The 63,082-nt window shown below is 48.8% G+C and overlaps 32 non-coding genes and 55 pseudogenes across 32 annotated transcripts; all 87 read right to left on the minus strand.

The window, feature by feature from the left end:
• Positions 1–19,217: 19,217 nt before the first annotated feature.
• LOC143949113 (5S ribosomal RNA) lies at positions 19,218–19,336 on the minus strand (annotated as a pseudogene).
• A 110-nt stretch (positions 19,337–19,446) lies between these two features.
• LOC143952534 (5S ribosomal RNA) lies at positions 19,447–19,564 on the minus strand. Its single transcript, XR_013267701.1, has one exon. It is a non-coding gene; the product is annotated as a 5S ribosomal RNA (ribosomal RNA).
• Positions 19,565–19,674: 110 nt separating this feature from the next.
• LOC143952492 (5S ribosomal RNA) lies at positions 19,675–19,793 on the minus strand. The gene has a single exon (XR_013267663.1). It is a non-coding gene; the product is annotated as a 5S ribosomal RNA (ribosomal RNA).
• Positions 19,794–19,894: 101 nt separating this feature from the next.
• LOC143946213 (5S ribosomal RNA) lies at positions 19,895–20,013 on the minus strand (annotated as a pseudogene).
• Positions 20,014–20,114: 101 nt separating this feature from the next.
• LOC143945826 (5S ribosomal RNA) lies at positions 20,115–20,233 on the minus strand (annotated as a pseudogene).
• Positions 20,234–20,334: 101 nt separating this feature from the next.
• Positions 20,335–20,453, minus strand: LOC143947470 (5S ribosomal RNA; annotated as a pseudogene).
• A 101-nt stretch (positions 20,454–20,554) lies between these two features.
• On the minus strand, positions 20,555–20,673 carry LOC143946463 (5S ribosomal RNA; annotated as a pseudogene).
• A 101-nt stretch (positions 20,674–20,774) lies between these two features.
• On the minus strand, positions 20,775–20,883 carry LOC143949621 (5S ribosomal RNA; annotated as a pseudogene).
• A 101-nt stretch (positions 20,884–20,984) lies between these two features.
• Positions 20,985–21,103, minus strand: LOC143952696 (5S ribosomal RNA). The gene has a single exon (XR_013267848.1). It is a non-coding gene; the product is annotated as a 5S ribosomal RNA (ribosomal RNA).
• Positions 21,104–21,204: 101 nt separating this feature from the next.
• Positions 21,205–21,323, minus strand: LOC143954614 (5S ribosomal RNA). The gene has a single exon (XR_013269589.1). It is a non-coding gene; the product is annotated as a 5S ribosomal RNA (ribosomal RNA).
• A 103-nt stretch (positions 21,324–21,426) lies between these two features.
• Positions 21,427–21,545, minus strand: LOC143951000 (5S ribosomal RNA). The gene has a single exon (XR_013266313.1). It is a non-coding gene; the product is annotated as a 5S ribosomal RNA (ribosomal RNA).
• Positions 21,546–21,646: 101 nt separating this feature from the next.
• Positions 21,647–21,765, minus strand: LOC143947725 (5S ribosomal RNA; annotated as a pseudogene).
• Positions 21,766–21,866: 101 nt separating this feature from the next.
• On the minus strand, positions 21,867–21,985 carry LOC143948657 (5S ribosomal RNA; annotated as a pseudogene).
• A 98-nt stretch (positions 21,986–22,083) lies between these two features.
• On the minus strand, positions 22,084–22,202 carry LOC143943977 (5S ribosomal RNA; annotated as a pseudogene).
• Positions 22,203–22,300: 98 nt separating this feature from the next.
• LOC143950737 (5S ribosomal RNA) lies at positions 22,301–22,419 on the minus strand. Its single transcript, XR_013266076.1, has one exon. It is a non-coding gene; the product is annotated as a 5S ribosomal RNA (ribosomal RNA).
• A 98-nt stretch (positions 22,420–22,517) lies between these two features.
• On the minus strand, positions 22,518–22,636 carry LOC143951694 (5S ribosomal RNA). The gene has a single exon (XR_013266942.1). It is a non-coding gene; the product is annotated as a 5S ribosomal RNA (ribosomal RNA).
• Positions 22,637–22,737: 101 nt separating this feature from the next.
• LOC143948832 (5S ribosomal RNA) lies at positions 22,738–22,856 on the minus strand (annotated as a pseudogene).
• Positions 22,857–22,957: 101 nt separating this feature from the next.
• Positions 22,958–23,076, minus strand: LOC143946225 (5S ribosomal RNA; annotated as a pseudogene).
• A 101-nt stretch (positions 23,077–23,177) lies between these two features.
• On the minus strand, positions 23,178–23,296 carry LOC143954050 (5S ribosomal RNA). Its single transcript, XR_013269076.1, has one exon. It is a non-coding gene; the product is annotated as a 5S ribosomal RNA (ribosomal RNA).
• Positions 23,297–23,394: 98 nt separating this feature from the next.
• On the minus strand, positions 23,395–23,513 carry LOC143948585 (5S ribosomal RNA; annotated as a pseudogene).
• Positions 23,514–23,611: 98 nt separating this feature from the next.
• On the minus strand, positions 23,612–23,730 carry LOC143946393 (5S ribosomal RNA; annotated as a pseudogene).
• Positions 23,731–23,831: 101 nt separating this feature from the next.
• Positions 23,832–23,950, minus strand: LOC143953629 (5S ribosomal RNA). Its single transcript, XR_013268693.1, has one exon. It is a non-coding gene; the product is annotated as a 5S ribosomal RNA (ribosomal RNA).
• A 101-nt stretch (positions 23,951–24,051) lies between these two features.
• On the minus strand, positions 24,052–24,170 carry LOC143945660 (5S ribosomal RNA; annotated as a pseudogene).
• A 101-nt stretch (positions 24,171–24,271) lies between these two features.
• Positions 24,272–24,390, minus strand: LOC143948535 (5S ribosomal RNA; annotated as a pseudogene).
• A 101-nt stretch (positions 24,391–24,491) lies between these two features.
• LOC143947316 (5S ribosomal RNA) lies at positions 24,492–24,610 on the minus strand (annotated as a pseudogene).
• Positions 24,611–24,711: 101 nt separating this feature from the next.
• Positions 24,712–24,830, minus strand: LOC143954030 (5S ribosomal RNA). The gene has a single exon (XR_013269058.1). It is a non-coding gene; the product is annotated as a 5S ribosomal RNA (ribosomal RNA).
• A 101-nt stretch (positions 24,831–24,931) lies between these two features.
• Positions 24,932–25,050, minus strand: LOC143950185 (5S ribosomal RNA). The gene has a single exon (XR_013265611.1). It is a non-coding gene; the product is annotated as a 5S ribosomal RNA (ribosomal RNA).
• A 103-nt stretch (positions 25,051–25,153) lies between these two features.
• Positions 25,154–25,272, minus strand: LOC143945439 (5S ribosomal RNA; annotated as a pseudogene).
• Positions 25,273–25,373: 101 nt separating this feature from the next.
• On the minus strand, positions 25,374–25,492 carry LOC143951707 (5S ribosomal RNA). Its single transcript, XR_013266954.1, has one exon. It is a non-coding gene; the product is annotated as a 5S ribosomal RNA (ribosomal RNA).
• Positions 25,493–25,593: 101 nt separating this feature from the next.
• Positions 25,594–25,712, minus strand: LOC143943554 (5S ribosomal RNA; annotated as a pseudogene).
• A 101-nt stretch (positions 25,713–25,813) lies between these two features.
• LOC143945808 (5S ribosomal RNA) lies at positions 25,814–25,932 on the minus strand. Its single transcript, XR_013265153.1, has one exon. It is a non-coding gene; the product is annotated as a 5S ribosomal RNA (ribosomal RNA).
• Positions 25,933–26,033: 101 nt separating this feature from the next.
• LOC143952020 (5S ribosomal RNA) lies at positions 26,034–26,152 on the minus strand. The gene has a single exon (XR_013267237.1). It is a non-coding gene; the product is annotated as a 5S ribosomal RNA (ribosomal RNA).
• A 103-nt stretch (positions 26,153–26,255) lies between these two features.
• LOC143952996 (5S ribosomal RNA) lies at positions 26,256–26,374 on the minus strand. The gene has a single exon (XR_013268119.1). It is a non-coding gene; the product is annotated as a 5S ribosomal RNA (ribosomal RNA).
• A 101-nt stretch (positions 26,375–26,475) lies between these two features.
• LOC143947362 (5S ribosomal RNA) lies at positions 26,476–26,594 on the minus strand (annotated as a pseudogene).
• Positions 26,595–26,695: 101 nt separating this feature from the next.
• LOC143949844 (5S ribosomal RNA) lies at positions 26,696–26,814 on the minus strand (annotated as a pseudogene).
• A 101-nt stretch (positions 26,815–26,915) lies between these two features.
• On the minus strand, positions 26,916–27,034 carry LOC143946825 (5S ribosomal RNA; annotated as a pseudogene).
• Positions 27,035–27,135: 101 nt separating this feature from the next.
• On the minus strand, positions 27,136–27,254 carry LOC143950831 (5S ribosomal RNA). The gene has a single exon (XR_013266161.1). It is a non-coding gene; the product is annotated as a 5S ribosomal RNA (ribosomal RNA).
• A 98-nt stretch (positions 27,255–27,352) lies between these two features.
• On the minus strand, positions 27,353–27,471 carry LOC143946406 (5S ribosomal RNA; annotated as a pseudogene).
• Positions 27,472–27,572: 101 nt separating this feature from the next.
• Positions 27,573–27,691, minus strand: LOC143946721 (5S ribosomal RNA; annotated as a pseudogene).
• A 101-nt stretch (positions 27,692–27,792) lies between these two features.
• LOC143944824 (5S ribosomal RNA) lies at positions 27,793–27,911 on the minus strand (annotated as a pseudogene).
• A 101-nt stretch (positions 27,912–28,012) lies between these two features.
• On the minus strand, positions 28,013–28,131 carry LOC143944342 (5S ribosomal RNA; annotated as a pseudogene).
• Positions 28,132–28,232: 101 nt separating this feature from the next.
• Positions 28,233–28,351, minus strand: LOC143950119 (5S ribosomal RNA). Its single transcript, XR_013265551.1, has one exon. It is a non-coding gene; the product is annotated as a 5S ribosomal RNA (ribosomal RNA).
• Positions 28,352–28,449: 98 nt separating this feature from the next.
• On the minus strand, positions 28,450–28,568 carry LOC143954327 (5S ribosomal RNA). The gene has a single exon (XR_013269329.1). It is a non-coding gene; the product is annotated as a 5S ribosomal RNA (ribosomal RNA).
• Positions 28,569–28,669: 101 nt separating this feature from the next.
• Positions 28,670–28,788, minus strand: LOC143948449 (5S ribosomal RNA; annotated as a pseudogene).
• A 101-nt stretch (positions 28,789–28,889) lies between these two features.
• On the minus strand, positions 28,890–29,008 carry LOC143945817 (5S ribosomal RNA; annotated as a pseudogene).
• Positions 29,009–29,319: 311 nt separating this feature from the next.
• On the minus strand, positions 29,320–29,438 carry LOC143954573 (5S ribosomal RNA). The gene has a single exon (XR_013269552.1). It is a non-coding gene; the product is annotated as a 5S ribosomal RNA (ribosomal RNA).
• A 98-nt stretch (positions 29,439–29,536) lies between these two features.
• LOC143946339 (5S ribosomal RNA) lies at positions 29,537–29,655 on the minus strand (annotated as a pseudogene).
• A 101-nt stretch (positions 29,656–29,756) lies between these two features.
• LOC143953168 (5S ribosomal RNA) lies at positions 29,757–29,875 on the minus strand. Its single transcript, XR_013268275.1, has one exon. It is a non-coding gene; the product is annotated as a 5S ribosomal RNA (ribosomal RNA).
• A 101-nt stretch (positions 29,876–29,976) lies between these two features.
• LOC143954572 (5S ribosomal RNA) lies at positions 29,977–30,095 on the minus strand. The gene has a single exon (XR_013269551.1). It is a non-coding gene; the product is annotated as a 5S ribosomal RNA (ribosomal RNA).
• Positions 30,096–30,196: 101 nt separating this feature from the next.
• Positions 30,197–30,315, minus strand: LOC143950806 (5S ribosomal RNA). Its single transcript, XR_013266139.1, has one exon. It is a non-coding gene; the product is annotated as a 5S ribosomal RNA (ribosomal RNA).
• Positions 30,316–30,413: 98 nt separating this feature from the next.
• On the minus strand, positions 30,414–30,532 carry LOC143952830 (5S ribosomal RNA). The gene has a single exon (XR_013267969.1). It is a non-coding gene; the product is annotated as a 5S ribosomal RNA (ribosomal RNA).
• Positions 30,533–30,633: 101 nt separating this feature from the next.
• Positions 30,634–30,752, minus strand: LOC143946533 (5S ribosomal RNA; annotated as a pseudogene).
• A 101-nt stretch (positions 30,753–30,853) lies between these two features.
• On the minus strand, positions 30,854–30,972 carry LOC143943580 (5S ribosomal RNA; annotated as a pseudogene).
• Positions 30,973–31,073: 101 nt separating this feature from the next.
• Positions 31,074–31,192, minus strand: LOC143947743 (5S ribosomal RNA; annotated as a pseudogene).
• Positions 31,193–31,293: 101 nt separating this feature from the next.
• Positions 31,294–31,412, minus strand: LOC143952620 (5S ribosomal RNA). Its single transcript, XR_013267780.1, has one exon. It is a non-coding gene; the product is annotated as a 5S ribosomal RNA (ribosomal RNA).
• A 311-nt stretch (positions 31,413–31,723) lies between these two features.
• On the minus strand, positions 31,724–31,842 carry LOC143944553 (5S ribosomal RNA; annotated as a pseudogene).
• Positions 31,843–31,943: 101 nt separating this feature from the next.
• LOC143948156 (5S ribosomal RNA) lies at positions 31,944–32,062 on the minus strand (annotated as a pseudogene).
• Positions 32,063–32,163: 101 nt separating this feature from the next.
• On the minus strand, positions 32,164–32,282 carry LOC143945577 (5S ribosomal RNA; annotated as a pseudogene).
• A 101-nt stretch (positions 32,283–32,383) lies between these two features.
• LOC143953601 (5S ribosomal RNA) lies at positions 32,384–32,502 on the minus strand. Its single transcript, XR_013268668.1, has one exon. It is a non-coding gene; the product is annotated as a 5S ribosomal RNA (ribosomal RNA).
• A 98-nt stretch (positions 32,503–32,600) lies between these two features.
• On the minus strand, positions 32,601–32,719 carry LOC143945068 (5S ribosomal RNA; annotated as a pseudogene).
• A 101-nt stretch (positions 32,720–32,820) lies between these two features.
• On the minus strand, positions 32,821–32,949 carry LOC143949163 (5S ribosomal RNA; annotated as a pseudogene).
• Positions 32,950–33,047: 98 nt separating this feature from the next.
• LOC143948474 (5S ribosomal RNA) lies at positions 33,048–33,166 on the minus strand (annotated as a pseudogene).
• A 101-nt stretch (positions 33,167–33,267) lies between these two features.
• On the minus strand, positions 33,268–33,386 carry LOC143952274 (5S ribosomal RNA). The gene has a single exon (XR_013267467.1). It is a non-coding gene; the product is annotated as a 5S ribosomal RNA (ribosomal RNA).
• A 101-nt stretch (positions 33,387–33,487) lies between these two features.
• Positions 33,488–33,596, minus strand: LOC143948229 (5S ribosomal RNA; annotated as a pseudogene).
• Positions 33,597–33,697: 101 nt separating this feature from the next.
• LOC143949447 (5S ribosomal RNA) lies at positions 33,698–33,816 on the minus strand (annotated as a pseudogene).
• A 98-nt stretch (positions 33,817–33,914) lies between these two features.
• LOC143955036 (5S ribosomal RNA) lies at positions 33,915–34,033 on the minus strand (annotated as a pseudogene).
• Positions 34,034–34,134: 101 nt separating this feature from the next.
• LOC143954392 (5S ribosomal RNA) lies at positions 34,135–34,253 on the minus strand. The gene has a single exon (XR_013269388.1). It is a non-coding gene; the product is annotated as a 5S ribosomal RNA (ribosomal RNA).
• A 101-nt stretch (positions 34,254–34,354) lies between these two features.
• LOC143951224 (5S ribosomal RNA) lies at positions 34,355–34,473 on the minus strand. The gene has a single exon (XR_013266516.1). It is a non-coding gene; the product is annotated as a 5S ribosomal RNA (ribosomal RNA).
• Positions 34,474–34,575: 102 nt separating this feature from the next.
• LOC143947507 (5S ribosomal RNA) lies at positions 34,576–34,694 on the minus strand (annotated as a pseudogene).
• Positions 34,695–34,795: 101 nt separating this feature from the next.
• On the minus strand, positions 34,796–34,904 carry LOC143949093 (5S ribosomal RNA; annotated as a pseudogene).
• Positions 34,905–35,005: 101 nt separating this feature from the next.
• On the minus strand, positions 35,006–35,124 carry LOC143952429 (5S ribosomal RNA). The gene has a single exon (XR_013267607.1). It is a non-coding gene; the product is annotated as a 5S ribosomal RNA (ribosomal RNA).
• Positions 35,125–35,222: 98 nt separating this feature from the next.
• LOC143948423 (5S ribosomal RNA) lies at positions 35,223–35,341 on the minus strand. The gene has a single exon (XR_013265395.1). It is a non-coding gene; the product is annotated as a 5S ribosomal RNA (ribosomal RNA).
• Positions 35,342–35,442: 101 nt separating this feature from the next.
• On the minus strand, positions 35,443–35,561 carry LOC143946278 (5S ribosomal RNA; annotated as a pseudogene).
• Positions 35,562–35,662: 101 nt separating this feature from the next.
• Positions 35,663–35,781, minus strand: LOC143945391 (5S ribosomal RNA; annotated as a pseudogene).
• A 101-nt stretch (positions 35,782–35,882) lies between these two features.
• On the minus strand, positions 35,883–36,001 carry LOC143943534 (5S ribosomal RNA; annotated as a pseudogene).
• A 101-nt stretch (positions 36,002–36,102) lies between these two features.
• Positions 36,103–36,221, minus strand: LOC143953763 (5S ribosomal RNA). The gene has a single exon (XR_013268815.1). It is a non-coding gene; the product is annotated as a 5S ribosomal RNA (ribosomal RNA).
• A 101-nt stretch (positions 36,222–36,322) lies between these two features.
• Positions 36,323–36,441, minus strand: LOC143945890 (5S ribosomal RNA; annotated as a pseudogene).
• A 98-nt stretch (positions 36,442–36,539) lies between these two features.
• On the minus strand, positions 36,540–36,658 carry LOC143946513 (5S ribosomal RNA; annotated as a pseudogene).
• Positions 36,659–36,759: 101 nt separating this feature from the next.
• Positions 36,760–36,878, minus strand: LOC143946377 (5S ribosomal RNA; annotated as a pseudogene).
• Positions 36,879–36,979: 101 nt separating this feature from the next.
• LOC143953455 (5S ribosomal RNA) lies at positions 36,980–37,098 on the minus strand. The gene has a single exon (XR_013268536.1). It is a non-coding gene; the product is annotated as a 5S ribosomal RNA (ribosomal RNA).
• A 100-nt stretch (positions 37,099–37,198) lies between these two features.
• On the minus strand, positions 37,199–37,318 carry LOC143946717 (5S ribosomal RNA; annotated as a pseudogene).
• A 100-nt stretch (positions 37,319–37,418) lies between these two features.
• LOC143947759 (5S ribosomal RNA) lies at positions 37,419–37,537 on the minus strand (annotated as a pseudogene).
• Positions 37,538–37,637: 100 nt separating this feature from the next.
• On the minus strand, positions 37,638–37,756 carry LOC143945437 (5S ribosomal RNA; annotated as a pseudogene).
• Positions 37,757–37,865: 109 nt separating this feature from the next.
• Positions 37,866–37,985, minus strand: LOC143945625 (5S ribosomal RNA; annotated as a pseudogene).
• Positions 37,986–38,095: 110 nt separating this feature from the next.
• On the minus strand, positions 38,096–38,214 carry LOC143945300 (5S ribosomal RNA; annotated as a pseudogene).
• Positions 38,215–38,324: 110 nt separating this feature from the next.
• On the minus strand, positions 38,325–38,443 carry LOC143943652 (5S ribosomal RNA; annotated as a pseudogene).
• A 110-nt stretch (positions 38,444–38,553) lies between these two features.
• LOC143944943 (5S ribosomal RNA) lies at positions 38,554–38,672 on the minus strand (annotated as a pseudogene).
• Between the last annotated feature and the right edge of the window lie 24,410 nt (positions 38,673–63,082).

The following is a 63,082-nucleotide window of genomic DNA, read 5'->3' on the forward strand; positions in this document are numbered from 1 at the left end:
TGAAAATACTAGTGAATAGATTTTCCGGACTCCTGCCGGCCTTGATTAAACAGGATCAGGTGGGCTTCGTACCAGGCCAACAGACACCAGATGCTACCAGAAGAATCATTAACTTAATTCATGCAGTAGAGTCTTCGGGGCGCCTTCTCTGCTTCTCTCGTTAGATGCAGAGGCGGCTTTCGATAGGATTCATTGGGGATAATTAAGACAAGTACTACATAAATTTGCCAGATCGGGCAAAATATTTTCGCCCATTTCAGCATTGTGCACCAACCACTCCGCAATAGTTTATACTTAAGGTATGTTTTCTGATAGCTTTAACATTACAAATGGGACAAGGCAAGGGTGTCCGTTGTCGCCTTTAATGGAACCCCTCACCGAAAAAATTAGATCGCACCCAAATATTTCTGGAATACCAATCTCCAAACAGGCCCATTCTATTAATCTTTTTCGCAGATGATGTAATTTTGACATTGTCAAACCCCAAGATTTCCCTGCCAGCTGTACACAATACGCTACAACAGTTTAACCGTGTCTCATATTACAACGTTAACGCTTCTGAATCAAACATATTAGTTATAAAAGGTAGAAGAAAAAGTCCAAGCTTCCATGGCCTCTCAATATCTGGGCATTCAAATATTGACACCTAGTTCCTCCTTATTTAAAATAAATTATGTTCCCCTCATTTCTTCCCTTCAACAAGAATTGAAAAGACTGAAAACTTTTCACCTATCGTGGATGGGGCGACTGGCGGCATATAAAATGACTATTTTGCCGAGGCTTTTATATTTTTTTAGGGCACTCACAGTTTTTGTCCCGGTATCCTTTTTCACGACAATGCAAGCTCAACTTAACAAATTTGTGTGGGCAGATAAAAAACCAAGGTGCCCCCAGTTGTCCCTATCCAGGGGTAGGAAGGTTGGAGGAATGGGACTTCCTATCTTGCGAGATTATTACATGGCAAGCATATTGGACCAATTGAAATTTTGGTTCCATCCAAACACATGTAAACATTGGGTGGAGATAGAAAGTTTGTGGACAAGTCATAACTCCTTACAGTCTACATTACTAGTGAACACCTTCTGTAACATAAAGTTTAGGTCCTCACATCCGATTATACAACTAGTAATGGATACCTGGAGATACTCCTGCCAGATTATGGAACATAACTCGAATCTCACTGAACTTCACATTCCTTTATCCTCTATAGGCACATATGTTAGTGACTTGGCACTAGAGTCCTGGGAGCAAAAAGGAATTGCATTAGTAACAGATCTACTAAATGAGGGCAGGATCATCTCCTTTAAAGAACTGGCGCAAAAATACTCACTCCCCATGTCAGATCAGTTTATGTATATGAGAATAGCATCCTTTTTGAAGTTGCACCCTTTGACACCGATTAAAATCCTACATCAGGCTTGGGCATTTTGGACAAACATGACAAAACTTTTTAAGGGGCTCTCTCTCTTCTATAATTTGTTACATCAGAAGAATCAAAAAATATAAAGCTGTGCTAAAACTTATAAACGACAAAAATAATATTGTGACATATTAAATTCTAGTGTCAAATACTAGACAGTGTAAACTATCAGAAATTGTGCAAAAAATCATCAAACTAAAAACACATAAAAAGTCCAAGGGTAAGAGAAGCACAAAGAAATGAATACAGTCCATTGGGGTGACTCTTTAAAAACACCATTCGGATGTATAGCAGGTGCGCCCAGAGAGAGAGTTTTATCCACCACCAAATTCAGTGAGGCTTACCAGCTGCCAAGATCTCTTTTTAGGGAGATCATACAAGCTTAAAAACAAAGCGATCGTTCCTGGTCTCTCCAATGGGTTCTGCTGGCGTCTCCAACTCTTATAACTCCTTCTTAGAGCGTCTCACATTCCACCATAATTGTCAGGTAAAAGAAAAAATAAAGGCTGATTTGTAGCTCAGCTGAGTGAACCTCACAGGTGATGTTGGGCTTGGACTGCAGTTTCTGGTCACAGGACCTTTTGCTCTGTTCTGCTTTTCTTTACTCCTGTCTGCAGAGGGTCCGATACAAGCTAAAGATCCTGATCAGGTAAAACTGGAGCACCACTGGGTGTGGGCCCCGCTCTGTATTGGGGGCCCCCGGAGAACCTCTGAGAGAAGTGTCAGTGGTGGATGTGAGTGCTCACACCACCACTGACACTTCTCTCAGAGGTTCTCCGGGGCCCCAATACAGAGCGGGGCCCACACCCAGTGGTGCTCCAGTTTTACCTGATCAGGATCTTTAGCTTGTAAAAAGCCATTAACTTCCACTGTTGCTACATTAGGTCCATAAAATATTGGGAATCAACCCAGAAACTACTCCTTAGGTGGTATTACACTCCTTATATCACAACAAAATTTTCAAAGGATGGTTCAAATGAATGTTGGCATGGCTGTGGCAAAATAGGTACTCTGTTACACATGGTGTGGGAGTATCCCAATCTGGGGAGTTTTTGGAGCAATATATTTAAACTAAAAGCCAAAACTAATGGCATCATGAGAGTGAGAAACCCACAAATGGCCATTCTGAGCATTCATGTTAACCAATACCCTCCTTCTCCTAGATTGATGGTAGTTCAGATATTGATGGCGGCAAGACTGATGATTGCCAACAAGTGGAAATCCTCTGAGGCCCCGAACATTAGTGAGGTTATAAGAAAAGTTGATGAAGCCTTTAAATATGCAGATAATGGCCAATAGTGAAGGGAAAGCCATCTGTTTTTATGCCCAATGGAAACCTTGGATTAACACTAGACAAATTGCGTGATATCCCTTATTGCTTGACATTTTGATAACTTGGTTACTAAGCAAGTGATGTAGAGACAAGTTGCTACTCTGAATCATTTTTGAGTTCATGCATAACTTTTAGATTAATGTAATGACTCTTTCTCAAGCAGCTACAAGTAATGCTGGATATTTGACAGTAGATGTATATACAACATGTAAGGCCGCGTACACACGGGCGGACTGTTCGCCCAACTTTGTCCGCTGAACAGTGTTTCAGCGGACAGTCCGCTCGTGTGTGGGCTTTCAGCGGACAGTTTCAGCGGACAGTTTGATGGACAAAGTCTTTCGGAAATTCCGAAAAACTGTCAGCTGAAACTTGGTTTGAGCGAACAGTCCGCCCGTGTGTAGGCCACTTTCGAAATGAGCAAACTGTTCCCGCTCGGAGGGAAGTCTGCTCATTTCGAGCGCGTGTACAGGTAGGCGGGGCCCGCGAAGGAGACGTCGCGGGCTCCGCCGCCTGGAATGGACTTAAAGGGGAACCCCAACGCCGAAAAAAATCGGCGTGGGGGTCCCCCCAAAGTCCACAACAGACCCTTGTCCGAGCACGCTACCCGGCCGGCCAGGAAAGGGGGGCGAGCGCGCCCCCCCTCCTGAGCCGTACCAGGCCGCGTGCCCTCAACATGGGGGGTGCCTTGGGGAAGGGGGGGCCGCGCGGCCCCCCCACCCCAAAGCACCTTGTCCCCATGTTGATGAGGACAAGGGCCTCTTCCCGACAACCCTGGCCGTTGGTTGTCGGGGTCTGCGGGCGGGGGGCTTATCGGAATCCGGGAGCCCCCTTTAAGAAGGGGGCCCCCGGATACCGGCCCCCCACCCTATGTGAATGAGTATGGGGTACAATGTACCCCTACCCATTCACCTGTAAAATAAAAGTACCCAAAAAAAAAAAAACACAACACACGAGAAAAAATGTTTTATTGCACAGCTCCGGGGGTCTTCCGTCTTCGGGGGTCTTCTCGCCGGACTCCTCCGCTATCTTCTTGTAGCTCTTTTACTAGCGGAGGAGTCCGGCTTTCTTCCTCCCCGCCGCCGGCCTCTTCTCCCGACTTCGGGGGTCTTGTCCCCCTCTTCGGTTCTTCTGCCGGGCCACCGCGCCTTCTTGTAGCTCTTTTGCAGGCGGTGGCCCGGTCTTCTGTCGCCGCCGCCTTCCGTTCTTCTGCCGGGCCACCGCGCCTTCTTATAGCTCTTTTGCAGGCGGTGGCCCGGTCTTCTGTCGCCGCTGTCGCCGTCGCCGCCTTCCGTTCTTCTTCTTCTTCTTGTTCTTCTTCTCCAGGAGATGTTGACACGACGCTCTCTCCGGCCGGAATGCCAGAGCCGCCCTGCGCTGCCACTTATATAGTGCCAATGGGGCGGTGTCACATGGTATATGTCACATGGGTTGATGTCACATGGTGACCCCGCCCCCTTACGATGTCATAGTCCCCATGTGACATCAACCCATGTGACCAACCCATGTGACATATACCATGTGACACCGCCCCATTAGCACTATATAAGTGGCAGCGCAGGGCGGCTCTGGCATTCCGGCCGGAGAGAGCGTCGTGTCAACATCTCCTGGAGAAGAAGAACAAGAAGAAGAAGAAGAACGGAAGGCGGCGACGGCGACAGCGGCGACAGAAGACCGGGCCACCGCCTGCAAAAGAGCTATAAGAAGGCGCGGTGGCCCGGCAGAAGAACGGAAGGCGGCGGCGACAGAAGACCGGGCCACCGCCTGCAAAAGAGCTACAAGAAGGCGCGGTGGCCCGGCAGAAGAACCGAAGAGGGGGACAAGACCCCCGAAGTCGGGAGAAGAGGCCGGCGGCGGGGAGGAAGAAAGCCGGACTCCTCCGCTAGTAAAAGAGCTACAAGAAGATAGCGGAGGAGTCCGGCGAGAAGACCCCCGAAGACGGAAGACCCCCGGAGCTGTGCAATAAAACATTTTTTCTCGTGTGTTGTGTTTTTTTTTTGGGTACTTTTATTTTACAGGTGAATGGGTAGGGGTACATTGTACCCCATACTCATTCACATAGGGTGGGGGGCCGGTATCCGGGGGCCCCCTTCTTAAAGGGGGCTCCCGGATTCCGATAAGCCCCCCGCCCGCAGACCCCGACAACCAACGGCCAGGGTTGTCGGGAAGAGGCCCTTGTCCTCATCAACATGGGGACAAGGTGCTTTGGGGTGGGGGGGCCGCGCGGCCCCCCCTTCCCCAAGGCACCCCCCATGTTGAGGGCACGCGGCCTGGTACGGCTCAGGAGGGGGGGCGCGCTCGCTCGCCCCCCTTTCCTGGCCGGCCGGGTAGCGTGCTCGGACAAGGGTCTGTTGTGGACTTTGGGGGGACCCCCACGCCGATTTTTTTCGGCGTTGGGGTTCCCCTTTAAGTCCATTCCAGGCGGCGGAGCCCGCGACGTCTCCTTCGCGGGCCCCGCCTACCTGTACACGCGCTCGAAATGGGCGGACTTGCCTCCGCCTTACGTGGGCGAGTCCGTTCATTTCAAAAGTTGAGCGAACTGTTTGGCAAACAGTTCGCTGAAACAGTCCGCTCGTGTGTGGGCAACTGTTTGACGAACAAAGTTTCAGCGAACAGTCCCCGCGTGTGTACGCGGCCTTACTGTTTACTCTGTTTTTGAACTCTGTACAAATGTATATCTTGATTTGTATACTGAAAATTGTTCAATAAAAATTATATTAAAAAAAACAATTGTGCACTTTCAGTCTTTTGGCAACAGCTTAGGAAGGATCCTTTTCTGTTTCATAGAAATTATATAAAACGAGCTCCTGCGCTACTAAGGAAAATTTAGAATACCTAAATAGGTGCTGCAGACACTGTATGAGTCAAACAAAGATCAAATAGTGAACAAAAAAGGTATATATTATTGATGTTGCGCTCCTATTTTATTGGTATTAATAAATACTATAATAAAATTAAAATTTATTTTAGATGCAAAAAAAAAGGTATCCAGTATAAACGTGAATTGTGCTACTACATAAAGTGCTAATAAATAAACATGTCTAAAAACAACTCAATATTCACAGTGACCGTGTAAAAAATAAAAAAAATAGTGAAATCAATAATCAAACAAATACATGGAGGTATCAACACTAATAAAAAGTTAATAAAAACTGTAAATGAAGATGCGTGGCATACTAATATAAATAGAGTCAGTGGCACACAAATAATAAATAGAACAGGATCCAAACTGCAAAGTGCTACTATAGTGAAAGTTTTCACATAGTGAAAGGTCTTCAAAGCAGCAGTGAAACCGGTGATGAATCACAAACAGGTGGCAAATGGTGTTCAAAAACACTGGTGATTCTTTGGTGTCCATAGAACCCGTGGACACCAAATGTTTCAATTTGGCATTGTCCCTGACTGTACACTGAAATAGTTCGGAATGTAAACTCGAGTGAACAAACAGGCCATACCTCAACCCTACTGGACACCCTTGGGATGAATTGGAACACTAATTGTAAGCCAGATCTTCTTGTCCAACCTCAGTACTTGATCTGTCACAGACCCACTCCAAAATCTTGTGAAATGGCTTCTCATGAAAGAGGAGGCTGTTATAGCTGCAAAGAGGGCAACTCCATATTAGTATCTGTAGTTTTAGAATGGAGTGTCCCCAAAGCTCATATACAGTAGGTTTGACGATCAAGTTTCATAGTTAGTAAGGTTGAATAAAGACACCAGTCCATCTAGTTCAACCTGAGTGTCTACAATTGTCCTTATCCCTGTACATTACACACTCACATTGGTCCCTACCCTCAAGGAGCCCACAATCCAAGGCCCCCATTCATATACTAGGGCCAATTTTGGACAGAAGCCAATTAACCTACCTGCATGTCTTTGGTTTGTGGGAGGAAACCGGAGTACCCGGAGGAAACCCATGCAGGCATAGGGAGAACATGCAAACTCCAGGCAGGTAGAGTCACGGTTGGGATTTGAACCAGCGACCCTTCTTACTGCTAGGCAAGAGGTGCTAACCACTACACCACTGTGCCGCCCAAGTGTTTAATGGAAGACTGACAGTTGTTGTGCAATACTGTACATACTGAATGAAATTATTCACCAGGTAGAAGTCATGGCAATCAAGATACTTAGCATAGGTTTTAGGGATACAACCTTTGTATATTGTTGGAATCATACCACAATTTTTATGCTATACATTTACTTTGTGATTTTAATCCTTCTAGAAGTGAGTGATAGTGGACAATCTTTACATGTTTACATTAAACCATCCCTAACATGTCATAATATACAGCAACAGTATTATATGTATGTAGCACTAACCCCTGAAGATGCTGCTGGTTTTATTCGGGCTTACCGTTACCTCTTCTGCTTGCCTCTTCATCATAGGGTGGTCCCGTGGAAAGTAGCCCAAATGTAGATGTATAAGACATGTGGTCCTTTTTTGAAGATTTATTTAGGGATAATATCAAAGAAAGACAAAAGACACAGTCCTTCAACAGAGGGTTAGAGGATAAGGGGGAGTTCAGGCACCTGGTAATTGCGGGTTAGAGGTATCAATCAGATCCAGAGGACAAACGGCTCCACAGACTGGATCCAGCAGTCACCGGATAGGCCCCTCTCACTTGACCTAGCAGCCGATGATATGCCAAACAAAGTCTCTACCACAGACTTGTTAAATGAACTTGGTGGTTCTTGAAAGTAGATGCGCAACAAAGTCTCTGCCACAGACTTGTTAATTAAACTTAGAGAGATTCTTGAGAGTTTTTAGGAAGAACTACCATATAGTACCAGATTCTTTCAGCTGACACGGCGATGCTATTAGGATATTGATCCAAGGTGCATCCTCAAACTGAGCTCCCAGGCTCCTCCAGAGACACCAGCCTTGAGCTCGGTCCTCCAGTGGAAAAGTCATCCCCTGTATCCTTCAGCTATCCTCAGCTTCTCCCCACAGGCAAGACAGCACATGACCACCCCTGGATCAGTAGACCCCAAGACATTCCTGGGCCTACACTCTCAGTTGCAGAGCCTCAGGCCAGCAGGCCCCAGCCGCAGGACCATGTGTCACACACCCCAGGCCAGGGGGGCCCTGGGGTTGGGATCATAGATCCCAGAAAGCAAAGTGGACAAACCCCGAAAAAAATGGCATTGGTACCTTAAATACCCTCTCCCAGAATGCACAGCAGGGAAACCACACCTACTGAACCATTTCTGAGCAAGAGGCGGTATTCAATACATCAAGCCCCAAATCCACAATGGCTCATAAGTGATATGGTCCAGAAATATTTGGACAGAATAAAGGTGGATAAAGCACCTGGACCTGATGGCATCCACCCACGGATCCTAAAAGAATTGAGCTCTGTAATTTCAAAGCCATTGTATCTAATTTTTAGGGACTCATTAATGACAGGAATAGTACCACTGGATTGGCGCAGGGCCAACGTGGTGCCTGTATTTAAAAAAGGAACAAAGTCTTTACCAAGTAATTATAGACCCATTAGTTTAACTTCTATAGTTGGGAAGATACTGGAGGGATTAATAAAAAGACCACATAGACGAGTTCTTGCAGGAAAAAAATATTTTGAGCAACAGACAGCATGGATTCGTGAAAGACAGAAGTTGTCAGACAAACCGGATTTCTTTTTATGAGGTGGTAAGTAAAACCTTGGACAGAGGGGTGGCGGATGTGATATATTTGGATTTTGCAAAAGCGTTCGATACAGTTTCGCACACACGGCTCATGTGTAAGGTAAAGTCTACAGGTTTGGAAACATCAGTTTGTAAATAGATAGAAAACTGGCTAAAAGACAGAATTCAGAGAGTAGTGAGGAGTTTGCAGATGACACCAAGCTATGCAGTGCAATAACGTCCTTACAGGATGTCACCAATTTACAAGCCGACCTCAATGCTCTGTCTAATTGGGCGACTATGTGGCAGATGAGGTTTAATGTTGATAAATGTAAAGTTATGCACTTGGGGGCTAAGAATATGCATGCATCATACATGCTAGGGGGGAGTACAACTGGGGGAATCCATAGTGGAGAAGGATCTGGGGGTTTTGGTAGATCATAAGCTCAATAATAGCATGCAATGCCAAGCTGCAGTTTCCAAAGCGAGCAAAGTCCTTTCCTGTATTAAGATAGCTATGTACTCCAGAGAGAGAGAGATATCATTTTGCCCCTGTTCAAATAATTAGTAAGACCTCATCTGGTATATGCCATTCAGTTTTGGGCACCAGTTCTCAAAAAGGATATCGGGGAACTGGAGAGAGTGCAGAGAAGGGCAACCAAACTGATAAGAGGCATGGAGGAACTCAGCTATGAGGAAAGATTAGAGGAACTGAATTTATTCACTCTTGAGAAGAGGAGATTAAGGGGGGGATTTGATCAACATGAACAAATATATAAGGGGTCCATATAGGGAACTTGGTGTCGAGTTATTCACTTTACAGTCAACAAAGAGAACAAGGGGGCACTCTTTACGTCTAGAGGAGAAGAGATTTCATCTCCAAATACGGAACGGTTTCTTCACAGTAAGAGCTGTGAAAATGTGGAATAGACTCCCTGCAGAGGTGGTTATGGCCAGTTCAGTGGATTGCTTTAAAGAGGGATTCTACCAAAAAAAAAAATATTAAAAGCCAGCAGCTATAAAATACTACAGCTGCTGACTTTTAATAAATGGACACTCACCTGTCCCGGGTTCCAGCGATGCCGGCAGCCGAGGCCGATCGATCGCTCGGCTCTCGGCTGCTGCCGCCACCATTCTAGGTGAGGGAATCAGGAAGTGAAGCGAATCGGCTTCACTTCCCGGCTCCCTACTGCGCATGCGCGAGTCGCGCCGCGCAATAGGAAATCTCAGCGCTGTCACTGGGAACCGTGTGTGTCCCAGCAGACAGCGCGGCAGGGCAGGAAATGGCGTAGACTCCCACGGGAGTCTATGGCCGGAAGTGGGTGTAAATACCTGTCTTTGACAGGTATCTCCACCCCCCTCCCCCCTGAAAGGTGTCAATTGTGACACCGGAGGGGGGGAGGGATCCGATCAGCAGAGGTTCCACTTTAGGGTGGAATCCCGCTTTAAGAAAGGCCTGGATTATTTCCTAAGTGTACATAATATAACTGGGTACTAAAATTTATAGGTAAAGTTGATCCGGGGAAAATCCGATTGCCTCTTGGGGTATCAGGAAGGAACTTTTTCCCCTGCTGTAGCAAATTGGATCATGCTCTGCTGGGGTTTTAATGCCTTCCTCTGGATCAACTGTGGGTATAGAATTGGGTATATGGCCTAGTATGAGATATATATATTTTTTTTTTGGTTGAAGTGGATGGACTTGTGTCTTTTTTCAACCTGACTAACTATGTAAGCCTGCTGCTGTTTCACACCCACTGACAGTGACAGCTGAACTGGTAAAGAAACCAGAACTTTAGAGAAAATTAATCTGAGCCAAACTACAGCTTCAGATAATTAAATAAAAGAAAAAAAAAAAAAAAAAAGGAGAACCTTTACCTTTTTCACTCAAACAGAGTCTCAAGTTTCCAGTCCACTGACTTTAACTTGTCATCAATCAGCTGAAGGTTGGAAGAATCATCTCCCCAGTCTATTCTCCTGCATCACGCAGACTGCACATTTGTAGTAGATCACAAGGTAAGTACGGTAGGTAAGGAGACTGAAGCAGAGGCATATTTGTGTCCAACACAGCCAGGAAGAGAGGTACTGTTTACCTGGAAGTGTTTTATCGTAACACTTTTACACTACATGCATGCAACATGAAAAAAATATATCTAAAGGTAGGTCCATTGAAAACACTACACAGTTTATACAACAATGAGGATTTAACACCATCCATTACTTTATGAAACGTTTCCTTTTGTAAGGCAGAACAGTAAAACGATACATTTTTCTGTTCTGCTTCTGAAAAGACAAACTGTAGACCCAGTGCCTATGGATTATTTTGTCTCTGCTGGAAGGTTGGAAAACATTCAGCCTCATCTGTACTTGCTTTATATTAAACCGGTATATATGCATGTATAATATTAACAGTGCATTACTTCTGTTCCCTGTGTTCTACCAATGTGTGTGCCATATTGCATGCTGTGTAGGCTTGACACCAAACAAGCTAATTATATCTGAATACCTCTTGAAGCACCAATACTCAATGAGGGGAATTCACCAAAAAGTACATTAAACTATGTGCACTCTGATTTTCCATTCACTTGCAGAGGAATCTAAATCAAATTCATTTTCAGTCCTACATATTTTTTTCCTGTCGCATCATGGCAGCATACACCTATGGGTTGTGGCTCCGCCCCCACAACCTGATAGGACCGTGTGACTATTAAATCTTGAGAGGGCCCCTGCCTCAGTATTCTCCTTTTTTTCCTCACCTGACAAAACCGGACATCAGCCCTTACCGCTATCGCCCCAGCCAGGTTCAAGCCTCTCCTGGGTGGAAGTCCTACCTGTACAGCCTCTAAATGAGCTTAACAGAGGAATCCCCACTCTGATGGTCTCAGGGGTATCAATCTTGTTTTTACAAATCTTAAATAGATTTATCATGCAGCGGCCTCTAACCTGTGTTTTTTCCTTAGGTTCTGTACTTTTTTATTTTGCTGAGCTCTGTAGTTCCTCTCTCCTCTCTCTGGACGCTGAACATTAGACTCTTCAGTGCATGCGTGGGCGGCCAGTACCTCGCCGCTCTGTTCACCAGTTTCCAAGATGGCGCGGGACACTTCTGCGCATGCTCGGGATGACATTGGTGCTGCGGATGGCAGTGGCGGTGAATTTAAAAAACTGCACTTTTTATTGTGTACTATTGCTGCCGCTGCATTTTTGATAAGATTGATTTGAGATTTTTTTCCGATCGTTTTCTGACTTGTTACCTTCGGATCTTAAGGTCAGTCTCTTCGTTTCTTGGGTGTTCTTTTTCTTGCAACTCTGCATATCTCCCTACCTGCCTTTTTGCACACTGACTTACGTTCATTGTAGGAATCACTCATCATGGAGGCTGCTGCCCCAGCACACCATCGCCAGCCTAATAATAGGTAAGTGGGGTCGACTTGGTAAGTACGAAGAGGAAAAAGAGAGCCTGTCACTAACGCTGTCTAAATTGCACAGCCCTATCAGGTCATCCAGATCATCACACTCAAGATGCTCAAGAGGAAGTCACAGACAAAACCGAGACCATGGCAGAAGCCGTTCAAGGCGCAGAGAGAGTGGAGGTCACAGGAGGAGTCGATAAAGATCCTACTCTCGTCGTGGCCACTCCTACCACAGGAGATTGCCTGCGCGCAGGCATTCTTCCCGCGTTCGGAGTCTCCGTCCATCTGGAAATTCATGCTGGATTTGTGGCGCAATAGCACTTCCAGATAAGCTGGCCTGTCGTTCATGCTTCAATGAAGCAACCAAAGACAGAGAATTAGAACCTAGGGATCCAGCTAATGAAGTACCCCTCCAAATCCCAGGGCCAGAGACTAGCAGACCTTTGCAAGGTACCACATCTGCGGCTCCTTCCTCATCAAAGATGTCGGATCCTCTGTCAGATAACGATGACATAGACACATCTACCGGTTTTGACTTCGCAGTGATCGAATCCTTCATTAAATCAGTGAAGGAATCGATCGATTGGGTGGAAGAAAGACAAACTCCTCAAAAAGTGAGGAAATATTTTCCAAATCTCAAAAAAGATCCTGAGACCTTCCCATTTATTGATGAGCTTGAGGATCTGATTAAAAAAGAGGAATGGCAAAAGCCGGAAAAGAAGAAGATCAGCCTAACGAACAGGTTAGCAAAGCTTTACCCCCTGAAAGAGCCTAGCGTCACTCCTTTGATGACTCCACCAGTGGTGGATTCTTCTCGAATGCGTCTTGCCAGACATGTGACACTTCCAATTGAAGATGCAGTTACATTTAAGGATGTGCTGGATAGGAAAATTGACTTAGATCTTAAAAGATCCTACCTATCGGCAGGGGGCGCATGTAGACCAGCTGTGGCTCTAGCAGCTGTCGGTAGGGCTATTTCCAATTGGTCCGCGAATGCCGAGAAGCTGGTATCAGAAGGAGTGGAGCAAGAGAAAGTAATCTCAGCCCTCCAGGAACTGCCTCTCGCAGGGGATTTTGTCACAGAAGCCTATGTAGACATACCTGTAATTAAATCTACATCAAGGGCAATGCTAAGCTCAGTAATGGCCAGAAGGGCACTGTGGCCGAAACCCTGGTCAGCAGACCCATCCTCGAAGTCGAATTGGTGTAAGATTCCCTTTGATTGAGTAAATCCCTTTGGAGAAAAAAAAAAAAAATAGACTCGGCCATTTCAAAAGTTACCGGTGGGAAATCGGGTCTTATCCCTTCAGATAGAAGGTCTAAACAGCGAAGACCACCGGCCTCCAGACAAAACCTCCCAGACAAATATAGGGAGGCAAGCTCCTACAGACCTGGCAGAGAGTATAAGAGGAACTGGAAGAATCCTCAATCATCCTTCCTCAAGCTCCAGAAAGCAAAGACCTCTACCACAGGGGATGAAAAGTCTTTTTGAAGGTGCGTCTGCCCAACCAGCTGTAGTAGGAGCCAGGCTCAGGTTGTTCAAGCAGGTATGGGCGGAGGCAAACTACCATAGAGAGGCAAAAGGATTATATTCTCCTCTCTTGCTGGTAAAGAAGAAAACAGAGGACCTGCGTCCTGTCATGGACTTAAAAAGACTTAATCGCCGAATCCAGGTAGAAGCATTCAAAATGGAGAGCTTGCAGACAATTCTCCAGGCCATCAACATAGGAGATTGGATGCTCTCCGTCGATTTACAGGGTGCCTACTTGCATGTTCCCATTCACACCTCATTCCAGAAATTTCTCCGGTTTTATTAGGTCACCAAAATTTCCAATTTCAAAGTCTCCTGTTTGGAATCTCCACCGCTCCGAGAACATTTACAAAAGTCTTACTCCCAGTAATAGCCCTATTAAGGGAACAAGGCCTAAGAGTTCACCACTATCTAGACGACATCCTTCTGCTTGCCGACAGCCGAGACTCCCTCCTACTACATTGCGCAATCCTAAACTCCACCCTGCAAAAATTCGGGCGGCTGATAAACTGGGGGAAGAGCAGTCTAAGAATGATCTTTTTGGGTGCAGAACTGGATACCTGACTCAATATGGTAGAGCTCCCGGAGGAGAAAATTCCCATCCTGATCCGGAAAGCAAAGAGACTACTCACGGCCACTACCATTCCTGCCATGGAATGTCTCAGTATTCTAGGGTCATTCTCAGCAACTATTCTGATGGTCCAATGGGCCCAGTGGAACACCAGGCTTATTCAAATATAATTTCTGAGGCAATGGAATGGCGTGTCAATGACCCAGCCAATAGTGATTCGGAAGGAGGTGAAGCAATCACTCTGGTGGTGGACCAGATCACACAATCTAAAGAGGTGCAAATGCATAGTCCTTCCTTCTCAAGAGGTAATCACCTCGGATGCCAGTATGGAGGGATGGGGAGCACACTACTGTCACCATGCAGTCCAAGGTCATTGGCCGTTCAAAACACACAATGTGGTTTCCAACATATTAGAGATGAAAGCAGCATTTCAGGCACTACTAGCTTGCAGCCCATTCCTGAAGGGGAAAGAAGTTCTACTGAGAATGGACAATCGAGTGGCAGTGGCTTATATAAACAGGCAGGGAGGCACCAGGAGTCACTCCATGTTGCAGGAAGTCCAACCAGTCTTCGAATGGGCGCAGCTGATTTTAGCCAGTCTGAGGGCAACATATGTGCCAGGTGTCCAGAATCAACAATAGCAGACACAATAGCAGACACTTTGAGATGAGAATTTGTATCCAACCACGAATGGGCCCTAAGCCACCAAGCTTTTTCTCTGATAACAAAAACTTGGGAAGTTCCAGATATCGATTTGGCAGGGACACCGAACAACACGCAGTGTCAGAGGTACCTGGCAAGAATTCCCTTTCCTTTGGCAGAAGGCACGGATTGTTTGCAACACAACTGGAACTTCCGCCTAGGTTATGTGTTTCCACCAACACCAATCATACTGAGGCTTCTACTCGACTCAAGAACTCAAGTTTCACAGTAATAGCAGTCCTGCCTTTTTGGCCATGGAGGCCATGGTTCACAACCCCGCTTCAGTTGAATACAGCAGAACCATTGCCGCTTCCCATGACATCGGACCTACTCTCTCAGGCTCAACTCCTCCATCCATACCCAAAAAAATTACATCTGACAGCCTGGAGACTGAAAGGGCTAAGTTTATAGCTCGCGGCTGCTCCCACAAAGTGATAAACATTCCTCTTCAAGCCAGAAGGGTTACCACTAATAATACCTACAAGAAAATCTGGGATAAGTTCCTCTCGATTGCACAACAACAAGCCTGGGACCCTTCATCCCCAACAGGTGTTTAGGTCCTAGAGTTCCTGCAGCTGGGTCTTGACAAAGGTCTTGGATCAAATACCCTGAAGGTGCATGTATCAGCTCTATCAGCCATAACGGGGGTGAAATTGGCACAAGAGCCTCTTATTTCTCAATTCCAGAAGGCCTGTCTAAAATTAAGACCTCCCAAAAAACCCTCCTTTCCAACTTGGGATCTTTCGGTAGTGGTGGATTTCCTACCCCGTGAACATGGCTGGTAAGAGTCATAAAGAAAGCTTACGCATCTAATCAAACTCAAGTACCTGAGGGCTTAAGGGCGCATTCTACAAGGGCGATGGTGACTTCCTGGGCAGCATACTGCAGAGTCTCCTCAGAAACCATCTCCAAAGCAGCCACATGGTCTTCAAAAAGCACTCCGCTAGGCTGTCCACGGTGGAATTTGGGAGAGCAATTATTCAGTCCAATTCCTCCATTCCTTGTAAATAGACTTCTTCTGCTCATATCCACCCAGTTTTGCGATTTATTCCCCATAGGTTTATGCTGCCATGAAGCGACAGGAAAACTGAAAATTGTACACTCACCTTCCGTAATTTTCCTTTCCTGTTGCATCTAATGGCAGCATACAGATGCCCACCCGTCTGAGGTGAGGTATCTGTATATTGAGAATACTGAGGCAGGGGCTCTCTCAAGATTTAATAGTCACACAGTCCTATCAGGTTGCGGGGGCGGAGCCACAACCCATAGGTGTATGCTGCCATGAGATGCAACAGGAAAGGAAAATTACAGAAGGTGAGTATACAATTTTCCGTTTTTTCTATGTTGGTTGAACTGGATAGACTTGTCTTTTTTTAACCAGATTAACTATGTAACATAGTAATGGAGTGAAATTACATTAACATGCTAAAGATTATATGATACTTATGACTTTAAACTTTGACTATAATATTAGATATGAAATTCATCTCCAAAGAAATCCAATAACGAAACCAACGTGCACTTCCCTACCGGGCCATAGTAAAATTACATCCTCTAATTTGTTGGGGGATATCTAAATGACGCCTGTAGCTACTAGCATCATTCAGATAGCATTCTTTCCGGCCAGCGATTCTGTGCACGATAAGAATGATCATAGCGGCAGTTCCACCGCTTGATCGTTCTTATAGGTGATGGGAGGGGATGTCCCCCCCTCCCGCCACCATCCGTTGCTTCTCAGGGCTTTCGGGGCCATCGGGGGCCCGGAGAAAGAATCACTCGCCGCCACATGACAAGCATAGAGATTTCTAGTGACCAGATGGTCATTAGTCCTATCTACGACCGTCGGAGGCCTGGGCGCAACATTGTGACATCACTCCAGGACCCCACATTCTAAACAAAGCAGCAATCACGGCTGTCAGCATGAAATGGGAGAATTTTTTTTCCGAATTCATGCTTTACAAAGGATGTTTACATTCATTGTAATATGAATAAAAGTGATCAAAAAAATGAAATGTAAAAATAGTGTAAAAATAAAAAATCCTGGGAATGTCCCGAGAAATTTGGGACAGTTGGCAACTATGGTTATACTGTGAATCTTTTCTTCCATGGTCTGTTGCAAAAGGGCTAGATCCGAGATAATCAAGTCAATCCTGGAATAGGAGTTATGTGGGGCTGAAAAGTGCGTATAGTAACGTTCAGAGGCATTCATGCAGGTTTTATACAGGTTGGAGACCTTGAGGAATGTTTTGATCTCCTACCTGTGTATTCTTTTAGAGGAGGAGCAGTCCATGGACTTATTTATTACACAATTCAAGTTGCCACATAGAAGTAAAGCTCCTCTACTATGTTTTTGTATACGCTGGTAGAGAGATTTTAAAAATGATGCTTGTCCTGTATTGGGTGCATACATGTTAACTATAGTGTATAATGTGTTGTTTAGCTCACATATCAGGATGATGTATCTACCTTTTGGGTCCATTAAGACTTCATGTTAAGAGAATGCTATATTTTTATGCACTGCAATTAGCGTGCCCCTTTTTTTTATGTGGCACATGCCTGGAATATATGTGGATAAGATTTGTCTGTGCATTTGGGTTGGTTGTTTTTTTGAAAAGTGGGTCTCCTGAACACACAGAATGTCTCCTTTCAGCTTTTTTACTTCTTGCCACATTGCTCTCTTTTGAATGGGCTGTTTAACACATTCACATTAATCAAAATTAATTTAATGGTCATTTGCAGTCCATGGGATCAATGCTAAATATGTAGCAATGGCAATAAATGTAGAGTGCAATATTTTTCATTTACCTGTAGGTGGCAGCATTGGGTAGGAGTGGAAATGCTGGTAGGTGGAATTTCTGATTACTTCTGCTTGGTCTGTACTTTTATACAGTGTCTCAGGCAGACGTTCTTTGCAGCTTAGTGGTGCATATGAAATACAGAAAACTGAAAGAAAAACAACAAAAAACAAGTGCAACGAGCATAACAAAACAGTATTTGCCTATTTCAGTGAAGTGCATATATGCTGTGAGAATTTACTTGCTTTTATGAAGGTTACCTTCTTCATTTCCCATGGATAGCTTTCTGCCACTCCTGGGGGAGTTTATGAGATGGTGGTGGAGTGTGGGGGCCCTCATCATCCGGAAGAAGCTTCCATTGCCCGGCTAGCTTTATGCCATTTTCAAGTTTGTTTTGTTGTCTTTTGTGACTATGATTTTAGTTAGAAATTCCCAGGTATAAGGAATTTTATTATTCTGCAGGAGTTTTGTCAGTGTTGCTAGGTTCCTGTGGGCTTGCATAGTGTGTTGTGAGATGTCAGAATAGACAGAGATGTCAGCATAGAGGTCAGGTAATGGGGAGTGTTTCCTGGAAAATCTTATAAATTCTTCTTTCACATGGGAAAAATGGATACGTACAATAACGTCCCTCGGGACATTATCTGGTAAGTGCTTTGGTTTGGGTAAGCGATGTGCACGATCTACAATCATCTCCCTCTCTGGTGTCTCAGGTAGCAGAGTAGATATGAATTTTTGCACATATGTCCTGAGATCTGCAGTTATTAAATCTTCAGTCACCCCCCTCAACTTTACCTTGTTTCTTCTAGAGTGGTCTGCATTCCATCAAATCCCTGTGCAGAGAGCCCATGTTTTTCATTTGGGTGTCAGTTAATGGTTGGTCCAGGGTAGGGAAGTTATGCATTTGTTCTATGAACTCCTTAGTGCTGTCCTGCGACATGTCCCCCTTGCTCACCTGGGTACTTGTGGTCCTCCGACTGCTTTTGTGACTCTTTTTGCGGGCTCTGCACTGGCGATGTTCCTGTGGAGGGCCTCCGGGTTTTCCCCCAGGGATGATGCCTGGTACCAGCTGTCCTTACTAGAGACCTGATCGCTGCAGCCGTGGCCTCGCCGCGAGTTATAGTCCTCGGCGCCATCTTGTGACCCACAAGTTTCCAGTCTGAAGAAATCTGTCAGCTTTCTTGGTCAACTCCCGGTTTTTCTTTTGTACATTTTGCAGGCTGAGGTTAGCTGGGATGGAGGGTAGTTAGTACCTTCTCACAATGCCGTCTGGCATCGCTGGATTGCACTGGATACTCTGAAAGCTCTCTCCTCACACTGCCATCAATTTGGCTGCTGGCCAAGCCCCCCCTTCACAGGAAATCTATGCTGCCTTCAAATTCCTTACGTCTGTCCATATCACTGTGATGTTTGTTTTTATTTTCTTATTGTCCATACCAAAATTATGAGCTTTTTTTTTCTTTATAGCCATGATCCCCTGCTCTCTTGTTGTATCTTGTAGTCTGTCTTTGGTGAGAGAAGTTTGTTCTGTCAGACATGGGTTCCTCCCATGCAATCCAGGCTGCTTAATTGGCACTATTATATCCCCACCCAACTCAGTATAAATTTAGACCTCCTATAGGGGGCAGGCAGTGGTTTGCACAGGCTGGGATTGCATTGGCAACTATCATCTTGGATACAGTATTCATATTGGATTAAGTATTACACTTCCGCTCAGCACTACAGCAAATGCACAAAGCAAAAATACACAACAGACTTCTACAGAACACTAATAAGACTACAGGTGACTTTATTTTAAAATGCAACAGGCCGTCGAAGGAGACAACCTACTGGGAAAAAAGCCTATGGCACCTGCTATTCCCAGGCTGTCTCCCATCCAGGTACTACCCAGGCCGGACCCTGCTTAGCATCTGAGATCAGACAAGATCCGGAGCATTCAGGGTGACATGGCCATAGGTGATCTTGCAGTCTACTTTCAACTCACTTGACAACCGCCAAGGAAATCACCTCGGGCAAACAAGAAGAAAAATGCAACAGGCCGTCGAAGGAGACAACCTACTGGGAAAAAAGCCTACGGCACCTGGAATTCCCAGGCGGTCTCCCATCCAGGTACTACCAGGCCCGACCCTGCTTAGCATCCGAGATCAGATGAGATCGGGCGCATTCAGGGTGATGTGGCTGTAGGCAATCTTGCAGTCTACCTTCAACTCTCTTGACAAGCGCCAAGGAGCTCACCTCAGGCAAACAAGAAGAAAAATGCAACAGGCCGTCGAAGGAGACAACCTACTGGGAAAAAAGCCTAGGGCACCTGGTATTCCCAGGCGGTCTCCCATCCAGGTACTAACCAGGCCCGACCCTGCTTAGCATCAGAGATCAGACGAGATCGGGCGCATTCAGGGTGATATGGCCGTAGGCGATTGTGCACCCAACTTTCAACTCTCTTGACAAAAGCCAAGGTGCTCAAACATGAGGAAAAATAAAACAGGTCGTTCCAAGCAAACAACAGGCTGGGAAAAAGCCTACGGCACCTGGTATTCCCAGGCGGTCTCCCATCCAGGTTGTAACCAGGCCCGACCCTGCTTAGCATCCGAGATCAGACGAGATCGGGCACATTCAGGGTGATGTGGCTGTAGGCGATTGTGTGCCCTACTTTCAACTCTCTTGACAAAAGCCAAGGTGCTCAAACAAGAGGAAAAATACAACAGGTCGTTCCAAGCAAACAACAGGCTGGGAAAAAACCTACGGCACCTGGTATTCCCAGGCGTTCTCCCATCCAGGTACTAACCAGGCCCAAACCTGCTTAGCATCCGAGATCAGATAAGATCAGGCGCATTCAGGGTGATGTGGCCGTAGGCGATTGTGCACCCTACTTTCAACTCTCTTGACAAAAGCCAAGGTGCTCAAACATGAGGAAAAATACAACAGGTCGTTCCAAGCAAACAACAGGCTGGGAAAAAGCCTACGGCACCTGGTATTCCCAGGCGGTCTGCCATCCAGGTTGTAACCAGGCCCGACCCTGCTTAGCAGCCGAGATCAGACGAGATCGGGCGCATTCAGGGTGATGTGGCTGTAGGCGATCGTGTGCCCTACTTTCAACTCTCTTGACAAAAGCCAAGGTGCTCAAACATGAGGAAAAATACAACAGGTCGTTCCAAGCAAACAACAGGCTGGGAAAAAACCTACGGCACCTGGTATTCCCAGGCGTTCTCCCATCTAAGTACTAACCAGGCACGACCCTGCTTACCATCTGAGATCAGACGAGATCGGGCGCATTCAGGGTGATGTGGCCGTAAGCGATCATGCACCCTACTTTCAACTCTCTTGACAAAAGCCAAGGTGCTCAAACATGAGGAAAAATACAACAGGTCGTTCCAAGCAAACAACAGGCTGGGAAAAAGCCTACAGCCCCTGGCATTCCCAGGCGGTCTCCCATCCAGGTAATAACCAGGCCCGACCCTGCTTAGCATTCGAGATCGGGCGCATTCAGGGTGATGTGGCCGTAGGTGATTGTGCACCCTACTTTCAAGTCTCTTGACAAAAGCCAAGGTGCTCAAACATGAGGAAAAATACAACAGGTCGTTCCAAGCAAACAACAGGCTGGGAAAAAGCCTACGGCACCTGGTATTCCCAGGCGGTCTCCCATCCAGGTACTAACCAGGCCCGACCCTGCTTAGCATCCGAGATTAGACGAGATCGGGCGCATTCAGGGTGATGTGGCCGTATGCGATTGTGCACCCTACTTTCAACTCTCTTGACAAAAGCCAAGGTGCTCAAACATGAGGAAAAATACAACAGGTCGTTCCAAGCAAACAACAGGCTGGCAAAAAGCCTACAGCACCTGGTATTCCCAGGCGGTCTCCCATCCAGGTACTAACCAGGTCCGACTCAGCTTAGCATCCGAGATCAGACGAGATCGGGCGCATTCAGGGTGATGTGGCCGTAGACATTCGTGCCCCCTACTTTCAACTCTCTTGACAAAAGCCAAGGTGCTCAAACATGAGGAAAAATACAACAGGTTGTACCAAGCAAACAACAGGATGTGGGAAAAAGCCTACAGCACCTGGTATTCCCAGGCGGTCTCCCATCCAGGTACTAACCAGGACCGACCCTGCTTAGCATCCGAGATCAGATGAGATCGGGTGCATTCAGGGTGATGTGGCTGTACGCGATCGTGTACCCTACTTTCAACTCTCTTGACAAAAGCCAAGGTGCTCAAACATGAGGAAAAATACCACAGGTCGTTCCAAGCAAACAACAGGCTGGGAAAAAGCCTACGGCACCTGGTATTTCCAGGCAGTCTCCGATCCAGGTACTAACCAGGCCCGACCCTGCTTAGCATCCGAGATCAGACAAAATCGGGCGCATTCAGGGTGATGTGGCTGTAGGCGATCGTGCATCTTACTTTCAACTCTCTTGACAAAAGCCAAGGTGCTCAAACATGAAGAGAAATACAACAGGTCGTTCCAAGCAAACAACAGGCTGGGAAAAAGCCTACAGCACCTCGTATTCCCAGGCGGTCTCCCATCCAGGTACTAACCATGCCAGACGCTGCTTAGCATACGAGATCAGACGAGATCAGGTGCATTCAGGGTGATGTGGCTGTAGGCGATCATGAATCCTACTTTCAACTCTCTTGACAAAAGACAAGGTGCTCAAACATGAGGAAAAATACAACATGTCGTTCCAAGCAAAAAGGCTGGGAAAAAGCCTACGGCCCCTGGTATTCCCAGGCGGTCTCCCAAACAGGTACTAACCAGGCCCGACCCTGCTTAGCATCCGAGATCAGATGAGATCGGATACATTCAGGGTGATGTGGCCATAAGCAATCATGCACCCTACTTTCAACTCTCTTGACAAAAGACAAGGTGCTCAAACATGAGGAAAAATACAACAGGTCGTTCCAAGCAAAAAGGCTGGGAAAAAGCCTACGGCCCCTGGTATTCCCAGGCGGTCTCCCAAACAGGTACTAACCAGGCCCAACCCTGCTTAGCATCCGAGATCAGATGAGATCGGGTACATTCAGGGTGATGTGGCCGTAGGCGATCGTGCACCCTACTTTCAACTCTCTTGACAAAAGCCAAGGTGCTCAAACATGAGGAAAAATACAACAGGTCGTTCCAAGCAAACAAGCTGGGAAAAAGCCTACGGCACCTGGTATTCCCAGGCAGTCTCCCATCCAGGTACTAACCAGGCCCGACTCTGCTTAGCATCCGAGATCAGACGAGATCGGGCGCATTCAGGGTGATGTGGCCGTAGGCAATCGTGCATCCTACTTTCAACTCTCTTGACAAAAGCTAAGGTGCTCAAACATGAGGAAAAATAAAACAGGTAGTTCCAAGCAAACAACAGGCTGGGAAAAAGCCTACAGCACCTGGTATTCCTATGCGGTCTCCCATCCAGGTACTAACCAGGACCAAACCTGCTTAGCATCCGATATCAGATAAGATTGGGCACATTCAGGGTGATGTGGCCATAGGCGATCGTGCACCCTACTTTCAACTCTCTTGACAAAAGCCAAGGTGCTCAAACATGAGGAAAAATACAACAGGTCGTTCCAAGCAAACAACAGGCTGGGAAAAAGCCTACGGCACATGGTATTCCCAGGCAGTCTCCCATCCAGGTACTAACCAGACCCGACCCTGCTTAGCATCCGAGATCAGACGAGATCGGGCACATTCAGGGTGATGTGGCTGTAGGCGATTGTGCACCCTACTTTCAACTCTCTTGACAAAAGCCAAGCTGCTCAAACATGAGGAAAAATACAACAGGTCATTCCAAGCAAACAACAGGCTGGGAAAAAGCCTACAGCACCTGGTATTCCCATGCGGTCTCCCATCCAGGTACTAACCAGGCCCAAACCTGCTTAGCATCCGAGATCAGACAAGATCGGGCGCATTCAGGGTGATGTGGCCATAGGCGATCGTGCACCCTACTTTCAACTCTCTTGACAAAAGCCAAGGTGCTCAAACATGAGGAAAAATACAACAGGTCGTTCCAAGCAAAAAGGCTGGGAAAAAGCCTACGGCACCTGGTATTTCCAGGCTGTCTCCCATCCAGATACTAACCAGGCCCGACCCTGCTTAGCATCCGAGATCAGACGAAATAAGGCGCATTGAGGGTGATGTGGCCATAGGCGATTGTACACCCTACTTTCAACTCTCTTGACAAAAGCCAAGGTGCTCAAACATGAGGAAAAATACAACAGGTCGTTCCATGCAAACAGGCTGGGAAAAAGCCTACGGCACCTGGTATTCACAAGCGGTCTCCCATCCAGGTAGTAACCAAGCCCGACCCTGCTAAGCATCCGAGATCACACGAGATCGGGTGCATTCAGGGTGATGTGGCCATAGGCGATCATGCTCCCCACTTTCAACTCTCTTGACAAAAGCCAAGGTGCTCAAACATGAGGAAAAATACAACAGGTCATTCCAAGCAAACAACAGGCTGGGAAAAAGCCTACGGCACCTGGTATTCCCAGGCGGTCTCCCATCCAGGTACTAAACAGGCCCGACCCTGCTTAGCATCCAAGATCAGACAAGATCGGGCGCATTCAGGGTGATGTGGCCGTAGGCGATTGTGGGGCCTACTTTCACCTCTCTTGACAAAAGCCAAGGTGCTCAAACATGAGGAAAAATACAACAGGTCGTTCCAAGCAAACAACAGGCTGGGAAAAAGCCTATGGCACCTGGTATTCCCAGGCGGTCTCCCATCCAGGTACTAACCAGGCCTGACCCTGCTTAGCATCCGAGATCAGACTAGATCGGGCGCATTCAGGGTGATGTGGCCGTATGCGATTGTGTACCCTACTTTCAACTCTCCTGACAAAAGCCAAGGTGCTCAAACATGAGGAAAAATACAACAGGTCGTTCCAAGCAAACAATAGGCTGGGAAAAAGCCTACAGCACCTAGTATTCCCAGGTTGTCTCCCATCCAGGTACTAACCGGGCCCGACGCTGCTTAGCATACGAGATCAGACGAGATCGGGTGCATTCAGGGTGATGTGGCTTTAGACAATCATGCACCCTACTTTCAACTCTCTTGACAAAAGCCAAGGAGCTCAAACATGAGGAAAAATACCACAGGTCGTTCCAAGCAAACAACAGGCTGGGAAAAAGCCTACAGCACCTCGTATTCCCAGGCGGTCTCCCATCCAGGTACTAACCGGGCCCGACGCTGCTTAGCATACGAGATCAGACTAGATCGGGTGCATTCAGGGTGATGTGGCTGTAGACGATCATGCACCCTACTTTCAACTCTCTTGACAAAAGCCAAGGAGCTCAAACATGAGGAAAAATACAACAGGTCGTTCCAAGCAAACAACAGGCTGGGAAAAAGCCTACGGCACATGGTATTCCCAGGCGGTCCCCCATCCAGGTACTAACCGGGCCCGACCCTGCTTAGCATCCGAGATCAGACGAGATCGGGCGCATTCAGGGTGATGTGGCTGTAGGCGATAATGCAGCCTACTTTCAACTCTCTTGACAAAAGCCAAGGTGCTCAAACATGAGGAAAAATACAACAGGTCGTTCCAAGCAAACAACAGGCTGGCAAAAAGCCTACAGCACCTGGTATTCCCAGGCGGTCTCCCATCCAGGTACTAACCAGGCCCGACTCTGCTTAGCATCCGAGATCAGACGAGATCGGGCGCATTCAGGGTGATGTGGCCGTAGGCGTTTGTACACCCTACTTTCAACTCTCTTGACAAAAGCCAAGGTGCTCAAACATGAGGAAAAATACAACAGGTTGTTCCAAGCAAACAACAGGATGTGGGAAAAAGCCTACAGCACCTGGTATTCCAAGGCGGTCTCCCATCCAGGTACTAACCAGGACCGACCCTGCTTAGCATCCGAGATGAGACGAGATCGGGCGCATTCAGGGTGATGTGGCTGTAGGCGATCGTGCATCCTACTTTCAACTCTCTTGACAAAAGCCAAGGTGCTCAAACATGAGGAAAAATAAAACAGGTCGTTCCAAGCAAACAACAGGCTGGGAAAAAGCCTACAGCACCTGGTATTCCCAGGCGTTCTCCCATCCAGGTACTAACCAGGCCCGACCCTGCTTAGCATCCGAGATCAGACGAGATCGGGCGCATTCAGGGTGATGTGGCTGTAGGCAATCGTGCATCCTACTTTCAACTCTCTTGACAAAAGCCAAGGTGCTCAAACATGAGGAAAAATACAACAGGTCGTTCCAAGCAAACAACAGGCTGGGAAAAAGCCTACGGCCCCTGGTATTCCCAGGCGGTCTCCCATCCAGGTACTAACCAGGCCCGTCCCTGCTTAGCATCCGAGATCAGACGAGATCGGGGGCATTCAGAGTGATGCGGCCATAGGCGATCATGCACCCTACATTCAACTCTCTTGACAAAAGCCAAGGTGCTCAAACATGAGGAAAAATACAACAGGTCGTTCCAAGCAAACAACAGGCTGGGAAAAAGCCTACGGCACCTGGTATTCCCAGGCGGTCTCCCATCCAGGTACTAACCAGGCCCGACCCTGCTTAGCATCCGAGATCAGACGAGATCGGGCGCATTCAGGGTGGTGCGGCCGTATGCGATTGTGCACCCTACTTTCAACTCTCTTGACAAAAGCCAAGGTGCTCAAACATGAGGAAAAATACAACAGGTCGTTCCAAGCAAACAACAGGCTGGCAAAAAGCCTACAGCACCTGGTATTCCAAGGCGGTCTCCCATCCAGGTACTAACCAGGCCCGACTCTGCTTAGCATCCGAGATCAGACGAGATCGGGCGCATTCAGGGTGATGTGGCCGTAGGCGTTTGTGCACCCTACTTTCAACTCTCTTGACAAAAGCCAAGGTGCTCAAACATGAGGAAAAATACAACAGGTTGTTCCAAGCAAACAACAGGATGTGGGAAAAAGCCTACAGCACCTGGCATTCCCAGGCGGTCTCCTATCCAGGTACTAACCAGGCCCGACCCTGCTTAGCATCCGAGATCAGACGAGATCGGGCGCATTCAGGATGATGTGGCTGTAGGCGATCGTGCAACCTACTTTCAACTCTCTTGACAAAATCCAAGGTGCTCAAACATGAGGAAAAATACCACAGGTCGTTCCAAGCAAACAACAGGCTGGGAAAAGGCCTACGGCACCTGGTAGTCCCAGGCAGTCTCCCATCCAGGTACTAACCAGGCCCGACGCTGCTTAGCATCCGAGATCAGACGAGATCGGGCGCATTCAGGGTGATGTGGCTGTATGCGATTGTGCACCCTACTTTCAACTCTCTTGACAAAAGCCAAGGTACTCAAACATGAGGAAAAATACAACAGGTTGTTCCAAGCAAACAACAGGCTGGGAAAAAGCCTAGAGCACCTCGTATTCCCAGGCGGTCTCCCATCCAGGTACTAACCATGCCAGACGCTGCTTAGCATACGAGATCAGACGAGATCGGGTGCATTCAGGGTGATGTGGCTGTAGTCGATCATGCATCCTACTTTCAACTCTCTTGACAAAAGCCAAGGTGCTCAAACATGATGAAAAATACAACAGGTCGTTCCAAGCAAACAACAGGCTGGGAAAAAGCCTACGTCACATGGTATTCCCAGGCGGTCTCCCATCCAGGTACTAACCAGGCCCGACACTGCTTAGCATCCGAGATCAGATGAGATCAGGCGCATTCAGGGTGATGTGGCTGTAGGCGATCGTGCACCCTACTTTCAACTCTCTAGACAAAAGCCAAGGTGCTCAAACATGAGGAAAAATACAACAGGTCGTTCCAAGCAAACAACAGGCTGGGAAAAAGCCTACGGCCCCTGGTATTCCCAGGTGGTCTCCCATACAGGTAGTAACCAGGCCCGACCCTGCTTAGCATCCGAGATCAGATGAGATCGGGTGCATTCAGGGTGATATGGCCATAGGCGATCGTTCACCCTACTTTCAACTCTCTTGACAAAAGCCAAGGTGCTCAAACATGAGGAAAAATACAACAGGTCGATCCAAGCAAACAGGCTGGGAAAAAGCCTACGGCACCTGGTATTCCCAGGCGGTCTCCCATCCAGGTACTAACCAGGAGCGACTCTGCTTAGCATCGGAGATCAGACGAGATCGGGCGCATCCAGGGTGATGTGGCCGTAGGTGATCGTGCACGCTACTTTCAACTCTCTTGACAAAAGCCAAGGTGCTCAAACATGAGGAAAAATACAACAGGTCGTTCCAAGCAAACAACAGGCTGGGAAAAAGCCTACGGCCCCTGGTATTCCCAGGCAGTCTCCCATACAGATACTAACCAGGCCCGACTCTGCTTAGCATCCGAGATCAGATGAGATCGGGCGCATTCAGGGTGATGTGGCTGTAGGCGATTGTGCATCCTACTTTCAACTCTCTTGACAAAAGCCAAGGTACTCAAACATGAGGAAAAATACAACAGGTCGTTCCAAGCAAACAACAGGCTGGGAAAAAGCCTACGTCACATGGTATTCCCAGGCGGTCTCCCATCCAGGTACTAACCAGGCCCGATCCTGCTTAGCATCCGAGATCAGATGAGATCAGGCGCATTCAGGGTGATGTGGCCGTAGGCGATCGTGCATCCTACTTTCAACACTCTTGACAAAAGCCAAGGTACTCAAACATGAGGAAAAATACAACAGGTTGTTCCAAGCAAACAACAGGCTGGGAAAAAGCCTACGGCACATGGTATTCCCAGGCGGTCTCCCATCCAGGTACTAACCAGGCCTGACCCTGCTTAGCATCCGAGATCAGACGAGATCGGGCGCATTCAGGGTGATGTGGCTGTAGGCGATCGTGCACCCTACTTTCAACTCTCTTGACAAAAGCCAAGGTGCTCAAACATGAGGAAAAATACAACAGGTCGTTCCAAGCAAACAACAGGCTGGGAAAAAGCCTACGGCCCCTGGTATTCCCAGGCGGTCTCCCATACAGGTAGTAACCAGGCCCGACCCTGCTTAGCATCCGAGATCAGATGAGATCGGGTGCATTCAGGGTGATATGGCCGTAGGCGATTGTGCACCCTACTTTCAACTCTCTTGACAAAAGCCAAGGTGCTCAAACATGAGGAAAAATACAACAGGTCGATCCAAGCAAACAGGCTGGGAAAAAGCCTACGGCACCTGGTATTCCCAGGCGGTCTCCCATCCAGGTACTAACCAGGCCCGACCCTGCTTAGCATGCGAGATCAGATGAGATCAGGCGCATTCAGGGTGATGTGGCTGTAGGCGATTGTGCATCCTACTTTCAACTCTCTTGACAAAAGCCAAGGTACTCAAACATGAGGAAAAATATAACAGGTTGTTCCAAGCAAACAACAGGCTGGGAAAAAGCCTACAGCACATCGTATTCCCAGGCGGTCTCCCATCCAGGTACTAACCATGCCAGAAGCTGCTTAGCATACGAGATCAGACGAGATCGGGTGCATTCAGGGTGATGTGGCTGTAGGCGATCATGCACCCTACTTTCAACTCTCTTGACAAAAGCCAAGGTGCTCAAACATGAGGAAAAATACAACAGGTCGTTCCAAGCAAACAACAGGCTGGGAAAAAGCCTACGGCCCCTGGTATTCCCAGGCGGTCTCCCATACAGGTAGTAACCAGGCCCGACGCTGCTTAGCATCCGAGATCAGATGAGATCGGACGCATTCAGGGTGATGTGGCCGTAGGCGATCGTGCACCCTACTTTCAACTCTCTTGACAAAAGCCAAGGTGCTCAAACATGAGGAAAAATACAACAGGTCGTTCCAAGCAAACAACAGGCTGGGAAAAAGCCTACGGCACATGGTATTCCCAGGCGGTCTCCCATCCAGGTAATAACCAGGCCCGACCCTGCTTAGCATCCGAGATCAGACGCATTCAGGGTGATGTGGCTGTAAGCAATCATGCACCCTACTTTCAACTCTCTTGAAAAAAGCCAAGGTGCTCAAACATGAGGAAAAATACAACAGGTCGTTCCAAGCAAACAACAGGCTGGGAAAAAGCCTACGGCCCCTGGTATTCCCAGGCGGTCTCCCATACAGGTACTAACCAGGCCCGACGCTGCTTAGCATCCGAGATCAGATGAGATCGGGCACATTCAGGGTGATGTGGCCGTAGGCGAGTGTGCACCCTACTTTCAACTCTCTTGACAAAAGCCAAGGTGCTCAAACATGAGGAAAAATACAACAGGTCGTTCCAAGCAAAAAGGCTGGGAAAAAGCCTACGGCACCTGGTATTCCCAGGCGGTCTCCCATCCAGGTACTAAAAAGGCCGGACTCTGCTTAGCATCCGAGATCAGACGAGATCGGGCGCATTCAGGGTGATGTGGCCGTAGGCAATCGTGCCCCCTACTTTCAACTCTCTTGACAAAAGCCAAGGTGCTCAAACATGAGGAAAAATAAAACAGGTCGTTCCAAGCAAACAACAGGCTGGGAAAAAGCCTACAGCACCTGGCATTCCCACGTGGTCTCCCATCCAGGTACTAACCAGGCCCAAACCTGCTTAGCATCCGAGATCAGATAAGATCGGGCGCATTCAGGGTGATGTGGCCGTAGGCGATCGTGCACCCTACATTCAACTCTCTTGACAAAAGCCAAGGTGCTCAAACATGAGGAAAAATACAACAGGTCGTTCCAAGAAAACAACAGGCTGGGAAAAAGCCTACGGCACCTTGTATTCCCAGGCGGTCTCCCATCCAGGTACTAACCAGGCCCGAACCTGCTTAGCATCCGAGATCAGATGAGATCGGGCACATTCAGGGTGATGTGGCCGTAGGCGATCATCCACCCTACTTTCAACTCTCTTGACAAAAGCCAAGGTGCTCAAACATGAGGAAAAATACAACAGGTCGTTCCAAGCAAACAACAGGCTGGGAAAAAGCCTACGGCCCCTGGTATTCCCAGGCGGTCTCCCATACAGGTACTAACCAGGCCCGACCCTGCTTAGCATCCGAGATCAGATGAGATCGGGTGCATTCAGGGTGATATGGCCGTAGGCGATCGTGCACCCTACTTTCAACTCTCTTGACAAAAGCCAAGGTGCTCAAACATGAGGAAAAATACAACAGGTCGATCCAAGCAAACAGGCTGGGAAAAAGCCTACGGCACCTGGTATTCCCAGGCGGTCTCCCATCCAAGTACTAACCAGGCCCAACTCTGTTTAGCATCCGAGATCAGACGAGATCGGGCACATCCAGGGTGATGTGGCCGTAGGTGATCGTGCACGCTACTTTCAACTCTCTTGACAAAAGCCAAGGTGCTCAAACATGAGGAAAAATACAACAGGTCGTTCCAAGCAAACAACAGGCTGGGAAAAAGCCTACGGCCCCTGGTATTCACAGGCAGTCTCCCATACAGATACTAACCAGGCCCGACCCTGCTTAGCATCCGAGATCAGATGAGATCGGGCGCATTCAGGGTGATGTGGCTGTAGGCGATTGTGCATCCTACTTTCAACTCTCTTGACAAAAGCCAAGGTACTCAAACATGAGGAAAAATACAACAGGTCGTTCCAAGCAAACAACAGGCTGGGAAAAAGCCTACGTCACATGGTATTCCCAGGCGGTCTCCCATTCAGGTACTAACCAGGCCCGACCCTGCTTAGCATCCGAGATCAGATGAGATCAGGCGCATTCAGGGTGATGTGGCCGTAGGCGATCGTGCATCCTACTTTCAACTCTCTTGACAAAAGCCAAGGTACTCAAACATGAGGAAAAATACAACAGGTTGTTCCAAGCAAACAACAGGCTGGGAAAAAGCCTACGGCACATGGTATTCCCGGGCGGTCTCCCATCCAGGTACTAACCAGGCCTGACCCTGCTTAGCATCCGAGATGAGATGAGATCGGGCGCATTCAGGGTGATGTGGCTGTAGGCGATCGTGCACCCTACATTCAACTCTCTTGACAAAAGCCAAGGTGCTCAAACATGAGGAAAAATACAACAGGTCGTTCCAAGCAAACAACAGGCTGGGAAAAAGCCTACGGCCCCTGGTATTTCCAGGCGGTCTCCCATACAGGTAGTAACCAGGCCCGACCCTGCTTAGCATCCGAGATCAGATGAGATCGGGTGCATTCAGGGTGATATGGCCGTAGGCGATCGTGCACCCTACTTTCAACTCTCTTGACAAAAGCCAAGGTGCTCAAACATGAGGAAAAATACAACAGGTCGATCCAAGCAAACAACAGGCTGGGAAAAAGCCTACGGCACATGGTATTCCCAGGCGGTCTCCCATCCAGGTAATAACCAGGCCCGACCCTGCTTAGCATCCGAGATCAGACGCATTCAGGGTGATGTGGCTGTAAGCAATCATGCACCCTACTTTCAACTCTCTTGAAAAAAGCCAAGGTGCTCAAACATGAGGAAAAATACAACAGGTCGTTCCAAGCAAACAACAGGCTGGGAAAAAGCCTACGGCCCCTGGTATTCCCAGGCGGTCTCCCATACAGGTACTAACCAGGCCCGACGCTGCTTAGCATCCGAGATCAGATGAGATCGGGCACATTCAGGGTGATGTGGCCGTAGGTGATCGTGCACGCTACTTTCAACTCTCTTGACAAAAGCCAAGGTGCTCAAACATGAGGAAAAATACAACAGGTTGTTCCAAGCAAACAACAGGCTGGGAAAAAGCCTACAGCACCTCGTATTCCCAGGCGGTCTCCCATCCAGGTACTAACCATGCCAGACGCTGCTTAGCATACGAGATCAGACGAGATCGGGTGCATTCAGGGTGATGTGGCTGTAGGCGATCGTGCCCCCTACTTTCAACTCTCTTGACAAAAGCCAAGGTGCTCAAACATGAGGAAAAATAAAACAGGTCGTTCCAAGCAAACAACAGGCTGGGAAAAAGCCTACAGCACCTGGTATTCCCACGCGTTCTCCCATCCAGGTACTAACCAGGCGCAAACCTGCTTAGCATCCGAGATCAGATAAGATCGGGCGCATTCAGGGTGATGTGGCCGTAGGCGATCGTGCACCCTACATTCAACTCTCTTGACAAAAGCCAAGGTGCTCAAACATGAGGAAAAATACAACAGGTCGTTCCAAGCAAACAACAGGCTGGGAAAAAGCCTACGGCACCTTGTATTCCCAGGCGGTCTCCCATCCAGGTACTAACCAGGCCCGACCCTGCTTAGCATCCGAGATCAGATGAGATTGGGCGCATTCAGGGTGATGTGGCCGTAGGCGATCTACCACCCTACTTTCAACTCTCTTGACAAAAGCCAAGGTGCTCAAACATGAGGAAAAATACAACAGGTCGATCCAAGCAAACAGGCTGGGAAAAAGCCTACGGCCCCTGGTATTCCCAATCAGTCTCCCATACAGGTACTAACCAGGCCCGACCCTGCTTAGTATCCGAGATCAGATGAGATCGGGCGCATTCAGGGTGATGTGGCCGTAGGCGATCGTGCACCCTACTTTCAACTCTCTTGACAAAAGCCAAGGTGCTCAAACATGAGGAAAAATATAACAGGTCGTTCCAAGCAAACAACAGGCTGGGAAAAAGCCTACGGCACATGGTATTCCCAGGCGGTCTCCCATCCAGGTACTAACCAGGCCCATCACTGCTTAGCATCCGAGATCAGACGAGATCAGGCGCGATCAGGCGCATTCAGGGTGTTGTGGCTGTAGGCAATCATGCCCCCTACTTTCAACTCTCTTGACAAAAGCCAAGGTGCTCAAACATGAGGAAAAATAAAACAGGTCGTTCCAAGCAAAAAGGCTGGGAAAAAGCCTACGGCACCTGGTATTCCCAGGCGGTCTCCCATCCAGGTACTAAAAAGGCCCGACTCTGCTTAGCATCCGAGATCCGACGAGATTGTGCACATTCAGGGTGATATGGCCGTAGGTGATCGTGCCCACTACTTTCAACTCTCTTGACAAAAGCCAAGGTGCTCAAACATGAGGAAAAATAAAACAGGTCGTTCCAAGCAAACAACAGGCTGGGAAAAAGCCTACAGCACCTGGTATTCCCACGCGGTCTCCCATCCAGGTACTAACCAGGCCCAAACCTGCTTAGCATCCGAGATCAGATAAGATCGGGCGCATTCAGGGTGATGTGGCCGTAGGCGATTGTGCACCCTTCATTCAACAGTCTTGACAAAAGCCAAGGTGCTCAAACATGAGGAAAAATACAACAGGTCGTTCCAAGCAAACAACAGGCTGGGAAAAAGCCTACGGCACCTTGTATTCCCAGGCGGTCTCCCATCCAGGTACTAACCAGGCCCGACCCTGCTTAGCATCTGAGATCAGACGCATTCAGGGTGGTGTGGCCATAGGCGATTGTACACCCTACTTTAAACTCTCTTGACAAAATTCAAGGTGCTCAAACATGAGGAAAAATACAACAAGTCGTTCCAAGCAAACAACAGGCTGGGAAAAAGCCTACGGCACATGGTATTCCCAGGCGGTCTCCCATCCAGGTACTAACTAGGCCCGACCCTGCTTAGCATGCGAGATCAGACAAGATCGGGCGCATTCAGGGTGATGCAGCCGGAGGTGATCGTGCACCCTACTTTCAACTCTCTTGACAAAAGCCAAGGTGCTCAAACATGAGGAAAAATACAACAGGTTGTTCCAAGCAAACAGGCTGGGAAAAAGCCTACGGCACCTGGTATTCACAGGCGGTCTCCCATCCAGGTAGTAACCAAGCCCGACCCTGCTTAGCATCCAAGATCAGATGAGATCGGGCGCATTCAGGGTGATGTGGCCGTAGGCAATTGTGCTCCCCACTTTCAACTCTCTTGACAAAAGCCAAGGTGCTCAAACATGCGGAAAAATACAACAGGTCATTCCAAGCAAACAACAGGCTGCGAAAAAGCCTACGGCACCTGGTATTCCCAGGCTGTCTCCCATCCAGGTACTAACCAGGCCCGACCCTGCTTAGCATCCGAGATCAGACGAGATCGGGCGCATTCAGGGTGATGTGGCTGTAGGCGATTGTGCACCCTACTTTCAACTCTCTTGACAAAAGCCAAGGTGCTCAAACATGAGGAAAAATACAACAGGTCGTTCCATGCAAACAACAGGCTGGAAAAAAGCCTACGGCACCTGGTATTCCCAGGCGGTCTCCCATCCAGGTACTAACCAGGCCCGACCCTGCTTAGCACCCGAGATCAGACGAGATCGGGCGCATTCAGGGTGATGTGGCCGTATGCAATCATGCACCCTACTTTCAACTCTCTTGACAAAAGCCAAGGTGCTCAAACATGAGGAAAAATACAACAGGTCGTTCCAAAAAAAACAACAGGCTGGGAAAAAGCCTACAGCACCTCGTTTTCACAGGCGGTCTCCCATCCAGGTACTAACCAGGCCCGACGCTGCTTAGCATACGAGATCAGACAAGATCGGGTGCATTCAGGGTGATGTGGCTGTAGGCGATCATGCACCCTACTTTCAACTCTCTTGACAAAAGCCAAGGTGCTCAAACATGAGGAAAAATACAACAGGTCATTCCAAGCAAACAACAGGCTGGGAAAAAACCTACGGCCCCTGTTATTCCCAGGCGGTCTCCCATACAGGTACTAACCAGGCCCAACCCTGCTTAGCATACGAGATCGGGCGCATTCAGGGTGATGTGGCCGTAGGTGATCGTGCCCCCTACTTTCAACTCTCTTGACAAAAGCCAAGGTGCTCAAACATGAGGAAAAATACAAAAGGTCGTTCCAAGCAAACAACAGGCTGGGAAAAAGCCTACGGCACCTGGTATTCCCAGGCGATCTCCCATCCAGGTACTAACCAGGCCCGACCCTGCTTAGCATCCGAGATCAGACGAGATCGGGCGCATTCAGGGTGATGTGGTCATAGGCGATTGTACACCCTACTTTCAACTCTCTTGACAAAAGCCAAGGTGCTCAAACATGAGGAAAAATACAACAGGTCGTTCCAAGCAAACAGGCTGGGAAAAAGCCTACGGCACCCGGTATTCACAGGTGGTCTCCCATCCAGGTACTAACCAGGCCCGACCCTGCTTAGCATCCGAGATCAGACGAGATCGGGCGCATTCAGGGTGATGTGGCCGTAGGCGATTGTGCTCCCCACTTTCAACTCTCTTGACAAAAGTCAAGGTGCTCAAACATGAGGAAAAATACAACAGGTCATTCCAAGCAAACAACAGGCTGGGAAAAAGCCTACGGCAACTGGTATTCCCAGGCGGTCTCCCATCCAGGTACTAACCAGGCCCGACCCTGCTTAGCATCCGAGATCAGACAAGATCGGGCGCATTCAGGGTGATGCGGCCGGAGGCGATTGTGCACCCTACTTTCAACTCTCTTGACAAAAGCCAAGGTGCTCAAACATGAGGAAAAATACAACAGGTCGTTCCAAGCAAACAACAGGCTGGGAAATAGCCTACGGCACCTGGTATTCCCAGACGATCTCCCATCCAGGTACTAACCAGGGCCGACCCTGCTTAGCATCCAAGATCAGACGAGATCGGGCACATTCAGGGTGATGTGGCCATAGGCGATTGTGCATCCTACTTTCAACTCTCTTGACAAAAGCCAAGGTGCTCAAACATGAGGAAAAATACAACAGGTCGTTGCAAGCAAACAACAGGCTGGGAAAAAGCCTACGGCACCTGGTATTCCCAGGCGGTCTCCCATCAAGGTACTAACCAGGCCCGACCTTGCTTAGCATCCGAGATCAGACGAGATCGGGCGCATTCAGGGTGATGTGGCGGTAGGTGATCGTGCCCCCTACTTTCAACTCTCTTGACAAAAGCCAAGGTGCTCAAACATGAGGAAAAATACAAAAGGTCGTTCCAAGCAAACAACAGGCTGGGAAAAAGCCTACGGCACCTGGTATTCCCAGGCGATCTCACATCCAGGTACTAACCAGGCCCGACCCTGCTTAGCATCCGAGATCAGACGAGATCGGGCGCATTCAGGGTGATGTGGTCATAGGCGATTGTACACCCTACTTTCAACTCTCTTGACAAAAGCCAAGGTGCTCAAACATGAGGAAAAATACAACAGGTCATTCCAAGCAAACAACAGGCTGGGAAAAAGCCTACGGCACCTGGTATTCCCAGGCGGTCTCCCATCCAGGTACTAACCAGGCCCGACCCTGCTTAGCATCCGAGATCAGACAAGATCGGGCACATTCAGGGTGATGCGGCCGGAGGTGAATGTGCACCCTACTTTCAACTCTCTTGACAAAAGCCAAGGTGCTCAAACATGAGGAAAAATACAACAGGTCGTTCAAGCAAACAGGCTGGGAAAAAAGCCTATGGCACCTGGTATTCCCAGGCGGTCTGCCATCCAGATACTAACCAGGCCCGACCCTTGTTAGCATCCGAGATCAGACGAGATCGGGCGCATTCAGGGTGATGTGGCCGTAGGCGATCATGCACCCTACTTTCAGCTCTCTTGACAAAAGCCAAGGTGCTCAAACATGAGGAAAAATACAACAGGTCGTTCCAAGCAAACAACAGGCTGGGAAAAAGCCTACGGCACCTGGTATTCCCAGGCGGTTTCCCATCCAGGTACTAATCAGGCCCGACCCTGCATAGCATCCGAGATCAGACGAGATCGGGCACCTTCAGGGTGATGTGGCAATAGGCGATTGTGCACCCTACTTTCAACTCTCTTGACAAAAGCCAAGGTGCTCAAACATGAGGAAAAATACAACAGGTCGTTGCAAGCAAACAACAGGCTGGGAAAAAGCCTACGGCACCTGGTATTCCCAGGCGTTCTCCCATCCAGGTACTAACCAGGCACGACCCTGCTTAGCATCCGAGATCAGACGAGATCGGGCACATTCAGGGTGATGTGGCCGTAGGCGATCGCGCACCCTACTTTCAACTCTCTTGACAAAAGCCAAGGTGCTCAAACATGAGGAAAAATACAACAGGTCGTCCAAGCAAACAACAGGCTGGGAAAAAGCCTACGGCACCTGGTATTCCCAGGCGGTCTCCCATACAGGTGCTAACCAGGCCCGACCCTGCTTAGGCATCCGAGATCAGGCGAGATCGGGTGTATTCAGGGTGATGTGGCCGTAGGCAATCGTGCACCCTACTTTCAACTCTCTTGAGAAAAGCCAAGGTGCTCAAACATGAGGAAAAATACAACAGGTCGTCCAAGCAAACAACAGGCTGGGAAAAAGCCTACGGCACCTGGTATTCCCAGGCGGTCTGCCATCCAGATACAAACCAGGCCCGACCCTTGTTAGCATCCGAGATTAGACGAGATCGGGCGCATTCAGGGTGATGTGGCCGTAGGCGATCTTGCACCCTACTTTCATCTCTCTTGACAAAAGCCAAGGTGCTCAAACATGAGGAAAAATACAACAGGTCGTCCAAGCAAACAACAGGCTGGGAAAAAGCCTACGTCACCTGGTATTCCCAGGCGGTCTCCCATCCAGGTACTAACCAGGCTCGACTCTGCTTAGCATACGAGATCAGACGAGTTCGGGCGCATTCAGGGTGATGTGGCCGTAGACAATCGTGCACCCTACATTCAACTCTCTTGACAAAAGCCAAGGTGCTCACCTCGGGCAAGCAAGCGGAAAAATACAACAGGTCGTCCAAGCAAACAACAGGCTGGGAAAAAGCCCATGGCACCTGGTATTCCGAGGTGGTCTCCCATCCAGGTACTAACCAGGTCCCGACCCTGCTTAGCATCCGAGATCAGATGAGAACGGGTGCATTCAGGGTGATGTGGCCGTAGGCGCTCATGCACCCTACTTTCAACTCTCTTGACAAAAGCCAAGGTGCTCACCTCGGGCAAACAAGCGGAAAAATACAACAGGTCGTCGAAGCAGACAACATACTGGGAGAAAAGCCTACAGCACCTGGTATTCCCAGGTGGTCTCCCATTCAGGTACTAACCAGGCTCGACCCTGCTTAGCGTCCGAGATAAGACGAGAACGGGCGCATTCAGGGTGAGGTGGCTGTAGGCGATCTTGCAGTCTACTTTCAACTCTCTTGACAAGCGCCAAGGTACTCAATTCGGGCAAACAAGAAGAAAAATGCAATAGGTCATCGAAGCAGACAACATACTGGGAAAAAAGCCTACGGCGCCTGGTATTCCCAGGCGGTCTCCCATCCAGGTACTAACGAGGCCCGACCCTTCTTAGCATCCAAGATCAGACGAGATTGGGCGCATTAAGGGTGATGTGGCCGTAGGCAATATTGCAGTCTACTTTCAACTCTCTTGACAAGCGCCAAGGTGCTCACTTCGGGCAAACAAGAAGAAAAATGCAACAGGTCGTCGAAGCAGACAACATACTGGGAAAAAAGCCTATGGCACCTGGTATTCCCAGGCGGTCTCCCATCCAGGTACTAATGAGGCCCGACCCTTCTTAGCATCCAAGATCAGACGAGATTGGGCGCATTAAGGGTGATGTGGCCGTAGGCAATATTGCAGTCTACTTTCAACTCTCTTGACAAGCGCCAAGGTGCTCACTTTGGGCAAACAAGAAGAAAAATGCAACAGGTCGTCGAAGCAGACAACATACTGGGAAAAAAGCCTACGGCACCTGGTATTCCCAGGCGGTCTCCCTTCTAGGCCCGATACTGCTTAGCATCCAAGATCAGACGAGATTGGGTGCATTCAGGGTGATGGTAGGGTAGCATTTAGGAAGGTGGATAGGGAGAGTTCTAAACAAGTAGAGCAGTTTGGGTAGCACCATCATCTTAAATGCTGCAAGCCGACCTACTCAGGAGAGTTCAAATTTACATAGGAGTGTAGATCTGATTCGAATTGTCGCTTAAAGGGGGGAAAGTTTGCATGGAATAATCTATTTGAAGTTTTGGTTAGTTATACCTAGGTATGGGACTCCATCTTCCGCCCATATGTAGGGAAATGTGGCAGATAGGGAACACTTAGTGCTACTATCTAAGCCCAAGTCCAAGAGATGGGACTTGCTTTCATTCACTTTGTAGTAAGATACCGAGCCGAATTCCTGCAAGATAGTTTGTAGCTTTGGGAGGGAGGTAGTAGGGTTCTTGAGTATAAGGATTATGTCGTCTGAAAATAGGCTTATTCTATGATCTGTCGATCCGATTCGTAGTCCTGTAATAGAGGGGTCTGAGCGAATTCGTTCTGCTAGGGGCTCAATAATTAAGTTGAAAATTAAAGGAGAGAGGGGGCATCCTTGCCTCGTGTCATTTTAAATGTCAAATGGGAGGGATAGCATTTCATTAATGTAAACTTGGGCTGAGGGCTGCTTATATAGGGCTAAGATGGCTGAAAGGATTTTTCCCGCAAATCCAAACTTTGTTAGTACTTGCTGGAGATATCCCCAATGGACCCTGTCGAACGCCTTCTCTGCATCCAAAGAGAGAAGCAGAGAAGGCGTTCAAGAGTGGCCCACATGATGGATAATGTTAAAGTGGCGTCGGAAGTTCTCCCTTTGGTAAATCCCGCTTGGTCACCGTGGATGAGCAAGGGCATATATGTCATCAGTCTCGTTGCTATCGTCTTCGCATAAAGTTTGATGTCGATATTTAGGAGGGATATTGTTCAAAAATTTTGGGGAATCTCGGCTGGCTTACCTGGTTTTGGGAGGGTGACCACTAAAGCTTTGAGCATTTCCACAGGGAAGGTCGAGGAGGAATCAGCATCATTAAACATTTCGCATAAATGAGGAGCTAATGTATCCTTAAGGAACTTATAGTATTCTGCCCCTAATCCGTCTGGACCAGGGGATTTTACATTCGGGAGGGATTAAATGGCTGCTATTATTTCCTGAGTAGTGGGCTTCGAGTTGGGTGTCAGTGAGAGACGGCAGGTGAACCGTGGCTAGGAATTGCTATACCGATTCTGGCGTAGGCGGAGGAATGCTTGTATCAGTATTCAAATTGTACAATGTGCTGTAATAGCAGCTAAAGGCATCCGCTGTAGCCTGGGGTCTTGTAGTTTGGTGTTAGTGCTAGGGTGGTATAGGTAGGAAATTTTGATTTGTTATGGCGACCCTGAATTCGACTCGCCAGGGCTTTACCTGCTTTATTACTAGTGTGATAGTATCTAGCTTTCAGTTTATGATAGCGTCTTTCATATATGTCTAATATCACCGTCCTTAGTTCCTGTTGTAACGTCAGTAGTTTTTGTTTTAATTGCGGGGTTGGTCTGAGTTGATTAGGGGCATCAAGAGCTTTGAGGTCAGCGGTGAGGGTATCTATTTGCTGCATCCTCCTCTTCCTGGCCTGGGCATTTAATTGTATGAGAATCCCTCTACAAAATGCCTTATGGGCGCCCCAGAGGGTGGCCGAGTCTGACACTGAGCCCGTATTATTTGCAAAAAATTCTGCCATCTGTTGGCTTAAGATGTTCACTGAATTAGGTATTTTTAGTAGCTGAGCGTTGGCCCTCCATACTTTGTGTGTTGGTTGTGATTTCACTGTGTAAAGTGTGGTACTGATCGGGGCATGATCTGCCCACGTTATAGGTGCAATGTCAGACTCCGCCACCCTCTGCAATAACCATTTGTCAGTAAGTATATAATCAATACGGGTGTAAGTTTTATGAACCGGTGAATGGTAAGAGTATTCTCGATCGTCTGGGTGGAGGCATCTCCAAGTATCATAGAGATCATTTTCGAGCAAAAACGGTCCCATTGTGAGGTGACGCCTCGTTGTAGGGTTGGACGTGTTCAATTCTGGGTCATGAAGAACATTGAAGTCTCCGGAGAGGACTAAAGAGCCCTTCTGTACCTTGCGGAATTTTCCGCATCGTATTGTTCAAGAATGACAGTTGTTTGCGATTCGGCGCATATGCTGTCGCTATAGTTATGGGAAAAAAGTCGATAGTGCAAGTCAGGATGAGGTAGCAGCCATTAATGTCTGAGATGGATTCCTGAAGTTTGAAATCCACTGAACGATGTATAGCTATAAAAACTCCTCTGGTTTTGTTGGTACCTTATGCGCAGATATGAGGATAGTCCGGATGTGTGCATTTGGGCTCTGCGCCGCTTTTGAAATGTGTTTCCTGCATACATAGAATTTGGCAAGAATGTGTTTTGGCTGTGTGCCATAGGGAGTGTCTTTTAGCAGGGTGGTTAAGCCCATTGACATTAAGAGATAGGACTTTCATGGTCATGTGAAAGTGGTAGAAATGCGATACATTATAGTACTCACGATATCCGATGGTAGATGCAAGGGGATTTGGCTGTCAATCAGGCATGGTAGATCTAGATGGGTGTTGTTAGAGCCTCTTGCTGCAGTGGAAGATCTGTGCAATTAGAGCGTTGGTAGTGGTACATGGTGGAATGCTTTCTTTCTCACGTAGAGTTGAGGTGCTGTGTAGAAAAAAAACAAAAGACAAACAGGCAAAGCGAACAGAACCAAAAAGAAACTAAAAAATGCAGTAGTGTGAAATGCGCACTATGCTGCATTGTTGCTGAGGGGAAAAGTTCAAAGGCCACTTAGTATGGATCTGACATAGGAGAGCATCATGGCGGTTATTTGAGAATGGTTGGTAGATAGTCATCAAGATATATCTGCAATGGACCATGCAAAGTGAGGCGAACCTGTTAGCGCCATTGAGGCGTAAGTCTCTCAAGATTTTTCTTTGCTCCCATTGGGGGTGCAGGTTCCAGGATAATACCCCAGGTGTGGAGTAGCGCGAAGCCCTTGTCGGCAGAGGATGGTTGTTTCCATTTGTATTCAATTTTATGGTTGTGGAGTGCCTTCGTAATCGTGGATAGCTGCCTCCTCATGTCTAATGTGTGTTTAGACAAATCCGCAAATATTTGGAGGGCAGTATACGGTTGCGGCAGTTGCCCCATACACCTGGCCATATATAGAACTTGCTCCTTAGTGTGATAGAAATGGACCCTCATCAGTACGTCTCAGGGGGTCTGTGGAGGTAAGAAGGTCGGTTTAGGGATGCAATGTATGTGGTCAATTGTAAGCTCGATGGCTGGGAGGTCCAGTAATAGAGTGGAAAATAGGTCTATGGCTTATTTTTAGAGATCGGGTGGTTGAATATTTTCGGGGATACCTCTGATTTTGAGGTTGTTCCTCCGTGAGCGGTCTTCTAAGTCGGCCATTTTGGCCTTGATCCACGCCTTGTCTTCTAAATTTCCATCATGAGCATCTACTAGCTCATTAATGGTAGAAGTCATATCCTCCTTGGACTGTTCAATGTTGTTAACTCTATCCCCGAGGGCATGGAATTCTCTGGAGAATTGTTTAGTTAGTGTACACAAGTCATTGTGGAGGGAGTTGTGGAGAGTCCTCAGCATTTCTTTAAGCTGAGTGTCCAGTATGGGCTGGTTGGTTGTTGGAAAGGCCGCTATGGAGGAAAGCTCAGGCCTGTCAAGGCCTAGAAATGCAGCAGAGTTTTGGCTTACCTCACTGCTTGTGTGATCCAGTTTTTGCTTTGTATTCACTGGGCTGCAGTGTGATGGGCTAGGAGCATCGTCACCTGGAGGAGGTGAGGGTCCCTCTGTTCTTTCTGCGAGTAGCGGCACTGCGTCTGGCATGTCTGTATATGGAGAGCTGGCGCCCCGCGCTCCTCTGCTTGTGGAGAGACCGGCGCCATCTTGTCTTCCCCCTCGCGGCGGCAGGGGGGGAGAAAGCTGTACATTTTTTAGGTCCCCGGTCATCCTTACGCTTTCTGGTCATTCCGGCCGTGATGGGTGATCGGTTCGCCGCTCGGGTGGTCGAAGCAATGCAGGCTGTGGGTCCAATGTCGCTATGTATGCCGCCGATGCTGCGTAGCTCTCTCCCTAAGCGTCCATACTGCTTGCGTGCTGGCCACGCTCCCCCTTTTGGCCTTTGTAACGCTATGGCAGTTTTCCAGGAATTTATTAACGATGTCCTCTGAGATTTGTTGCAGCTGTGTGTGGTGGTTAATCTCAATGATATCCTCATATTTTCTAAGTCCCTGGAGAGCCACCACACAGATGTCTGTTGTGCGCTTGAGAAACTAAGAGAGAACAATTTCTATTGTAAACTGGAGAAGTGCGAGTTCCATCGTGAACAGGTTACATTCCTGGGCTATGTCATTTCCACTGCTGGTTTTTCGATGGACCCAGAGAAACTTTCGGCAGTCCTACAGTGGCCTCAACCCGTGGGTTTACGTCCTCTGCATCCTTTCCTGGGCTTTGCCAACTACTATTGGAAGTTTATTCGTAACTTCTCGTCTCTGGTCAAGCCTCTGACTGATATGACCAGAAAGGATAGTAACCCACAGAGTTGGTCTACGGAGTCCATTAGGGCCTTTGAGACTCTCAAGGCTGCCTTTGTTTCTGCTCCTGTGTTGGCACATCCTGATCCTACGTTGCCTTTTATCCTAGAAGTTGATGCTTCTGAGACTGGAGTTGGTGCCCTTCTGTCTCAACGTCCTAACTCTGAGAGCGCTATGCATCCGTGTGGCTACTTTTCCAAGAAATTGTCACCTGCTGAGTGCAATTATGAGATTGTGACAGAGAGCTGTTGGCGATCATTTTAGCCCTGAAATAATGGAGACATCTCCTTGAAGGTACCACTGTGCCCATTCTTATTCTTACTGAGTCTAAGCGACTCTCTCCCAGAAGGGCGTGATGGGCTCTTTTCTTGTCAAGCTTTAATTACATTGCCTCATTCTTACCCGGTACTAAGAATGTAAGGGCTGATGCCTTGTCACGACAATTTTTCCTCCACTTCCAAGTCGGAGTTGGTTCTGGTTCCTATGATTCCTCCTGATCGTATCTTGGCTACAGTTCGCACCAGTCTTACTTCTCCTTTGGGTGACAAAATTCTTGCTGCTCAGATCCATGTTCCTCCTGATAAACCTTGTGACCGCTGCTTTGTCCCAGAGAGTCTCCGTACTGCTGTGCTCCAGACTTACCATTCTCCCAAGGCAGCTGGCCATCCTAGAAAGAATCAACTCATTTGGGCCATTTCCCAACAATTCTGGTGGCCTAGTCTATGGGCTGATGTTACTGCCTTCAAAGGGGGGAGCAAGGCTTTTTTGGGCAAATGAAGCGCCTCGTCTGCAATCTCGTGATTGCATAGACATGGCGCTTTACATATTGCACTACGCCCGGCGGGGGGGGGACACAGTGCAAATAAAGACATTTAAAAAAAAAAAAAGTTTTAAAGGGACTTGTAGTCAGAATCTTCATTCAGAAATACAATGACCCTAACTACCAAGGCCTGAGGTGTGCCTTGGCCTGGCTGGACAGTATGCCTAAAAGAGGGCATACCCTGAATAAAGATGTGTGAAATGTAAATAAAATGATGAAAGCAATCTGGGAACGGGTGGGTGGGAATCCAGAAATGAGCCGACGAAGGCTCTGATGGAGGAGGAGGGATATAAAGCCCTCAGACTCCTCCTACAAATTCAGGCTAGCCTGCGGCCAGCCTTCCAGCTTTTAGTCAGTCTTCATTCGGAAATACGATGACCCTAACTACCAAGGCCTGTGGTGTGCCTTGGCCTGGCTGGACAGTATGCCTAAAAGAGGGCAAAAAGACACAAAGTAGGTGTGATGTGAAAGCTAAAAAGAAGGCCCGCAACAACCGTTTAGTCCGGAAAATGTGAATGCCTGTCTGACTACAGAAAAGGGGGGTTACGTATGTCACTGCTAACATGGAGGATGTCCAGCGCCCCATGAACCTGATGTAAAGAAAGGACCCCCTGCGGGACCTACGTATAAATATTGCCCAGGAACCCGATGAATAACAGAAAGGGGTTAGGATACCAGCCTGGTTTGGCAAGTAACCTGGACGTGAGAACAAACCGTTTGTAGTGAGAGGATGGAGAAAGAGCAGACCCAAGGAATGATGCAGAGAAGGCCAACTTACTTAACCCGACACCAAGGCTAAGGTACAGAAATATGACCACAAACCCCTAGCTTACCCATCTATACCAATGAAGGGGAAGTTGTAAGCAGTGAGAGAGAAACTACCTAGAGCACTAACAGGGAACTGCCAAGGGAAGGAGACAGGAAGTCTGAAACACCACATAAACCTGGCCGGTAACTGGTAGCCGTGCCAAAGAGAACATCCCCGACTTCCCTCGCTTGATGGATAGAGAGGGTGAGCCGCAAAAATGGACAGATTGACAGGAGTGTGTAGGTCCTGAAAACTGGTCACCTGATAGATACTTCATAGAATTGGCAAATGAGGCCAAACAGCCGAAGCAATACCCAGCAAAAGCCATAAACATGAACCTATGATACCATCCCGCCTTGTGAGAAGCCCACTGCACAATCCGGATAAGAACCATGGCCAGATTGATGCCTGAGACCACACTGCCCCCAGTTCTACAAGCCACTGTGAAATATACCAACATCATCTGAAGGCGCACTGAGAAGAACAGGAGCTGCAGCTGAAACCTCAGTGCAAGCCTCGCGGGCTATGAACCCCACCATCCAGACTAACAAATCAGAGCACATAGAGAAAACCGCATGAACTGGGTTGAAGAATCCTGCACGAAACATGCACCGCACTGGTAGATGGAAGAAGTTGTAACAGAGTTGGGGCTAACTACCTGAATACTGCCCCCACCAGCTGAGGCCGGGAAAGGGGTACCTCAGCGATAAACTGAGCTAAGAGTTTGGAATGGTCCCACCCCTAAAGATGGGGTGCTACCAAGCACTGAACCCCCATGCGACGGTGGAGGGATGAATGTGCACTGGCCTGCTCCGCAACCCACCCCAAGCCCCAAACAGAGAAAACACAACAAGCGAAAAGAGAACAAACAACCAAGACATGAAACAACAATACCCCTACATACCTGACAAGTATGAGGATGTAAGTGCAGAAATGACAAGACCAACAGCGCATGAATGTGAATCTAATGCTGACACAACCCTGGTGTATGTAGTGAGCGAGCCCGAGCAACCTGCAGCGCCAAGACAGGTAATTAAAAACTAAAACTCAGGGCTGAGGTACCCACAGACCATGGTGGGTAGTAGCAAAGGTATGGTGAACGTGCACGTATGACATATGGTATACAGGCGAGAAAATTGTGGGACGACAATCAATTAAAAATGAAACCTCAGCCCGTATGGGTCCGTAAACGTGACAGACCCTGGATGTGAGCCCTAGCTAACAGACAAACTACGAACATAAAGCTATGACATGAAAATTACAAACGAAAAGCTCTGACAGAACAACAGAGACAGAACAGCAAATAAACCCTCCGGGCTGGTGTACCCACAGACCGTGGTGGGTAGACGTACAAGAGTGAAGAAATAAGCGTGCAACGTATGACGTACGAACATACACTACGAATGACAATAAAGTTACGAACGGAAAAGCTATGACAGAACAACAAAGATAGATAGCAAACAACCCTCAGGGCTAGAGTACCCACAGACCGTGGTGGGTAGATGTACAAAGTTTGATGAAAATCAAGCAACATATGATATGCGGGCGAGAAGATTGCTGAACTGCAATCAATTAAAACAAAACCTCAGCCTGTATGGTCCGTAGGAGTGACAGACCAGGATATGAGCCCTGGCTAACAGAAATGCTACGTACAAAACGCCATGACAGAAAGCAGACAGGTAGCAAACAACCCTGCGGCCTTGTGTACCCACAAACTGTGGTGGGTAGACGTACAAGTGCAAAGAAATGAGTGTGCATCGTATGACGTGTGTTATACGGGAGAGAAAATGGGACGCCAAAATGAAACAAACCCAGCCCGTATGGATCCGACAGAAATGCTGGACAGAACGCTATGACATAAATGCCGGACAGAACACTATAACAGAAATGCCGGACAGAAACGCTGAGACAGAAATGCTGGGCAGAACGCTGAGACAGAAATGCTGGGCAGAACGCTAAGACAGAAATGCTGGGCAGAACGCTGAGACAGAAATGCTGGGCAGAACGCTATGACAGAAATGCTGGACCGAACGCTATGACAGAAATGCTGGACCGAACGCTATGACAGAAATGCTGGACCGAACGCTATGACAGAAATGCTGGGCAGAACGCTGAGACAGAAATGCTGGGCAGAACGCTGAGACAGAAATGCTGGGCAGAACGCTGAGACAGAAATGCTGGACCGAATGCTATGACCGAAATGCTGGGCAGAACGCTGAGACAGAAATGCTGGACCGAATGCTATGACAGAAATGCTGGGCAGAACGCTGAGACAGAAATGCTGGACCGAACGCTATGACAGAATGCTGGACCGAACGCTATGACAGAAATGCTGGACCGAACGCTATGACAGAAATGCTGGACCGAACGCTATGACAGAAATGCTGGACCGAACGCTATGACAGAAATGCTGGACCGAACGCTGAGACAGAAATGCTGGACCGAACGCTGAGACAGAAATGCTGGACCGAACGATATGACGGTGAAAGCTGGACAGAACGCTATGGCGGAAAAAAATGGACAGAAAACGCCTATGACAGAAACGCCAATGACAGAAAAGCGCTTATGACAGAAAAACGCTAATGACAGAAAACGCTAATGACAGAAAACGCTGGGTGTGATCAAAACACTGACCAAAGAAAGCAAAATTACCAGTAACTGCAGCAACCCTGGCAGACCTGTCACCTCATGACTGGCCGTTGTCAGGATTGCTGCAGAGATGTCAGAACAATGGGGAGGAAAGGAGCGACGGAGGGGTGACCATTCACGCCCCCAGAGCACTGACGGCCAGCCCTCCTGGTGGAGCCAGAGGAGATAAGCAGGAGGGGGCAGATCACTGACCCCCCCACCAGGTGTACGGCATAGATGTGGGGATGGATGTGCCAAACCCCCCCCCGAGAATCCGCGGGAGGCCACCAGATGCAGAAGGAGAGCATGGGGAGAGAGGAGCAGGCGGACTAGCGGACAGGCGGCCAACCCCCCCCCCCCCCCCCCCCCACACACACACACACACACACACACACACCGGGAGAATCGGCGGACAGAGCAATGCCCATGAGAGAAGATAAGGGGAGCCGGCGGCGGCCGATCCCCTCCCCCTCCCCCCACAGCGGAGCGATATGCACATGGGGAGAGAGAGAGGAGCCGGCAGGCGGACAATCACCTTTCCCTCCCCCCACAATGGGAGAACGGCTACTGTATAGGTAGTTATGTATTTACATTTAACATGCGGTAACTATATGTGGACTGTTGTCTCCATTTATACATATAACTCTGTGTCCATACATCATCCAGAAACATAGCTCTGGTACATGGCCAGTCAGTGTGGTGGTAATGATGTGACCAGAGAGTGAATGAGGGAGTGCGCCTCCCCCCCCATTCCATTCCTGTTGTCAGGCAGGTGAGCGCGCACTCTCTGCTCTGCTCTCTCCAGCGCGCGCCCCCAGAAGGAGGAGACAGGAGGGGGGGCACGCTCCCTGCTGGCAGCCAGGCGGCGGGCTGGACGGTTGTGTGAGGAGGACGGAGAGCCGCCATAGAGCCGAATCACCCCCCTGCAGACAACAGGCAGCCATCTCCCTCATGACACTGCTGTACATGTATTGTTAAATGTGTTTAGTATATGTGACACAATAAGTTTGGGATTCACCAGATACATAGTGATGTTATTTTATATGTAATATTTTTGCACTGTATGAGGTTCATTCCCGAAACAGGGGATATTATATTAGTATCACTTAGGGTTTTATATTCAGTTTCCTGGGTGAGGTGTTTATACCTTAATATTAACTATTAGGGACTGCGCGGTTCTTTTTGCTTTTTTCTCATCTCCCTCATGGGCCTGGATGTGTGTGGGGACTGGATGTGTGGGGAGAGGAAACAGCGGGGGCGGCCGCCCCCCCCCCCCCCCAGCACCAGGCAGACAATGCACCTATGAAACTGAACGTGTATGGGGAGTGGAACCGGCAGCTGGCCGAACACCCCCCCCCCCCCCCGGCAGCCGGATCTGCCCCGGGAGAGAGGAGCTGGTGGGCAGCCGACCTCCATCACAGTACCCAGGGGAAGCAAGGTGGGTGGGCAGGCGGTCTCCCTGGTATGACCACAGAGAGATACACCGCCATTGCTGCAGCCGATAGCTCGGCAAAGACGCAGAAGCCCTGCCCCCTCCTGAAAGCAGAAATGAGCCGACGAAGGCTCTGATGGAGGAGGAGGGATATAAAGCCCTCAGACTCCTCCTACAAATTCAGGCTAGCCTGCGGCCAGCCTTCCAACATGTTTAAATAAACTTTATTTATTTTTGGACTGCTTGGGGGGGCGACTATGGACGGGTTGCCACTGGGCCTCCTACAACCCATACCCAATGGAGAGAGGCCCTGGACTCACCTGTCTATGGATTTCATTGTGAAGTTGCCCAACTCCCAAGGCAACACTGTTATCCTTATGGTGGTTGACCGGTTCTCAAAGATGTGTCACTGTATTCCACTTAAGAAGTTGCCCACCTCTAAGGAACTGGCTTCCATTTTTGCTCGGGAGATCTTTCGCTTACATGGGCTGCCCAAGGTGGTTGTCTCGGACAGGGGCAGTCAGTTTGTCTCCCGGTTCTGGCGAGCCTTTTGTGCACAGTTGGGAATCCAGCTTGCGTTCTCTTCTGCAGATCACCCGCAGTCTAATGGGGCCACAGAACGAGCCAATCAGTCCTTGGAGCAATTCCTACGTTGCTATATTTCTGACCATCATAACAACTGGTCTGTCCTATTACCTTGGGTAGAGTTTGCTCACAACAGTGCCTTGAATTCTGCCTCCCGATTGTCTCCATTTATGGCGAATTATGGTTTCCAACCTTCCATGTTGCCTGACTCGTTTGTTCCACAGAGTATTCCTGCATTAGAGGAGCATCTTCGTTCCACTTGGGAACAAGTCCAGGAGGCTTTGCGTCATGCTAATGATAGGTAATGATAGGTGCAGACTCCATGCTGACAGCAGACGCCTGCCTACGCCTTCCTACCAGGTTGGGGACAGGGTCTGGCTGTCATCTCGCAACCCCCGGCTTCATGTTCCCTCACTGAAGTTTGCACCTCGGTTTATTGGGCCTTTCCGTATCTGGGATTAACCCAGTGGCTTACGCGTTGGACCTTCCTCCTAGTATGCGCATCTCAAATGTGCTTCATGTCTCCTTATTGAAACCGTTGGTCTGTAACCGATTTACCACCTCGGTGCCATGTCCTCATCCTATTCAGGTTGAGAACCATGAGGAGTATGAGGTACAATCCATTGTTGACTCCCGTAGGTTCCGTGGGTGCACACAGTACCTGGTGCATTGGAAAGGGTATGGTCCAGAGGAATGCTCCTGGGTTTCATCCTCTAAAGTACATGCCCCTGTCCTCCTCTGTGAGTTCCATAGACGGTTTCCCCTCAATCCCGGTGGCCCTCCGAGGGAGAGGGGTCATACTGTCAGGGCTGGCTTAGTCCTTCCTTCTCTGGACTAGCCGCTCAGCTGTCAGCTAATTGCCAGCTCTCTTCTCTCTCCACAGTTACCAGCTGTTTCCGATGATGCTCGTTTGACCTGCCTACTTAAAGCCTTCCAGCTCACTTCCCCACGGCCTTCTCGTTGGTCACATCACAAGGAACCATCTCCTGCTGTTTGTTTCAAGACTGGCTTGCTGACATCCCTCCTGGTTCCTTATCCTGCTTGCAGTTGCTCTACTTGGATCCCTGACTTCTGGCCTGGCTGAGTACCAAATCTGGTTATTGAACTCTGGACTGGCTGAATACCTGATCTGGTTACTGGACTGGCTATGCTTGACTACGCTTTTTCTATTTATCTTTTTCTTTTTATTAATAAACAAGTGTGATTTGATTGTACTTCTGTCTGTCTGTTTCATGGTTTCTGACACATGTGCTGTAACCTCTAGCAACTAACCAGTGAGCCGTAATGTGCGCTGTAACCTCTAGCAACCAGTCAGTGAGTGGTAATGATGCTCTGTAACCTCTGGCAACCAATCGCAATAGCAGTCTGATCTGATTCAGTAAACATATTTTGGGTCTAGCTGCTAATTATTGTATGTTTCAGAGCAGGTGGAGGGTAAAATTGCATGGGGGTTTTATTTTTATTAATAAACAAGTGTGATTTAATTGTACTTCTGTCTTAGTCTGATTCATGGTTTCTGACAGGGGGAGAGTTAGGAGGGTATCCTCAGTGCCTCAATACTTTGGGGTGGAGGGGTAGGGCGACTTCCTCAGTGCCTTATTACTTTGGGTTGGAGAATTAGGAGGGCATCCTCAGTGCCTCAATACTTTGGGGTGGGGGGGTTGGAGGGCTTCCTCAGTGCCCTGATACATTGAGGTAGAGAAGTAGGAGGGCTTCCTCAGTACCTTGATACCTTGGGGTGGAGAGGTAGGAGGACATCATCGGTTTCTTAATACCTTGGGGTGGAGAGTTAGGAGGGCATCTTCAGTGCCTCAATTCTTTGGGGTGGTGGGGTAGGAGGGCATCCTCAGTGCGTTAATACCTGGGGGTGGAGAGTTAGAAGCGCATTCTCAGTGCCTCAATGCTTTAGGGTGGAGGGGTAGGAGGGTTTCCTCAGTGCATCAATACTCTGGGGAAGAAGGGTAGGAAGGCATCCTCAGTTCCTTAATACCTTGAGGTGGAGAGTTAAGAGGGCATCCTCAGTGCCTCACTACTTCAGGGTGGAGGGGTAGAAGGGCATCCTCCGTACCCTGATACCTTGGGGTGGAGAGGTAGGAGGACATCCTCAGTTGCTTAATACTTTGGGGTGGAGGGAGTGGCCATACCTGCTGACAAAATCCGTCTGTAGCCAGTGTCAGCGTGGATCAATAGGAAGAGAAAACAAATCCTGGAACAGGCTGGATGATGTACATTTATTTTATCCAGCCTGCTCATGCCAGGGCGCACTACGTACAGAAGGCAGGGTTCAAGGCGCACTACATACAGAGGGCAGGGTTCAGGGTGCAGTACATACAGAGCGCAGTGCACACTACATACAGAGGGCAGGGTTCAGGGTGCACTATATACAGAGTGCAGGGGTCAGGGCTGCCCTACATACAGAGGGCAGGGTTCAGGGCGCAGTACATAGAGTGAGCAGCGCAGTACATACAGAGTGCAGGGCGTGCACACTACATACAGAGTACAGGGTTCAGGGCACAGTACATACAGAGTGCAGGATTGAGTGCTGGGCCTTGGCACTATATACACTTAATACCTTGGGGTGGAGAGTTAGGAGGGCATCCTCAGTGCCTCAATTCTTTGGGGTGGTGGGGTAGGAGGGCATCCTCAGTGCCTCAATACTTTGGGGTGGAGAGGTAGGAGGGTATCCTCAGTTCCTTAATACCTTGGGGTGGAGGGGTAGGAGGGCATCATCAGTGCCTAAATACCTTGGGGTGGAGGGTTAGGAGGACATCCTCAGTGCTTCAATACTTTGGAGTGGAGGTGTAAGAGGACATCCTCTGTGCCATAATACCTTGGTGTGGAGAGTAGGGATGAGCTTCGTGTTCGACTCGAACATACGTTCGACTCGAACACGAAGTGTTCGACTCGAACATCGGCTGTTCGCCCGTTCGGCGAATTCCGAACGTTATGGGCCGTTCGCACCAAATTCGTGTGGCGCTCACGGCCCACAATGCACTGCGTCATCGCAGTGCATTGCTGGCTCATGATTGGCCAAGCATGCACTGTGACCCCGCATGCTTGGCCAATCACAGCGCCAGCAGCGAGGAGAGCCATGATTGGCCACAGGCAGGATGCTTGTGGCCAATCATAGCTCAGGCTTTGTAGTACACACCCCACACTATATAAGGCCGCCAGCGCGGTGGCCTAGTGTAGTTTGTTGGCGTCTGAAGCAGTTAGTGGGTGTTCTGTGTACCTTCAACACAGTACACACCGATCGTTTTCAGCTGATTTTCGATCTTGCTGTTGTGTAGTGGTTGTTGTCTGTGTGCCCTGACCGCAGTATACACCGCTATATTCACCTCACCTATATAGCTAGTGATCTATCTTTTATAATAGAGCTTGCAGTCAGTAGTGTTAGGAGCTTGTGCGTGCTGTCTGCGTGCTCTGTACCCAGTACACACCGCTATATCCACCTACATAGCTCTTCTCTATTTGAGCCCACTTGCCATCTGCAGGAGTTATTGGAAGTTGTGTGTGCCTCCAGCACAGCACAGTATACATCTGTACATACCCCTTTATCTCTGGTGTTCTATAAAAAAGGCATCTGCAGGAGTTATTGGGTTTTTTGTGCCTCTAGCACAATATACACCTGTATCTACCCTTTATTGCTGTTCTCTAATAGAGCCATCTGCAGGGCTTAGTGGGTGTTGTGTGACTCAATTACAGTACACCCCTTTATCTCTGGTGTTCTATAATAAAGGCATCTGCAGGAGTTAGTGGGTGTTGTGTGACTCCAGCACAATATACACCTGTATCTACCGTTTATTGCTGTTCTCTAATAGAGACATCTGCAGGGCTTAGTGGGTGTTGTGTGACTCCATTACACTGCTGTTTTACCCAACTCCCTTCAGGCCATTACCATGTCTGGAAGGCCAGCAAGGAGAGGCAGACAGGCGCGAGCCGATAAAAGAGGGCAAGCAGGCTCTGTGTCTAGAGACAACAGTGCTGGTCGTGGACGAGGTGCATTGTCATAAGCACGTGGCCATGGGACACGCTTGTCCTTCTTTTCGGCAGCTGGACATGTTGAACTGCAACATGCCAACGACTTGGTAGAGTGGATGACCAAGCCCTCTTCATCCTCCTCATCCTCTCTCACCCAGTCTCAGGGTACTAGCAAAGCAGCTGCCAACGCATCGTCTTCCCTCCTCTCAATGTCATCATCAGTGACTCCTTCCCTAGACCCACCACGTCCTCCAGAGGAGTCTCCTGAACTCTTTGAGCACAGTGTTGGGTACATGCTCCAGGAGGATGCCCAGTGTTTTGTGGGCTCTGATGATGACACTCAGCTAGAGGAAGGCAGTAGCATGAGCGCAGCGAGAGGGGATGCTCAAGAAGGACAGCAATCTGGCAGTCATGTTCCACAAGCTGCAGCATACTGCCAGGTTTGCTACAGCGATGAAGAGGGAGGGGATGATGAGGGCACTGACTCCACGTGGGTGCCTGGAAGGAGAGAGGAGGAGGAGGAGGAGGCACATGTCCAACAATGCAGGATGCCCTCCGGGGGCCAGCTTAGGGGCAGCACACCGACTGAATCACACCGAAGAGCTCCGCCTGTGCAGGGCGCTGCCTCTGCGCGTTATTCTAAAAGTTCTTTGGTGTGGGCCTTTTTTGAGACAAGTGCATCAGATCGCACCGCTGCTATTTGCAACATATGTCTCAAGCGTATCTCGCGTAGCCAAAACATCAGCCGCTTGGGCACCACATGCTTGACCAGACATATGTTGACCTGCCATGCAGCTCGTTGGCAAGCGTACCTCAAAGACCCACACCAAAGAACAAAGCGGACCTCTGCTTGCTCCTCAACAGCTGGCATCTCCAAACCCACTAGACCTTCAGTCCTCTCTGAAACCTGCTCTGAGAGGAATGAAGGTGTAGAATTAGGTGTGTCACAGCCAAGTGCTTCCGGGCACTCTGCTAGCAGTACACCCATGTCCGATTATAGCAGGCAAATGTCCCTGCCCCAGCTGCTGGACCTGCGAAAGAAGTTCACTCCCAGCCATCCACATGCCCAGCGTTTGAATGCTAGCTTGGCTAAATTGCTAGCACTTCAACTGCTGCCTTTTTAGTTGGTAGACTTGGCCCCCTTCCGTGAGTTTGTACAATGTGCGGTTCCTCCGTGGCAGGTCCCCAAACGCCACTTTTTCTCACGGAAGGCAATTCCGGCTCTCTACCGGCATGTGGAAGGCAATGTCCTTGCCTCGCTGGACAGGGCGGTCAGCGGTAAGGTGCATATTACTGCTGACTCATGGTCCAGCAGGCATGGACAGGGACGTTACCTGTCTTTCATGGCCCATTGGGTCACTCTTCTGGCAGCTGGGAAGGATGCAGGACAAGGTGCAGTAGTGTTGGAGGTTGTTCCGCCACCACACCTCCAAAATGATACTATTGGTTGTGACACACCTCTCTCCTCCACCCCCTCCTCTTCTTCTTCCTCCATGGCCTCTTCCAGTGCTCTGTCCTCAGAACCAGCGGTGCTTCGTAGGCGTTCCAGGGGCTACGCAAGTACACAGGCAAAACGATGCCATGCCGTGCTTGCGCTGGTTTGTTTGGGGGACAGGAGCCACACTGGGGCGGATGTTTTGTCAGCTCTGCAGGGGCAGGCCGAGAGGTGGTTGACGCCACGCCAGCTTAAGCCAGGAATGGTGGTTTGTGACAATGGCACCAACCTCCTCTCCGCCCTACGACAGGGACAACTGACCCATGTGCCCTGTGTAGCTCACGTCCTTAACCTGGTGGTGCAGCGGTTCTTGGGCAGGTACCCCGGCTTACAGGATGTCCTGAAGCAGGCCAGGAAAGTCTGTGTGCATTTCCGCCGATCATTTAATGCCTGTGCTCAGCTGGCTGAGCTCCAAAAGGAGTTGAACCTGCCCAAGAAACGCCTTATATGTGACATGCCCACCAGATGGAACTCAACGTTGGCCATGCTGCAGCGGCTGCACACGCAGCAGAGGGCCATCAATGAGTACCTGTGCGACTACGGCACCAGGACAGGGTCAGGGGAGCTTGGTTTTTTCTCACCACGCCAGTGGGACATGATCAGGGATGCATGCACTGTCCTGTCACCGTTTGAGGAGGCCACAAGGATGGTGAGCAGTGACAGTGCATGCATCAGTGACACTGTACCTCTTGTCCACCTCTAGGAGCATACGCTGCGTGGAATAATATACAGGGAACTTGAGGCAGAACAGAGGCAGGAAGAGGAGGACTTCCTTGCCTCTCAAGGCCCCCTTTATCCAGACAGTGTTCCTGCTGTGCCACCCATCACACAGGAAGAGGATGATGAGGAGGAAGAGGAGGAGGAGGATGATTGTGTCAGCATGGAGGTGGAGGCTGGCACTCAGCATCAGCAGCAGCAGCAGCAGCAGTCTTGTAGGGATGATTTACAGTCCCAAGAAACACGTGGACTTGTACGTGGCTGGGAGGCGGTAGCTGCGGATCATGTTGTCCTTAGTGACCCAGAGGACTCTGGACCGAATGCCTCAGCTAACCTACGCTGCATGGCCTCCCTGATCCTGCAAAGCCTGCGGAAGGATCCTCGTATTCTTCGGATGAAGGAGAGAGACCATTACTGGCTGGCCACTCTCCTTGATCCACGGTACAAGGGTAAGGTTGCCGACCTTATCTTGCCATCGCAGAGGGAGCAGAGGATGAGACATCTCCGGGAGGCCTTGCAGAAAGGTCTGTGCAACGTGTTCCCAGAGACTGGGAGGTTACAAACTCCTGGTCCTGGACAACGTGTTGCTGAGGCATCGGTCAGAAGGAGCGGTGGATAAGGTGGCCGTCTGACTGATGCTTTCAGACAATTTTTTAGTCCGCAGCCCCAAGGTATGATCGGTTTCAGCACCCATCGCCAGCGTCTGATTTACATGGTGCAGGAATACCTAGGGGCAAGGTCAGACTTGGACACCTTTCCCACCAAAAATCCTCTGGCTTACTGGGTCTTGAGGATGGATCACTGGCCAGAGCTTGTACAGTATGCAATTGAGCTACTGGCCTGTCCTGCATCCAGCGTTCTTTCGGAACGCACCTTCAGTGCTGCTGGTGGCTTTGTTACCGATCACAGGGTGCGCCTGTCCACCGAATCAGTTGATCGACTGACCTTCATCAAGATGAATCAGTCTTGGATCACCCACAGCTACCAAGCACCTAAAGCTGATGTAACAGAATATTTTTTTTTTAAATATCACATCCCTTCAAGACTGCCTATGCTGATGCTGAGTGACTGTCCTGTTATGTTGATTGTCTATCCTCTTCCTCCTCCGCTGATATGTTGGAAGAACATTTCTGGTTCTGGGTGATGCCATCAGCCCAATTTTTCTGCCCCTGTTTAACAGGGGCATTTAAGTACAATTTTTGATGCAATGCTTTGCAGCAAGGCCAATTCCTGCAATCAAACAAGAGTATATGGGAGAGGTTGCAGTGTGGTGGCACCAGCACCAGTGCCTAAGGCCCAATTTTTCTGCCCCTGTTTAACAGGGGCATTTAAGTACAATTTATGATGCAATGCTTTGCAGCAGGGCCAATTCCTGCAATAAAACTAGAGTATATGGGAGAGGTTGCAGTGTGGTGGCACCAGCACCAGTGCCTAAGGCCAAATTTTTCTGCCCCTGTTTAACAGGGACATGTAATTACAATTCTTGATATAATATTTCACAGGAGGGCCCCTTCCTGTGCCCATCCAGAGTAACGGTGAGGACTTATAGTGTTGTTGCACCAGCACCACAACCACCAAAGGTAAATTTTTCTACCACTGTTCAACAATGGCATGTAATTACAATTCTTGATATAATCGTTCACAGCAGGGTGCTCCAGCACCCACCAAGAGTCACTTTGAGGGCTTACAATGTTGTGGCAAAACCAACACCTTGTTCTGCAGAGCATATAGGGCAGGCCCCTACTTTCAAACATCCAACTTACAAACATCTCCTACTTGCAAACGGAAGGAGATAACAGCAAGTGAGATGAAAAAAGATGGATGACAAAACAAATTATACAGGGGTGATAACCCTTCCCTATGTTTTCCAAAAAGCTTAAAGAGGAAGTAAACCCTGATGGGTTTACTTCCTCTTTTTTTCCCTGCAAAGGTAAAGCATAATGGACTACTATGCATCGCATAGTAGCTCATTATGTGTCACTTACCTGACACAGGAGCCAGCGAAGTCGCCGCTGTTACCTGTAGTCCGCCGCATCCATCTTGGTTGTGGCGTCTCTCGCAGCTCCGACGAATGACAGCGGAGAAGCCGCGATGACGTCACTCCCGCGCATGCGCACGGGAGTCGCGTCTCGGAGCTCCGACGCTGCCATTCGCCGGAGCCGCGATGACGTCACTCCCGCGCATGCGCACGGGAGTAGACAAATTTGGCAAATCCATTCTTGGACTTGCCGCATTTAGTGCGCCTGCGCGCCGCTGACTACGGCGCATGCGCCGTAGACAGCGGTGCCCATTTTCGGGCAAATATCTCCTAAACCATATAGGTTTAGGAGATATTACTTGGACCTACAGGTAAGCCTTAATCTAGGCTTACCTGTAGGTCAAAGTTGTTTGGAAGGGTTTACTTCCATTTTAAAAATAGTTTTTTGGACTGGAGCTACACTTTAAAAATGTACCAGTTGAAAATTACAAACATTCAACTTAACACAACAAACCTACACAGTCCCTGTCTTGTTTGCACCGCCTGTATACTGCTGTTCTGAGTATATAGGGCCTGGGGGCCACACGCATTTCCTTTTTTTAAAATGGGTACAGGGTTCCCCTTAATATGCGTACAAGACCCAAATAGGCTGGTAATGGGCAGGGAGGGCTACCCATGCCATTTTTCTCAATGATTTTCAACCATATTGCAGGAACCAGATAAAAGATTAAAACCGCAAGCAGTTTTAAATGGTGTTATTTCCATTTAATGTCATTTTGTGCAGGGGCTGTTCTAAACACGGGAAACACGTGGCACTTCACAGGCATACTACAGACACCCCCCATGCACCATATTTAAAGGAATATTTCACATTTTTTTTCACTTTAATCGTCATTAAAATCAGTACTCCCGCCAAAACGGCCATTTTTAAAAACATTTTAGGCATTGACCCATGTCCCCTGGGGCAGGAGCCAGTTCCCCAAACCCTTTTTAAGACAGTATCTTGCATATTAGCCGTTAAAATTAGCACTTTTAATTTCGAAACGTTCGAGTCCCATAGACTTTAATGGGGTTCTAAAGTTCGTTCGAATTTGGGTTCCGTTCGAAAGTTCTGGTGCGAACCGAACCGGGGGGTGTTCGGCTCATCCCTAGTGGAGAGGTATGAGGGCATCCACAGTTCCTTAATACCTTGGGGTGAAGAGTTGAGAGAGCATCCTCAGCGCCTCAATAATTTTGGGTGGAGGGGTAGGAGGGCTTCCTCAGTGCCTCGATACCTTGGGGTGCAGAGTGAGGAGAGGATCCTTCGTGCCTCAATATTTTTGGGTGGAGGTGTAGGACAGGTAGGAGGGCATCCTCAGTTCCTTAATACCTTGGGGTGGGGAGTTAGGAGGGCATCCTCAGTGCCTCAATACTTTTGGGGTGGGGGGGTAGGAGGGCATCCTCAGTGCCTCAATACTTTGGAGCAGAGGGCATCCTCGGTACCTCAATACTTTGGGGGGGGTGGGCTGGAGGGCTTCCTCAGTGCCTCGATGCCTTGGGGTGGAGAGGTAGGAAGGTATCCTCGGTTCCTTAATATCATGGGGTGGAGAGTTATGAGGGCATTCTCAGTGCCTCAATACCTTGGGGTGAAGAGGTAGGGGGGACATCCTCAGTTACTTAAAACTTTGGGGTGGAGAGTTAGGAGGGCTTCCTCAGTGCCTTGATACTTTGGGATGGAGGGGTAGGAGGGCTTCCTCGGTGTCTTAATACCTTGAGGTGGAGAGGTATGAGGGTATCCTTAGTCCCTTAATACCTTTGAGTGCAGAGTTAGGAGGGCATCCTCAGTGCCTAAATACTTTGGGGTGGGGGGGTCAGAGGGCATCCTCAGTGCCCTGATACTTTGAGGTGGAGGAGTAGGAGGACATCCTCAGATCCTTAATACCTTGGAGTGGAGAGTTAGGAGGGTATCCTCAATGCCTCAATACCTGGGGGTGGAGAGTTAGAAGCGCATTCTCCGTGCCTCAATGCTTTAGGGTGGAGGGGTAGGAGGGTTTCCTCAGTGCATCAATACTCTGGGGAGTAGCGGTAGGAGGGCATCCTCAGTGCCTCGAGACCTTTAGCATGGAGAGGTAGGAGGGTAACCTCAGTTCCTTAATACCTTGAGGTGGAGAGTTAGGAAGGCATCCTCAGTGCCTCACTACTTCAGGGTGGAGGGGTAGGAGGGCATCCTCCATACCCTGATACCTTGGGGTGGAGAGGTAGGAGGACATCCTCAGTTGCTTAATACTTTGGGGTGGAGGGAGTGGCCGTGCCTGCTGACAAAATCCGTTTGTAGCCAGTGTCAGTGTGGATCAATAGGAAGAGAAAACAAATCCTGGAACAGGCTGGATGATGTACATTTATTTTATCCAGCCTGCTCATGCCAGGGCGCACTACGTACAGAGGGCAGGGTTCAAGGCACACTACATACAGAGGGCAAGGTTCAGGGTGCAGTACATACAGAGCGCAGTGCACACTGCATACAGAGGACAGGGTTCAGGGTGCACTATATACAGAGTGCAGGGTTCAGGGCTGCCGTACATAAAGAGGGCAGGGTTCAGGGCGCAGTACATAGAGTGAGCAGCGCAGTACATACAGAGTGCAAGGCATGCGCACTACACACAGAGTGCAGGGTTCAAGGCACACTGCATACAGGGTTCAGGGCACAGTACATACAGAGTGCAGGATTGAGTGCAGGGCCTGCGCACTACATACAGGGTGCAGGGAGTGCGCACTACATAAGGACAAGCCAGATCGCTGACCTGTGTACAGAGCCCTGTGTGTTTGTAAACACAGAACTTTATGCTTTTATTGGCTACAGCCGATCAACAGGTATCAGCCATAAATCATTGGCTGGGACCTGTTGACAAAATTCCGCTGTAGCCAGTGTCAGCGTGGATCAACAGGAAGAGACAATATGCGCACCACTAACATGGAACAGGCTGGATGATGTACATGTCTTTTATCCAGCCTGCTCATGCCAGGACGCACTACATACAGAGTGCAGGGCATGCGCACTACATAGGGATTTCAGGGCGTGCTCACTACATACATATGCGCACTACATCCAGCGTGCAGGACGTGCTCACTACATACAGTGTGCAGGGCGTGCTCACTACATACAGTGCGCAGGGTTAAGTTCTCTTCCACCACTCCCTCCTTTCCACTGCATTCTCATTCACATGATACCCTATCCACCCCTCCTCAGCTCTGAAAAATGTTCTCACCCTTCACTTTTACAAGCTCCACCATGCTGCCCATGCCGCCCATGCCTCTCCCTTCTACTAACATGAAGTACCAGGCTGGCTCTACCACAGACATCCCCCACACTGCCAGTGATGCATCTCTCAGGTGATGAAGGGAGGTATCCAGGATCATAGAAGGTGCAGTGCCCCTCCCCCATGACAGTACTCCCTTGTCACCGCACTCAAGGAGACAAGCTGACAAAAAGCCCTGATCGTAGGACACATTTAGCTGACCGGCTGGGACTGATATTGTGTCCGGATTCCAGGTGAATGGAAACCCGGGCACAAGTGTCACATCCCCTACTGGTGGCAATACATGTATAGCCGGGTGCTGGCAGCTTGGTTCCTGCTTGAACTTTGGAGCAGCTCAACAACAGAGAGTTGTGGGTCCCCATGTGGGCTGCTCACTCTCTCTTCTCCACTCTTTTTTTTCTTCCCCCTTCCATCTGACATCTGTTGCTAGATCCAAGGGCAGATAGAAAAAAGTCGCAGCCACAAGTTGCATTTTGGGATGTGTAATCCAGTGAGGGAACTGCTAAAACTGTATGGAGCTTGAAAAAGACTACAGCTCCCAGGAAGCTATGCGGCTTCATAGGGGGTGGCAGAAGGGTTTTCACAGATTGCCCAGGAATGTTTGGGGCAGTTGGCACCAGATCAAGAGAAAAAGATGACCGATGTGGCCTGACACAGGAGCCAGCGAAGTCACTGCTGTCCCCTGTAGTCCACGCATCCATCTTCTCGGTGGGGTCTCGCAGCTCCGCCGCTGTCATTCGGCGAAGCCGCAATGACGTCACTCCCGCGCATGCGCATGGGAGCCGACACGCACGGGATCTTCGTCGTTGACGATGCCACGCTCAGTGCACCTGCACGCTGCTGTCTACGGCGCATGCGCCGTAGACAGCGGTGCCTGTCTTCGGCCAAATATCTCCTAAACCGTGTAGGTTTAGGAGATGTTTCTTGGACCTACAGGTAAGCCTTAATCTAGGCTTACCTGTAGGTCAAAGTGTGTTGTAAGGGTTTACAACCACTTTAAGGAACAGGCTAACCGCCATACGCTTTACAACCACCCCTATATCCACTGTATACAGTACTCAGGAGTGCACCTTATTGCGCTCATATTCAAGATATCATTGTTTCAATGAACCGCAACTGATTTGACTTTATCCAGTTTCTGTCCCCTCACCATTTTACACCTGAGCCAAAGACTATAGTACTTCTGTAGAAGAAACTCATGTTTTGTTGTTTTTTATAGAGTTGCATACATCTGCCCCTGAAGAGTGATATTATCCACAAAACGCATCAGGCTTATAGGATGCATTCTCATGCCTACTGATAGGAACCTACTTAGACTCGATATCTACAACCAAATGATTATACTTTGTTTCTTACCATTGATTACCCTGCATAGTGCCATTTAGATGACATGTACACGTATGAATTTGCAATAAGTCATTTTATCCATATTAACCACTATTTTCAGCTTTCAGCACTGTCACACTTTGAATGACAATTGCGCGGTCATGCTACACTGTACACAAATGAAATTTTTATCATTTTTTTCCCACAAATAGAGCTTTCTTTTGGTGGTATTTGATCACCTCTATGGCTTTTATTTTTTGCTAAACAAATAAAAAAATACCGAAAATTTTGAAAAAATAATGTTTTTTTTTGTTTCAGTTTCAAAACTTTGTAAATAAGTACGTTTTCTCCTTCACTGATGGGGCTACACTGATGGGCACTGATAAGGCGGCACTGATGGGCACCAATGAGGTGGCACCAATGAAGTGGCACTGGTGAGGTGGCGTTGATGGACACTGATATGTGGCACTTATAGGCGGCACTGATGGGCAACACGGACAGCACAAATTGGCACTGATAGCTGGCACGGATTGGCATGGATAGGCGGTACGGATGGGCATGGATAGG

This window comes from Lithobates pipiens, unplaced genomic scaffold, assembly GCF_037356315.1.
Source record: "Lithobates pipiens isolate NorthernLeopardFrog02 unplaced genomic scaffold, aLitPip1_a1.2 Scaffold_30, whole genome shotgun sequence".
In the NCBI taxonomy this organism is placed as follows: Eukaryota; Metazoa; Chordata; class Amphibia; order Anura; family Ranidae; genus Lithobates; species Lithobates pipiens.